This window comes from Eptesicus fuscus, chromosome 4, assembly GCF_027574615.1.
Source record: "Eptesicus fuscus isolate TK198812 chromosome 4, DD_ASM_mEF_20220401, whole genome shotgun sequence".
Taxonomy (NCBI): domain Eukaryota; kingdom Metazoa; phylum Chordata; class Mammalia; order Chiroptera; family Vespertilionidae; genus Eptesicus; species Eptesicus fuscus.
Window position 1 is genome coordinate 33,011,341 of NC_072476.1, and position 69,100 is coordinate 33,080,440.

At 49.5% G+C, this 69,100-nt stretch overlaps 4 protein-coding genes and 1 pseudogene across 11 annotated transcripts in view; 3 read left to right on the plus strand and 2 right to left on the minus strand.

The window, feature by feature from the left end:
- The first annotated feature begins 33,328 nt into the window (after positions 1-33,328).
- Positions 33,329-33,905, plus strand: LOC103286002 (AP-3 complex subunit sigma-1-like; annotated as a pseudogene).
- Positions 33,906-38,086: 4,181 nt separating this feature from the next.
- Positions 38,087-43,711, plus strand: ACHE (acetylcholinesterase (Cartwright blood group)). Of its 3 annotated transcripts, XM_008141431.3 has the most exons (7): positions 38,095-38,136; positions 39,004-39,087; positions 39,239-39,425; positions 39,724-40,833; positions 41,180-41,664; positions 42,374-42,543; positions 43,384-43,711. In XM_008141431.3, the coding sequence occupies exons 2-7, from the start codon at positions 39,026-39,028 to the stop codon at positions 43,503-43,505; spliced, it is 2,136 nt and encodes a 711-aa protein (XP_008139653.2). In that variant the 5' UTR covers positions 38,095-38,136; positions 39,004-39,025; the 3' UTR covers positions 43,506-43,711. The 3 variants fall into 3 exon arrangements, with proteins under 3 accessions (XP_054570855.1, XP_008139653.2, XP_054570854.1); XM_054714880.1 differs by lacking the exons at positions 39,004-39,087; positions 43,384-43,711 and adding an exon at positions 42,654-43,108 and having other exon boundaries at positions 38,087-38,136; XM_054714879.1 differs by lacking the exons at positions 39,004-39,087; positions 39,239-39,425; positions 43,384-43,711 and adding an exon at positions 42,654-43,108 and having other exon boundaries at positions 38,096-38,136.
- A 214-nt stretch (positions 43,712-43,925) lies between these two features.
- Positions 43,926-44,968, plus strand: UFSP1 (UFM1 specific peptidase 1 (inactive)). The gene has a single exon (XM_008141712.3). It carries the CDS (start codon positions 44,353-44,355, stop codon positions 44,806-44,808), a length of 456 nt encoding a protein of 151 aa, XP_008139934.2. The 5' UTR covers positions 43,926-44,352; the 3' UTR covers positions 44,809-44,968.
- Positions 44,969-45,014: 46 nt separating this feature from the next.
- On the minus strand, positions 45,015-58,504 carry SRRT (serrate, RNA effector molecule). Of its 2 annotated transcripts, none has more exons than XM_054714881.1 (20): positions 58,279-58,504; positions 57,837-57,976; positions 52,228-52,356; positions 51,863-52,009; positions 51,426-51,614; positions 49,461-49,630; positions 49,145-49,329; positions 48,829-48,927; positions 48,628-48,745; positions 48,283-48,440; positions 47,850-47,911; positions 47,654-47,732; positions 47,151-47,339; positions 46,700-46,873; positions 46,458-46,611; positions 46,094-46,287; positions 45,832-45,988; positions 45,540-45,629; positions 45,300-45,426; positions 45,015-45,207 (listed from the first exon to the last, which is right to left on the minus strand). In XM_054714881.1, exons 2-20 carry the CDS (start codon positions 57,956-57,958, stop codon positions 45,132-45,134), a joined length of 2,619 nt encoding a protein of 872 aa, XP_054570856.1. In that variant the 5' UTR covers positions 57,959-57,976; positions 58,279-58,504; the 3' UTR covers positions 45,015-45,131. The 2 variants fall into 2 exon arrangements, with proteins under 2 accessions (XP_054570856.1, XP_028001053.2); XM_028145252.2 differs by having other exon boundaries at positions 45,540-45,641.
- A 1,352-nt stretch (positions 58,505-59,856) lies between these two features.
- The window catches only part of SLC12A9 (solute carrier family 12 member 9), a 13,680-nt gene continuing 4,436 nt past the window's right edge, over positions 59,857-69,100 (minus strand). For 3 of the 5 annotated variants that reach the window (XM_008141423.3, XM_054714883.1, XM_054714882.1), the window contains 14 exons: positions 69,037-69,100; positions 68,742-68,866; positions 68,407-68,599; positions 68,062-68,236; positions 67,712-67,858; positions 65,729-65,827; positions 63,554-63,681; positions 63,337-63,462; positions 62,679-63,068; positions 62,258-62,351; positions 61,977-62,146; positions 61,355-61,533; positions 60,993-61,113; positions 59,857-60,881 (listed from right to left, as the gene is read on the minus strand). The exon at positions 69,037-69,100 is cut by the window's right edge and continues 19 nt beyond it. In XM_008141423.3, coding sequence (XP_008139645.2) covers positions 60,750-60,881; positions 60,993-61,113; positions 61,355-61,533; positions 61,977-62,146; positions 62,258-62,351; positions 62,679-63,068; positions 63,337-63,462; positions 63,554-63,681; positions 65,729-65,827; positions 67,712-67,858; positions 68,062-68,236; positions 68,407-68,599; positions 68,742-68,866; positions 69,037-69,100 — 2,143 coding nt within the window. In that variant the 3' untranslated portion in view covers positions 59,857-60,749. Of the gene's footprint in view, positions 60,882-60,992; positions 61,114-61,354; positions 61,534-61,976; positions 62,147-62,257; positions 62,352-62,678; positions 63,069-63,336; positions 63,463-63,553; positions 63,682-63,933; positions 64,158-64,540; positions 65,828-67,711; positions 67,859-68,061; positions 68,237-68,406; positions 68,600-68,741; positions 68,867-69,036 lie in introns of those variants that run through there. The other 2 variants (XM_008141424.3, XM_028145247.2) reach the window with 2 other exon arrangements.

A 69,100-nucleotide genomic window follows, 5' to 3' on the forward strand; every position in this document is an offset into this window, starting at 1 on the left:
CGGCTGTGTTGTCGAAAGTGGAGGCGATGTCGGAAGCACGGTGGTGGTGGGGGTCAAGGTACTGGTGGTCACTGGAGTAGAGGTGGTGGATGTCGCAGAAATGACTGTGTTTGTGGGAGTGACTGCGGACGTCATTGGGGGAGGAGAAGTTATCCCTGTTGTGACAGGCCCTGTAGAAACGTCACTGGTAGGAGTCAGTGTAGTTTTCCAGGTGGATGTGGCATGAGAGGTTGTGACTGTGGTCTTGCCTGTCTGTGTAGTGGCTGCAGTGGAGGACGGTGTTTCCGGGGTTGTGATTGTCGTTGTGGTTGTCACCGTGGAGTATGGAATAGACGTACTGGAGGCCAGGGTGGCTGCAGTGGTTGTACTCAGTGTGTTGGTGATGGTTGCAGGTGAGGTGGGGGTCACTGTGGGAGTGGTGCCGCCAGTGCTGGTGGGTGTGGCAGAGGAGTCTGCCGATGTCACTGAGGTGCTGGTTGGGACAGAGGGAGTTGGAGTGCTGTGGGTCACGGTGAACGTGGCCGTCATGGAAGGCGACGTGGCGGAGGTTGTGGGGCCACTGGCGGTTGCTTGGGTGGGGGAAGATGCGGTTGCGGTGGGGGATGTCTGCCAGGTGCCAGAGGTAGAGGCAGATGGGGTCATTGTGGATGTGGGTGTGCTACCAGTGGAGGTGGTCTCTGAAGTAGTGCTGCCTGGAGTCCGCTGAGTGGCAGTCGTCGTGCGTGTTGTTGCCATGTCGGTGGTAGATGTCGTGGTTGTTGTCTCAGTGGAGGGATGGAGGGAAGTTGCTGTGATGGAAATGGCAGGGGTTGAAGTGACAGCGGAAGTGGGCATTTCCGTTGTGGCCATGGTGATGGCACTAGAGGAAGGTGTGGGAATGGAGGTGGCCTGGGTAGTAGAGGGTGTGGTAATGAAGGTGGACACGGGGGTAGAGTTTGTGGTGACAGTGGACACCGGCTGTGTTGTCGAAAGTGGTGGCGAAGTCGGAAGCACGGTGGTGGTGGGGGTCAAGGTACTGGTGGTCACTGGAGTAGAGGTGGTGGATGTCGCAGAAATGACTGTGTTCGTGGGAATGACTGCGGACGTCATTGGGGGAGGAGAAGTTATCCCTGTTGTGACAGGCCCTGTAGAAACGTCACTGGTAGGAGTCAGTGTCGTTTTCCAGGTGGATGTGGCGTGAGAGGTTGTGACCGTGGTCTTGCCTGTCTGTGTAGTGGCTGCAGTGGAGGACGGTGTTTCTGGGGTTGTGATTGTGGTCATGGATGTGGCCGTGGAGTGTGGAACAGACGTACTGGAGGCCAGGGTGGCTGTAGTGGTTGTACTCAGTGTGTTGGTGCTGGTTGCAGGTGAGGTGGGGGTCGCTGTGGGAGTGGTGCCGCCAGTGCTGGTGGGTGTGGCAGAGGAGTCTGCCGATATCACTGAGGTGCTGGTTGGGAGAGAGGGAGTTGGAGTGCTGTGGGTCACGGTGAACGTGGCCGTCATGGAAGGCGACGTGGCAGAGGTTGTGGGGCCACTGGCGGTTGCTTGGGTGTATTCTGTGGTGGGGGAAGATGGGGTTGCGGTGGGGGATGTCTGCCAGGTGCCAGAGGTAGAGGCAGATGGGGTCATTGTGGATGTGGGTGTGCTACCTGTGGAGGTGGTCTCTGAAGTAGTGATGCCGGGAGTCCTCTGAGTGGCAGTCGGCGTGGGTGTTGTTCCCATGTCAGTAGTAGATGTTGTGGATGTTTTAGATGTTTTAGTGGAGGCCATTGTGTTTAAAGAAGTTGTTGATGCTGCAGTGGAAGCTGATATGAATGCTGTTTTAGGTGTTGTTATATTGGTTGTCATAGGAACATGAATGGCTGCAGTTGATGTTTTAAATGTACTCGTGTTAGGAATTAAAGATGTGACAGTATTGAGGGTACTGGTAGTAGTGGGTAAGTAGTTTTTATCAGTTACTGTTGTTAAGTGTGTTTTTGTAGTAAGAGAAGCTGTAGTTGCAGAGGTAGAATTGATTCCTGCGGTCGGATACTTAGTTGTATGGACAGTTGCAGTGGTTGGGGGTGTAGTCCTTTTTGTGGTACTGTCTGCAGAGGAAATCAAAGTGTTGAGGGATGTGAGAGTGGTTGTGACAGAGGAAGTGGGTGGAGCTGTGGTAGTGGTAGTTTTCTCTGGCGTAGTGGCAGTCGGAGAATTGGCTATGGCTGAGGTAACTCTTTCAGTAGTAGCTGTGGGGTAACTACTCGTAATGGTTGTTCCTGGCTTCCCTGTCACAGCTGTAGTGGTGTAAGAACTGGTGAAAGACACTTGGGTCTGTGTCATGCATGTGGTGGTGGGGTAAGTGGTGGTGATTACAAGTGTCGTTGGATTGATGCACTCTGTAGTGCCAGTATAGATAATTATGGTAGGTGGAGTGGTTTCCACCTTGATGACAGACTTGGATGTCAGAATTGTGGAGGTGTTGGAAGTGATTGGAGACTTGAGCAATGTTTCAGAAATGGATTTAAAGTGGGGAGATAAAGTGGGAAGAGTCATAGGTATGTTTTCTCTGCCTCCAGGAGTGGGAGAAGCAGTTTTGGGGGTGCTGAGCCGCCACCACATTGTGCCTTTGGATCGTAGGGAGTTGCTAAGAGCAGTATGGGCTGCTTCTTCACTGGGGAAAAGTGCATTAGAAGTGGACGTGGCCATGGATGAAGCTCCTGCATTGGCAATAGAACAGACAAATTCATTTGTAGTTTGTTTCATCATCATAATACCACATAGGTTATTCACTACCCCTTTTTTCAGATAGGTATCATAGAAGGCAGGAAGTGCTATCACTTAGTCCCCCATCAAAGACACTTTGAGGCTGGGGACTTTCAGGTTCCGAAGGCCAAAATCTGTCTGCTCCTCAGGGCAGCCTCTCCAAGGCAGGGGGAGGAGGCACTCTCAGTACCTTGCCAGCCTCATCTGACTGTCTGACCTTCCAGCCCTGGGATGGCTGCATGCAGGTTCAGCAGAGTCTCCTGCCTCCTCCCCTCACCACCCTCACACCTTCCTTCTCACAAACCCAGTCCTTCCATTACTCAGCTTCCTTTTCCCTACTCCACTTGCTGCATGGAAGTCCTTGTCCCTGCTGGCTCTCTTCCCCTACCCTTTGGCCCATCTCTACTGTTCTCCCTGTAACTCAGTGCTCTCTGGTGACTCTCCTATTCAGGAGAGATAGAGAACCCATCCAAGTGAGGCTGGGGGTGGGGACACATCCTCGGTACAGGGAGATGAGGTGTCAGAGAGGGGAAAGCTGCATACAAAATAGCTAAGGGAAGACCAAAGACTGAATGAAGCTCAGTCTCTATTGAGCTTGAGAGACAAGGAGAGAGGACCTCGGGCTGAGGTACAGGACAGAGAAGGACACTTCCAGAGAGATACCTCAGCATGCAGGCATGAGTCCTGGAAATCTTAAGGTTTATTTTGAGTGTTAATAAAAAAAAAATAACACATCAATTCCTCAAGGCACCTTTAAAGATGACATAGTCAGAGTGAGAGAGATCCCCTTGCTTCTCTCCCTGAAATTTCAACAAGTTAACCAACTATAATTCAACAAAGAATTCCTGAAAGACCCATGCATTGAAACATCTAAACAGGGAGATGAGAAGGGAAGAAAGCTCAGACATCCCGCAGAAGCAGCCTTGTAGCCAGGAGCTCATGGCTCAGCCAGAGAGGGGAGGAAGCTGGCAGTAGCAGGTGCTTCCTTCAGCCAGAAGGAACAGAGAGCTGGGGGGAAGAGGGGAGGGGGACTCCAGCAGGGCTAGTGGAGCGAACAGTGACTGTGAGCCAGCAGATGCCTGACAGAGCATGGGGTTCTGCCAGCTGCTCTCCACTTTCAGGCCTGGTGATGGTGGTTTAGGCCTGACAAAGAAATGGAACCACAGGGCCATGCCAGCACTTGGATTCTCAAAACTCGCCTCCCCTTGTCCTTGATGTCAGGTTGAGGAGCTTATTATCTGTAAACCAAGAGCTATTGCAGTAGAACTGCTATTTTTCTCTATAATTGCCCTCCAGGTGGGGTGCTTGGGGTAAGAACCCACAGAGGTCAGGGGGCACCATTACCACAAGGCAAAACAAACCCCACCTACAAGCAGCTCGGCTGTACTATCTTATGGAAGCAGTGGAGGTCAAATCTGGGAGATCACAGAGGTAAAATATCTTGTGATTCAACACAATCTACTAGAAATTAGTAGAAAGACCTTTTCAGAGAAAGCTACTATAGACCATTCATATAGACAGATATACATACCTAGACAAAGGAGAATGGCAAATACCATGAATAACCATGGTTATGAGGATGTTCAGAAAGAGAATGAAAAATCCCCAGAAAGCAAGCTGGAACACATGGAAATATGTGATATAAATGACAGAGATTTCAAGATTGCAGTTCTGAAAATATTCAATGAGATGCATGAAAATACAGACAGACAATTTGATGCACTCAGAAAACAAGTCAATGAACAAGTACTTTACCAAAGAAATTGAAACTTTAAAACTATCAATCAGCACTATCCAGTTTTGTTCAGTGGTTAGAGCATCAGCCCACAGACTGAAGGGCCACAGGTTTGATTCCAGTTAAGGGCATGTATCTTGGTTGCAGGCTCAATCCCTGGCATTGGTCAGGGCCCATGCAGGAAGCAACCAATCATTGTGTCTCTCTCACATCCATGTTTCTCTCTCTTTGTCTCTACCCTTCCCTTCCACTCTTTCTGAAAATCAATGGAGAAAATATCCTCGGGCGAGGATTAACAACAACAAAAGAACCAATCAGAAATCCTGTAAATGAAGCATGCAATTAAGGAGATTAAGAGAAAACTACTGAGCATAGAAAACAGAGCCAACCAAATGGAGGAAAGAATTAGTGATATCGAAGATAGGAATCTAGAAATTATGCAGAGGGAAGAAGAGAGAGATCTGAGCATAAAGAAAAATGAAAGAGCTCTATGAGAACTATCTGACTTCATCAGAAAAAGCAATCCTACATAATAAAAGGGTAATTTGCAAATTAACCATCACTCCACTACGCCCACGATTGGGCCAGCTGGAGGCGCGGGGGCGGGACTCGGGGTGGCCAATCGCGCTGGCAGGAGGAGCTGGGAGCAGGGACTCGCGAGTGATCCCTGGCAAGCTGCGCCAGCTTGGGCTGGGGGGTTTCAGGCTGCCAGGCCTCGCCCCCAAGCCGCGTGATGGCTCGCAAGCCGCGCCGGCTTGGGCTGGAGATGTCTTCAGGCTGCCAGGGCCACACCCCCAAGCCACGGGATGGCTCGCAAGCCAGGCTGGTTTGGGCTGGGGGTCTCAGGCCACCAGGACCTCACCCCCAAGCTGAGCCGCTTGGGGTGGGGGGTTTCAGACCACCAGGACCCTGCACCCAAGCCGCAGGATCCCCTGGTCATGAGAACAGCTTGGGCTGGGGTCTCAGACCTGGAGGGCCTGGCACCCAAGCCACATGGTCCCCTGGCCAAGGCGGCTGCCTGGGCTGGGGTCTCATGCCTGCAGTGCTGGGCACCCCCACTGCATGATCACCCAGCCAGCAGCAGCAGCCTGAAGTGGCAGGGCGGTGCACCCCCACCAAGCTGTCTTCAGGCCAGTGAAGGCAGTCTGGGCTGGAGCCACACACCCCCACTGGGCTATCCACAGCCAGGCTGAGATGGCAGCCTGGGCAGGGGTCTCAGCTTGGCTGGGCTGAGGCGGCAGCCTAGGCTGGGGTCTCAGCCTGGCCAGGGCCCCATTCCCTGCCAGTGGTGGCAGCCTGGGGTCTCAACCATTGAGTCACACCAGCCAGGCAGATATGGAGGAATCTTAAATGTTTCTTTTTTTATAATATATATTTTATTGATTTTTTTACAGAGAGGAAGGGAAAGGGATAGAGAGCTAGAAACATCTATGAGAGAGAAACATCGATCAGCTGCCTCCTGCACACTCCCCACTGGGTATGTGCCCCAACCAAGGTACATGCCCTTGACCAGAATCGAACCTGGGACCCTTGATTCTGCAGGCCAATGCTCCATCCATCTGCTGAGCCAAAACAGTTAGGACTGTCCAATATGCTAAAGAAAAAAAACCTATCTAATAAAGAGGGAATATGCAAGGGAGGGCATTTGGGGGTGACTGGGGTATCAGAGGCTGGCAGGGAAGTGGTTAGGGGGTGATCAGGCTGGCAGACAGAGCAGTTAGGGGCAATCAGGAAGGCAGGCAGGCGAGTAGTTGGGAGCCAGCAGTCCTAGATTGTGAAAGGGATGTCTGACTGCCTATTTAGGCCCGATCCACAGGCAGTCGGACATCCCCCAAGGGGTCCCAGATTGAAGAGGGTGCAGGTTGGGCTGACACACACACACACACACACACACACACACACACCCACACCCGTGCACGAATTTTGTGCACTGGACCTCTAGTATTACAATAATAGGCATTCTGGAAGAGGAAGTGAGGGAGAAGGGAATGGTGAATCTATTCAAACAGAGAGTGGGTGAGAACTTCCCAAACCTATAGGAAGAACTAGATCTTCGAATCCAGGAAGCAAACAGAATACCTAGTTACCTCACTCCAAAGAGGTCCTTTCCAAGGCCCTCTTGTATTAAAACTGTCAAAAATTATTGACAAAGAAAAAATTCTCAAAGCAGCCAGGGAAAAGAAGGAAGTGACCTACAAAGGAAAACCCATCACATTCTCAGCAGAAACTCTTCAAGCCAGAAGAGAGTGGAACCAAATATTCAAATATCTGAAAGAGAGATGACCAGCCATGAATAATACAGCCAGCAAAATTATCCTTTAAATATGAAGGAGAAATAAAGACATTCCCAGATATACAGCATAGCCCCAGCCTGTTTTTCTCAGTGGTTAGAGCATTGGCCTACGGACTGAAGGGTCGCAGGTTCGATTCCAGTCAAGGGCACATACCTCGGCTGTAGGCTCCATCCTCAGCCCCAGTCAGGGCAAGGGCGAATGCAGGAGGCAACCAACTGATATGTCTCTCTCACATTCATGTTTGGTTTTAACAACAGCAAACTTAACAGCATAAACAGGGATAATTTGTGACAACAAAAACATCTTTGTCTTCTTGTTATCTTTGTTATCTTGAGATCTAGTTTGTCAGATATAAGTATTGCTATACCTACTTTTCTGTGGATGTTATTTGCTTGGAGAATCATTTTCCACCCATTCACTTTGACTTTGTCTTTGTAGCTTAGATGTGTCTCACAGCACATTCACACTAAGAGCCAGCGATCCCAATTGTTGGTGCATGCACACACAGGGACCCTGATTCTCAATGAGAAACTGCACATGGCAACAGAGACTCTGAAACTCGAGTCTTGGTGCAGAAACAAGGAAACTCTGACTCCTGGCACATGCTAAGGATCTCATTTTCGGCACATACCAACAGTGTGGTGCAGACAGGGCCCCTGATTCTAAGTGTGCACACGAGACCACACGGAACACTGGGGACACTGACCCTGGGCAAGTCTGGTTCCCACCAACCAAAGGCAGCCACACGTCCTAGTGTCAGAGCACTTCAGTGAAACTCGGGTGGAGCGAAGTCACCACAGCACACGGCCCAGGTCCACGCAAACGGAAGCTTGAGCTTTCTGGTGATAGCCAGAATGGGGAAACGAAATAACTCACAGAGGAAAGAAAATGTGGAGTCGCCAAGAAAGGAAATCAGTGAAACTGAAGCTTGCAACATGACCGAAAAGGAGTTTAGAGTAATGGTCGTGGAATTTATACATCGGATGGATGAGAAAATCAACAACTTATGCAAGAATCAGGAAGAAATGAAAAGTGATATAGCTACAATCAAAAACACCATGGAAAGTTTCAACAGTAGACTACAAGAAGCAGAGGACCGAATTAGTGAGTTAGAAGATCAGGTACAGAAACAAGCTCAATCTGAACAGCAATTGGAGAAAAGAATTAAAAAGCAGGAGGAAAGCCTAAGGGAGCTTCGGGACAACATGAAACGAAGTAACATACGTGTAATAGGGCTGCCAGAAGGACAAGAAGAGCAGCAGGGATTAGAAAATCTATTTGAAGAAATAATGACAGAAAACTTCCCGGATATGGGAAAGATAAAAGTTACGCAAGTACAGAGAGTCCCAAGCAGGATCAACCCCAAAAGACCCACACCAAGACATGTCATAATTTCAATGGCAAATATGAATGATAAAGAGAGAATCTTAAAGGCGTCAAGAGAGAGACAGAGAGTTACCTACAAAGGAACACCCATCAGATTGTCAAATGATTACTCAACAGAAACACAACAAGCTAGAAGTGAATGGAAGGAGGTATACAAAGTGTTCCAAAGCAAAGGACTGAATCCAAGAATACTATATCCAGCAAGACTATCAATCAAAATTGAAGGGGAAATCAGGAGCTTTGCCGACAAAAAAAGGCTTAAGGAGTTTATCACCACCAAACCAGCAATGCAAGAATTGCTAAAGGGAATACTGTAAAAAGACGTAATAAACAGGTAAGAAGGAATACAGACACAAAAATAGGTATGACTACAAACAAATACCTTTCAGTAATAACTTTAAATGTAAACGGACTAAATGCTCCAATCAAAAGATATCGAGTAGCTGAATGGATAAAAAAACACGACCCATATATATGCTGTCTACAAGAGACCCACCTCAGAACAAGAGACTCACACAGATTGAAAGTGAAGGGATGGAAAAATATCTTTCAGGCAAATGGAAATGAAAAAAAAGCTGGGGTAGCAATACTTATATCTGACAAAATAGACCTCAAAGTAAATGCCATAACAAGAGATAAAGAAGGCCACTTCATAATACTAAAGGGAGAAATCCAACAAGAAGAAATAATTCTGGTAAACATATACGCTCCCAATATAGGAGCACCCAAATACATAAAAAAACGCCTGGAGGATTTCAAGGGAGAGATTAATAGCAATACAATCATAGTAGGAGATTTTAATACCCCACTATCACCACTGGACAAATCCTCTAAACAAAAAATCAGCAAAGAAACAGCAATCCTAAATGAATCACTAGACCAGATGGAATTAATTGACATCTTCAGAACATTTCACCCCAAAGCCACAGAATATACATTCTTCTCAAGTGCACATGGGTCATTTTCAAAGATAGACCATATGCTGGGTCACAGGCAAAGTCTCTTCAAATTCAAGAAGATAGAAATTATATCAAGCATCTTCTCAGATCACAGTGGCATAAAACTGGAAATCAACTACAATAAATACAATCCAAAGAAATCAAACACATGGAGACTAAACAGCATGCTATTAAACCATGACTGGGTCACCAGAGAGATCAAGGAAGAAATAAAAAACATCATGGCAACAAATGACAATGAAAACACAACAATCCAAAATCTATGGGACACAGCGAAAGCAGTCTTGAGAGGGAAGTTCATAGCTCTACAAGCCTATTGCAAAAAACAAGAAGCAATGGTAATAAATTACTTAACCCTACAACTCAAAGAGCTAGAAAAAGAGCAGCAAGAAAAGCCCACTGTAACCAGAAGGAAGGAAATAACAAAGATCAGAGTGGAGATAAATGACATAGAGACCAAAGAAACAATACAAAAGATCAACAAAACCAAGAGCTGGTTCTTTGAAAGGATAAACAAGATTGATGGACCTCTAGCCAGGCTCACCAAGAAGCAAAGAGAGAGGACCCAAATAAACAAAATCAGAAATGAAAGAGGTGAAATAACAACAGACCCCGCTGAGATACAAAGGATTGTTACAAAATACTACGAACAACTCTATTCCAACAAACTGGACAACCTGGAGGAAATGGACATATTCCTAGAAAAATATAACCTTCCAAAAATCAATCAAGAAGAATCTAAAGAGCTCAATAGGCCAATAACTATGGACGAAATTGAAGCAGTCATCAAAAAGCTTCCGGCAAACAAAAGCCCGGGGCCTGATGGCTTCACAGGAGAGTTTTACCAAACATTCAAGGAAGAACTAAAACCTATCCTCCTCAGACTATTCCAAAAAATTTAAGAAGAAGGAACACTTCCAAGCTCCTTCTATGAAGCCAGCATCACCCTAATACCAAAACCAGATAAAGACAACACAATGAAAGAGAATTACAGACCAATATCCCTCATGAACATAGATGCCAAAATCCTCAACAAAATTCTAGCAAATCGGCTCCAGCAATACATCAGAAAGATCATACACCATGACCAAGTAGGATTTATCCCAGGAATGCAAGGATGGTACAATATCCGCAAATCAATAAACGTGATACATCACATAAACAAATTGCGAGATAAAAATCACATAGTCATATCAATTGATGCAGAAAAAGCATTTGACAAAATCCAACACCCTTTCTTGATAAAAACTCTCAACAAGGTGGGAATAGAAGGCTCATACCTCAACATAATAAAAGCTATATATGATAAACCCACAGCAAACATCATACTCAATGGACAAAAACTAAAAACATTTCCCCTAAGAACAGGAACAAGACAGGGATGCCCACTCTCACCACTCCTGTTTGACATAGTACTGGAAGTATTAGCCATTGCAATTAGACAAGAAGAAGAAATAAAAGGCATCCAAATTGGAAAAGAACAAGTAAAGCTGTCTTTATTTGCAGACAACATGATATTGTATATAAAAAATCCGAAAGACTCCGTCAATAAACTAATAGACTTAATAAATGAATTCGGCAATGTAGCAGGATACAAAATTAACGCCAAGAAATCTATGGCCTTTCTATACACCAATAGTGAACTTACAGACAGAGAGACTAAAAAGGCAATCCCATTTACCATTGCACAAAAAAAATTAAGATACCTAGGAATAAACTTAACTAAGGAGGTAAAAGACCTATACGCAGAAAACTACAGGACACTGAAAAAAGAGATAGAGGAAGACGTAAACAGATGGAAGAACATACCATGTTCATGGATTGGTAGAATCAACATCATTAAAATGTCCATACTACCCAAAGCAATCTATAGATTCAATGCACTCCCCATTAAAATACCAATGGCATATTTCACAGACCTTGAAAGAACTCTCCAAAAATTCATCTGGAATAAAAAAAGACCCCGAATAGCCACAGCAATCCTGAGAAAGAAGAATAAAGTAGGCGGGATCTCAATACCAGATTTCAAGCTGTATTACAAAGCCACTGTTCTCAAAACAGCCTGGTACTGGCACAAGAACAGAGATATAGATCAATGGAACAGAATAGAGAATCCAGATATCAACCCAAACCACTATGCTCAATTAATATTTGACAAAGGAGGCATGAACATACAATGGAGTCAAGACAGTCTCTTCAATAAATGGTGTTGGGAAAATTGGACAGATACATGCAAAAAAATGAAGCTTGATCACCAACTTACGCCATACACAAAAATAAACTCAAAATGGATACAGGACTTAAACATAAGACGGGAAACCATAAAAATACTAGAGCAATCCACAGGCAGCAAAATCTCAGACATATGCCAAAAGAAATTCTTCACTGACACTGCCCCTAGGGCAATGGAAGCTAAAGAGAAAATTAACAAATGGGACTACATCAAAATAAAAAGCTTTTTCACAGCAAAAGAAACCATCAACAAAACAACAAGAAGGCCTACTGCATGGGAGAACATATTTGCAAATGGCATCACTGATAAAGGTTTAATCTCCAACATCTACAGGCAGCTTATACAACTTAATAAAAGGAAGATAAATGATCCAATAAAAAAATGGGCAACAGACCTAAATAGAATATTTTCAAAAGAAGACAGAAGGAAGGCCAAGAGACACATGAAAACATGCTCAACATCTCTCATTATCCGAGAGATGCAAATCAAAACAACAATGCGGTACCATCTCACACCTGTCAGAATGGCTATCATCAACAAATCAACAAACGACAAGTGTTGGCGAGGATGCGGAGAAAAAGGAACCCTTGTGCACTGCTGGTGGGAATGCAGACTGGTGCAGCCACTGTGGAGAACAGTATGGAGTTTCCTCAAAAAACTGAAAATGGAACTCCCATTTGACCCAGTAATCCCACTCCTGGGAATATATCCGAAGAAACTAGAAACACCAATCAGAAAGGATATATGCACCCCTATGTTCATAGCAGCACAATTCACCATAGCTAAGATTTGGAAACAGCCTAGGTGCCCGTCAGCAGATGACTGGATCAGAAAACTGTGGTACATCTACACAATGGAATACTATGCTGCCATAAAAAAGAAGGAATTCTCATCATTTGCAGCAACCTGGATGGAATTGGAGAACATTATGTTAAGTGAAATAAGCCAGTCAATGAAAGAAAAATACCACATGATCTCACTCATTTATGGATAATAAAGAACATTATAAACTTGAACAAAAAGACAGATACAGAGACAGTAAAGCATCAAACAGACTGTCAAATTACAGGGGGAAAGTTAGGGAGAGGTGGGGGAGATAAGAGATCAATCAAAGGACTTGTATGCATGCATATAAGCATAACCAATGGATGCAAAACTCTGGGGGGTGAGGGCATATATGGGAGTGGGATGGGGGGTGGCAATGGTAAGATATGTACACGTATAATACCTTAATTTAAAAAATTGGAAAAAAAATAAAAATAAAAAATAAATTAAAAAGCTGTTTCTTTGAAAAGTTTAATGAAATTGACAAACCCCTGGCTAGACTCACTAAGGAAAAAAATGGATAAGACCCATATAAATAAAATCAGAAATGAGAGAGAAGTCACCACAAACATCACAGATATATAAAGGATCATCTACATATATAAAAGCCTAAGCGACCATTATGACCAAACAACCAGAACAACCCATCACTATGATGCACACTGACCACCAGGGGGCAGACGCTCAACGCAGGAGCTGCCCCCTGGTGGTCAATGCACTCCCAAAGCCCCTCCCCCCTGCTGGCCACCCCCCCCCATAGTTCCTGATTGGGGGGGCCGGCTGGCCAACTCCTGGGGTCCCTCCCCCCAGCCGGCCAGCCTCCCCACCCCATAGGCCTCAATTGCCAGGCAGGCTGAGGGACTCCACCCATGCACAAATTTGTGCACCTGGCCTCTAGTGGCACAGAAGGTCCAAGAATATTATAAAAGACAATATGCCACCAAATTCAATAACCTAGAAGAAATGGGTAAGTTCCTAGAATACATAACTTTCCTATACTAAATCATGAATAATTGGAAAATTTAAATAGATCAATCAGCACTGAGGAAATTGAAACACCCACCAAAAACCTCCCAAAAAATAAAAGTCCAGGACCAGATGGCTTTACCCATGAGTTCTACCAAACATTCAAAGAAGATTTTATACCTATCCTTCTCAAACTCTTCTAAGACATTGAAGAAGAGACAATACTTCCTAACACATTCTATGATGGCAATATAGCCCTGATACCAAAACCTAGTAAAGATAACACAAAGAAAACTACAGACCAATATCTCTGATTAATACAGATGCAAAAATCCTAAACAAAATACTAGCAAATCAAATACAACAGTAGATCAAAAAAATAATACATCATGATCAAGTGGGGTTCATTTCAGGGGCACAAGTGGGGTTCATTTCAACAAACACAAATCTATCAATGTAATACACCACATTAGTAAAAGAAAGGAAAAAAAAATCATATGATCTTTTTTTTTCTTTTCTGGATTCACTCACCTGCCCTGTAAGGAGCTGTTCTTCCTGTTTCCTATGTAGTAGTGAGCCCCATACCCCACAGCCACTCAATGGCTTGGACCTTCTGTGCCACATTCACCCATTCTGACACGATTCCAGATCGGAAGGAAAAGCTGAAAGGGCAAGTTTTGGAAAAGGACAAAAGCCAGGACACTTCCAAGATGTAGACAGCAGGGACAAAGGGTCAGAAGGCTCATGGGCAGGAAGCAACATTCTCCACCTGGCTCCCTTTCCACTGGGCACTTCACTGGCTCTACTGCAGGTCTCTTACTCAGGACCCCAAAGGATCTATGCATGCAGATGGGGAAAGGTACATTTTATTTTCACTAACCTCAAACTGAAATTTAGCATTTCCTCTAATAATAAATGTAGGCAACAAAACACAGTAGTATTAGCAGTACTTGTGACTGTCACCAATAGCAATCACAGACTTTATGTCACCTTTCACTTGCAGAAAAGAGGCCATATGTGCTCATCATTGCTTTGTAGTTATGGTTGTGGTTAGAACCACCACTAGATCTGCTGGAAGCCAATTCCAGCATGTCATAATTGCAAGAGTTTCATCAAAAGGTTGATGGAACTTGGGGACTCAACAAAGGTTGAATCACATATGTAATCACCTGTTGGAATGGCTAAAGGCATTTTCCCCAAACCTGAATAGGATGATTGTTTGCTGCCAGACAGCTCAGGGCATCTTAATCTACATGTTATTGCCTCCTATTGGCCTAACACCTGAACAGCCGAAGGCAATTCCCCAATCTGACAATGCTTCTGTATGCAACCCTGCCCTTTGAAGTGTATATATCCACCTTGCCTTAGGACAATTTGTATTAATAAAAAGCAAGGGGTCCTGAGACAAGGAGAACTTATCTCCTTTAGCTAAAGCTCCTCTGACCCCCACTGCCTTTAAAAATTATCTTTCGTCTTTGGACTCCTACTTAATCTATGCACAGCCTTTCTCCAGATTGCTGAACCCTTCTTAATGCTGGAACAAGAAACCCGGCATAGATTTTGTCATCACACATTTGTTTTTTATTTTGATAACTGCACTTCAATATAATTGTTTTCTTTTATAATCCTGTGTGTTTTATTTCATGCAGTTGAAAACTATTCTGAGACTTCACCAGACTGCCAAAGGGGTCCAAAATGAAAAAGGTTAAGAACCCTTAGCCCTAGCTGGTTTTGCTCAGTGGATAGAGCGTCAGCCTGTGGACTGAAAGATCCCAGGTTCGATTCCGGTCAAAGGCACATGCCTGTGTTCTGGGCTCCATCCCCATTAGGGGGTGTGCAGGAGGCAGCCAATCAATGATCCTCTCTCATCATTGATGTTTCTCTCCCTTCCTCTCTGAAAAATCTAAAAATCATATGATCTTATCAACAGATACAGAAAAAAACATTTGATAAGATAAACATCCATTTATGATTAAAACACTCAATAAAATAAGAAAGTAACTCAACATAATAAAGGCCATATATGATAAACCCTCAGCTAATATCAAACTCAATGGTGAAAAACTGAAAGCTTTTCTTCTAAGATCAGAAACAAGACAAGGATGTCCAGTCTCACCACTCTTATTCAACATAGTGCTGCAAGTCCTAGCCAGAACAATGAGGCAAGAGAAAGTAAAAAAAGCATCCAAATAGGAAAAGAAGAAGTAAAACTGCCACTTTTTGTGGATGACATGATTCTGTATATAGAAAACCCTAAAGACTACACCAAAAAACTATTAGAAACAATAAACAAATACAGTCAAGTTGCAGGATACAAAATCAATGTGCAAAAATCCATTGCCTTTCTGTATACTAACAACAAAGCTTCAAAAAAAGAAATGAAAATAACAATTCCTTTTGCAATTACAATCAAAAGAATAAAATATCTAGGAATAAACTTAAAGAATATGAAAGACCTATATACTGAAAATTACAAAGCATTATTAAAATAAATTGAAAAAGACATAATAAAATGGAAAAATATCCCATGTTCATGGATTGGAAGAATCAACATAGTTAAAATGGCCATGAGTCATCCCCTCATGCTGCAGAAGACATGTTTCTTAGGCAGATCTTTGCTATCCAGGCAGTTTTTGCCTGGGGGAAAGGGAGTTGCCCCACCCTATTGGAAAACTCTTTGCCCCACCCTGTGGAGCACAGCCATATGGTGCAGCCATTATGGGAAACAGTATGGACTTTCCTCAAAAAATTAAATATCACTGCCATTTGACCCAGTGATCCCACTTCTAGGAATATATCCTAAGAAACCAGAAACACCAATCAGAAAGAATGTATGCACCTCTACGTTCATAGCAACACAATTTATAATAGCTAAGATCTGGAAACTGCCAAACGCCTATCAGTAGATTAGTGGATAAAGAAGCTGTGCTACATTTATACCATGGAATACTATGCAGCTGTAAAAAAGAAGAATCTCTTACCCTTTGAGACAGAATGGAGGGACCTGGAGGGTATTATGCTAAGCAAAATAAGCCAATTGGAGAAAGACAAGTATCACATGATCTCACTCATATGTGGAATCTAATGAATAAAAGAAACTGTTGAACAAAATAGATTCAGAGACATAGAAGCATGGAACAGACTGTGGACTCTCAGAGGGAAGGCAGGGATGAGTGGATGGGTGGGAAGAGATCAACCAAAGAACTTGTATGCATATATGCATAACCCATGGACACAGACAAGGCCTGGGGCAGGCTAGAAGAGATCAATTGGGGAGAAAAGGGCATATGTAATATTTTCAGCAATATAGATTTATTTTTTTTAAAGATGTGGTACATATACACAATGGAATACTCAGCCATAAGAAAGGATGAAATAGCGCCATTTGCAACAACATTGATGGACCTTGAGAACATTATGCTAAGTGAAATGAATCAGTCAGTGAAAGCTAAGAACTATATGGTTTCACTCATATGTGGGATATAAAACTGAAACTCATGAACACAAACAGCAGTGTGGTGGTTGTCAGAGGGAAGGGGGTGAGGGGAGAAGGGGGTCCTAATATATGGCAACAGAAGAAGATTTGACTTTGGGTGATGAGCACACAGTGCAATATACAGATCTTATAACATAGAAACCTGTACCTGAAACCTATATGATCATGCTTACCAATGTCACCCCAATAAATTTCATTTAAAATAAGTAAGTAAGCCCTAACCAGTTTGGCTCAGTGGAAAGAGCGTCGGTCTGCAGACTCAAGGGTCCCGGGTTCGATTCCGGTCAAGGGCATGTACCTTGGTTGCGGGCACATACCCAGTAGGGAGTGTGCAGGAGGCAACTGATCGATGTTTCTCATCGATGTTTCTAACTCTCTATCCCTCTCCCTTCCTCTCTGTAAAAAATCAATAAACTATATTTTAAAAAATAAATAAATAAATAAAAATAAGTAAATAAAAATGGGCATATTTACTATTACCTATTCTATTTCAGCCACTGGATAAATTAGTTTACAAACAGTCCTCTCACTCTATAAATAACATCAATCTCATTTTACAGATGGTAAGAGTGAGGACCAGAGGTCTCCTAATGCTGGGTGAGTGGTGGGGAAGACTCATACAGCCACAGCCTTTGTAAGCAGGAAGTGCCTAGACTACCTGTCCACTCAGGGTTAGCTTCCTCCTCAAGCATCTTAGTTCTTAGAGCTGAGGTTTCTGCCTCCACCCTTTGGCCCACCTCTCAGCCTAGCGTGGAGGTGTCAGGGAGATGGAAATATTATGAAGATTCCTGGGCTAGAGCTTTTACATTCAGGAGGTAGCCCTGGAGGTAAGTGAGAGGGTGGACTGTGGGCCTCTAGGTCTGGAAGTTCTAGGATTGGGGGTCAGGAGCAATCACTGGGAGGCAGAGGGAAGGCAGTTTCAGAGGAATTGTGAGAGAAAAGATCAGGTGGGAGAGAAAAGACCAGGACCCCACACCAGCTGGTCTCAGACCCACCCTTTGAGAACAAAGCAGACTTTAGGATCCCTCACTCCAGTCCTGCCAACAACACCTGTGCCTCCCTCACTCCAGCCCTGCCAACAACACCTGTGCTGAGAAACATGCGCTCATTGGGGCTGGGAGAGTTGGAGGCAGAGCTGGAGGAGGGGGTACCTAGGGCAAGGGGGGACCCACGGGGGTAGGTATAAAGGGAAGGACAGAGTCCAGGGTGGATGGGGCACAGGGCATGGGGGAGGGGTCACCAGAAGAGGAGGGGATCTCGGAAAACTGAAAGTAGGAAGACCACTTTTCAGGAAAGAGGTTATTCCTACCCACCCTCCTGATTCAAGTGCAGACCCTCTACAACCTGCGGAGGAGAGCAGTACCAGCAGGACCCAACTTCCCTCTTGTCCCCCTGCTTTAGTTCTCCCTGCAGGCGAGCTCTGAGGGGCCCTTCCTCAACCTCCCCTTAGACCTCCAACCTCCCCAACATCCTTATCCTGGAACATCAGGAAGGTCTCTCCAGCCCTCCCCCCGCAGCTCACTCCCTTACCTGTGAGCTCCAGAGAGGCCCTGAGCATCCACAGGAGGCTGAGGAGCCCAAGTAGCTGCATGTGGTAGGGGCTGCGGGCAGAGCATGCACCAACTCTGGGAACAGCAGCAGGGAGGGAGGCAGCCACAGTGCACAGCAGCACCCAGTTTGAACTGGAAGTCGTGGTTATCTGTCCTGCTGAGTGTGTGGGCTGAGCATATAGTCCCTTCCTTCACCTTTGCACTGCCCCACCTCTCTCTTCTCTCCATATTTGACTTCATTATTGTGGGAAGGGACACAGAAAAGATAAGACATGCCCAGGAAATGTCAGACAGGGAGAGCTGCTGGTAGCCCAACACCCTCCCTCCACCTCCACCTGGCTGGCCCACTCAGAGCCGTTCCCAGGACACTGTCTTTCTCCTCCCCTGCCTCCCACTAAGAATTAGCAAAACTGGATGGAGAAAACACTTGACCGAGACTTTGGACTCTGGACTGGGGGGCTGGCTCTCACAGCCTCTCCTTAGTTTCAGTTCCAGCTGCAGAGGACAAAGGCGGAACCTCACTCCCCTTCATTCCTGCTGCCACTCACTCTTCCCTCTCTCCATCCTGCCATTAGCGGGACTTTAGAGTTGTGACCCCACAGCCAAAGACATGGGAACATCCAGAATCCAACCAGAAGTCACTTTACTATCTGAGGATTTGGGTGGGTCCCCAAAAAAAGAAACACAGACAACCAGCAGGAAAAAAAGGACTATTAGCAACTATCAGGAAGTTTGATTCCAATCATTGTTAGGAAAGGTGTGAAGAACTCTTACTCAGTTGGTGGGGAAATAAGTGGGTTGTGCTGCTTTAAAAAGGCAATTTACTGCATCTAATAAAATTTTAAATGCACACTACCAGTCCATCTCTGTGTTCAAGAAACACTTCAAGGAGGCATTGATGAGGATTTTTATTGCAATTCCAATAAAAAGTGGAAACAACCCAGATAACCCTCAGTGGGAAACTAGAATGACTGAGAACAGTCACACCATCAAATCAAAAAGAATGCCACCATCATGGAAAGACTCTTGGATGTCCTGTTCAGTGAAACCAGTGCATCCAATTTGTTAAAATACACATATATTTTCTATAAATACATACATCCAGACCCATCTGTGTGTGTATATGTGTGTAAATGCATTCAAAATTTGGAAGAGGCTCACCTATCCCAGTAATGGGTAAAGTTCGCTCAGAGAAGCATGAAGGAGCTACATTTGGGGATGGTAGGGAACTTAGGCTCTATCTGTACCGTAGCTTTTACTTTGACAAAGATTCTATCCTTGAACAAACTCTAGCCAGGATCCTCTGAAGCCCTCTTCTCAATTAACCCTCAAACTTTGCCTATAAAGACTTGAACAAACACTAGCATAGTTTCTAACAGCTCAAGGCCACATCCGTAGGATAACCCTAGCTCTCCTTAAAGTACCTGCCTAAGAAAACTCAAGGCTGTCACGATAACTAACTGTTCCAGCCAACACCTGATGATAGGGCCCAGCCTAGGGAGAGAGTAGGAGTTCGAGTTGGATAAACATCACTTAGCAAACACAGAAGAGTTTCACCTGGACCAACTTCCACTTCCCCTTTTAATTTTTCACTTTCCCAACTCTACTAAGCCCCTGCTTGCCTACCTCTCTATTCCCTCACTCTCCCTTTAAAATGCCCAGTTACTTCTGTGTAAAGTGAAGTGGAGTTCAGTTCATGCTGGACTCTTTTTCCCTATTGCAATAGTATATTACTGATTCAAAATCTGTCCTTACCACTTTAACTATATCTGACTTTATTTACCTCTAACAACGTGGAGGCTATAGTATGTGTTTGGGGATAATTTTAAAAATTATTTAGAGGAGGATTCTAAGAAGATGGTGGGATAGGTCACACAAGGAATTCATCTCCCCACCTTGACAACAATTGCACTGGCAGAATCTGTCTGATATAATTGTTTTGGAATTCTAGAGTCTGTCAAAAGCTTGCAGCTTCCAAGGGAAGACCTGAACAGAATTACAGTTAATTTTGGTCAATTTCAGCTTTTAGCACAGCAGCAGCTACCCCCTCTCAGCCACAGGGCAGGCAGCTGTGCATGTGTTCCTGGAACAGCTTGCCCACAGCTTGTGGGAGGTAGGGTAGGCCAAGAGGACCATGTATTCCAAATACCTTAGATCTGTGTTCTAATCACTAACTGCTGTTTCTGACCACAAAGGGGTAGGAAAAGAGGCAGACAGCCATTGTTGTTGCACCTCTCCCGCTTCTTGCAAGCCCCGCCCCACCCCTGGAAGTCACTTCCAGGGGATTTAAAGGGCTGTGCCCTTTCCTCCCCTCTTTATTTTTTGCTTTCCCCCCTTTTAGGAGTCAGAAATTAAAGACTAGGACATTCAAAAACAATTGCATTCACGGGAAAAAAATGAAAGTGACTGTGCATGTCCAGGGAAAAGGATTAGAAAATGCTTCGGAAGACTTGTTTAGACCTCATGCTGATCCATGGAACAGAGGCAGCCTACAATAATAAATAAATAAAACACAATAAACAGCCTGGCCAGTGGGGCTCAGTGGTTGAGCATTGACCCATGAACCAGAAGATCACGGTTGGATTCCTGGTTAGGGCATGTTAACGAAAAAAAACCATTGAAACCTGTAAAGAATTTTAGTGAGTTTATTTGAGCCAAAATGTCGACATATGCCGGGAAGCAGAACCTCAATGAATTGAGATAATGCTCCGGAGAATGCAGGGTTACATCTATATTTATACATTGAAATCAAAGAAAAGGGACGTAGGTGAGTTACATGAAATCCATTGGTGACAGATTAGGGAGGTGGGACAAAGCAAAGCGGGGAAACCTCTGGGATTGGGTGAAAAGTGAAATGATGGACATGTGCTTCTCTTACAGAGATAGATACAGGATACTTTAACGTAATTAACAGTTGACAATTAACTTGATAACAATAACAATGAAGGAATGTCCCGGTGCCATTTGTTGTGCCCTGAGGGGTCCCGGGTAAAAAGGAAGTTACCAGACATCTCACAGATATGTTATCTTAGAGGCAAAAAGGCAAATGGGCTCAGGAAAGATCTAAGTTGATCTTTGTCAGGGAAGATATCGGACTAGGACATGACTACCCACTATAACCTGTTTGTAGTTAAATATTTAATTTTCAAACCATCCTTTGTGGTTATTTCAGGTCTCTGAGTTTGCAAGACTGCCACGTAGGCCTCCCCTGAGCTTGTCAGGTTAGCATGTGGCTCCTTTCGTTCACAGGCACATGCCTGGGTTGCAGGCTCAATTCCCAGTAGGGAGCATGCAGGAGGCAGCCGATTGATAATCTCTCTCATCATTGATGTTTCCATCTCTCTTTCCCTTTCCCTACCTCTCTGAAATCAATAGAATTTTTAAAAAATAAAACAAGGTGTCTAGAAGAGGTGGAGCTCAGAGCTAGACAGCAATACCACAGATGCAGCCCAGGGAGGGAGCTGACAGAGAGCCAGGCCATTCTTGGGGTCCTCCATTTTGATTTATTAACACATTTTATCAGTTTGCGAAGCATTAAAATACTCGTTTTTGGAAAGTTTTGTGTTTTTCAGGAGTTTCTGTGGGACTAGGGCTATGTGGTCAAGCACTGGGGCTGACTGAGACGTAAACAAAGCACTAAATTTGAGCTACTATGCTGAGGACACAGACATGAATGGACCCCTGTTGTAAGGGACACCAGGCTCCTGGGAAGATGGATCCTGATCCAACTTCAGGCTCCCTGATTCCTTCCCATCCATCCTTTCAACTTTATTTCCCTCTGCTTCCCAAACTTCCTTCTGCTCCAACCAGCAAGCCTCTAAGGCATTCCTACTTCCGGGCCTTTGCCTGAGCTATTTCCTGCACCAGGAATCCCTCTCATATCCCTTTCTCTTTCTTTCTATGCAACTCCTACCCATCATTTACTGCTTTTCTCCTTTATCTCCTCCCACCAGGAAGCCATGTATGATCAGGAAGTGACCTTGCCCACTCCTGAAATTTAATGGCACTTACCACCAATAGCTCTCCTATGGCTCTTAATTATCATTTAGTGGCAGAGATTACAGTCATTTGAATGCCTGCCTATAAGGGGAAGAGAAAGGTTATATCTTTGCACTCTCAGCTAAGTCAGTAGCCAGGCGAGCCCTCCCTTGACCAGGAGATGGTCAAGATAAGACTGCTGTGCCCTAGCTGGTTTGACTCCGTGGATAGAGTGTCAGCCTGTGGACTGAAGAGACCCAGTTTCGATTCTGATCAAGGACATGTACCTCGGTTGCAGGCTCCTCCCCAGGCCCGGACTCTGGCGAGTATGTGTGCAGGAGGCAACCAATCAATATGTTTCTCTCACATCTCAGATCAATATTTCTCTCTGTCTTTCCCTCTCTCTCTTCCACTCTGTCTAAAACTCACTGGGAAAATATCCTCACATGGGGATTTTAAAAACAAGGTAAGACTGCTGTAGTCTTCTTACTGCTGTCCAAGAAAGCCCCACCCACCCCCATGTTGGGGTCCAGCCTTACTTTCCTCTAGGCTGTCCACATACAACTGCAGGAAGCCACCCATTGTCTTCACTATCAGAGAAGTGTAAACAAAGATCCCAAAACGCTGGTGACCTTGAGCCCCTGGCAAGGGCCAGAGCTAAGCACCGACTGTTTAGTCCAGACAATGGGGGCTCAAGCTATTTCCTGACCAAATATACTCAGAGTAGAACTTTCTAATATTTACTGACCTTTATTACCACAATTACTTGCCTGACTATGGGCTAGATGTGTGTCCAAAATTGAATAAAAGGTTGGTGAGGCCTGGGAACCCGTGGAAGTCCTTTCTCTTGCATTGGGCTTGCCCGCCTGGTCCCCAATATTTCCAAATTATTACTTCTTGTCTCATCTCTTTCATTTGCGTGCAGCCCCTTCTCCAGATCCCGAACCCTTAACCACACGGGATGTGGGTATTCACATACAACCAAGACCCAGAGGTGGTTCCAGAAATAAATATGGTCCCAACCAAAGTTTGAGAGGGACAAAAGGGCTCCTGGTGAGGGGACATGGGCAGAGGTGGGAAGAGTGGAGGCTAAAGATGTTGAGGTTAGCCCAATCATTAGTTACATCCACCATTGGGCCCCTTCGTAGCACCTTACTCCACAGGCGAGGTAACGTTACAGAGGGGTTCACGTGAGAACAGTGAGGGCCATGGGGCTTTCTCCCAGGTCTCATCATTGTCACTGGGGAAGCTGTGAATCCAGGGAAGTACAGACTGGGACGATCCTTGAAATGTCAAGGACTATGGACAAAATGTTGAAATAAAGCCATGAATAGGTCACTCCTTCTCCCCACAGGAGAGAGTCAGGGGTGGTTGGGAATGTTAGGCCAGTATGCTCACCACCCTCTCCACTGTCATGATCTGAATTGTGGATGCAGTTGATGGTGTGAGGGGGTGGGAGTCGACATGCTGACCAGAGTTGTCTCTGAAGTCATGGTGGGTGGGATATGGCAACGTTGATTTGCATGATGACAGATGAGTAACTGGTACTTGGGTGTGAGGCAAGTGGAAACCAGTGATAGTGATGGTTGGTATGTCAGTCAGGAGATATCATGTTATGCTGAGATAATCAACAATCTTAAAACTCAGTGGCTTATAATAGCAAAGGATTATTTCTCACTTATAGTACTTGCTCATTTCAACATCTGTGCTGTCCTCTATGTCATCTTTACTTGAGTACCCAGGTTGGTGGAGCAGCCTCTATCTGGGACATTATCAGTCTCGTGACAGCAGGAAATGACAGATGGCAAAACCACAAGCTGGCTGTTTAAGCTGCTTTCCAGAGATGACATCCGTCTCTTCCACCCATGTTTTGTTGTCCAAAGCAAGTCACATGGTTGGTTGCACCTGAGTTTGACAAGACAGGGATATAAAACACTTCATCAAGGAGAGGCACCACAGGTCTGACGCCAAGCTTAATATCAGTGGGGAGAGAAGGTACAATCTCCTGGAGAGAAGGAAAGTAAATACGCTAAGCAATAACAAAACCTACCACAGCTGGGATCCTGGCAGTGGTTATGGTTTATGCTAATCAAAATCCATCAATGCCCAGCCAGTGTGGCTCAATGATTGAGCATCAACCTATGAACCAGGAGGTCACAGTTGGATTTCCGGTCAGGGCACATGCCTGGGTTGCAGGCTTAATCCCCAGTAAGGAGCATACATGAGGCAGCTGATCAATGATTCTCTTTCATCATTGACTAGAGGCTCAGTGCACAAAATTCGTGCACTCGGGGAGGAGGGGTCCCCCAGCCTGGCCTGTGCCCTCTCACAGTGTGGGAGCCATGCGATCGATCGTCCCAAAGACGTAGGCCCTGCCCACCCATCCGGGACTCCTCAACAGATTGCCCCAAAGAGGTAGGCCGGAGCCGCAGGACCCCCCAGGCCTCGCCACACAGAGCCGCGGGACCCGCCTCCGCGCCATGCACACAGCATCAAGCCTCCGCCCACCCGCACATGCATGCAGCCCCGCACGCAGCCTTCTAGTGATCACTCATTGTGGTGTGAGGGTGTCACGGCATGAGGGCATGATGACCACATAGGCTTTTAGTAATAGGATATAATAAAAGCCTAAGCCACTGTATTGGCAGAATGACCAGAACAACCAGTTGCTATGATGCGCACTGACCACCAGGGGGCAGACACTCAACGCACAGGCATAGAAACATGGAACAGATTGATGAATCTCAGAGGAAAGAGGGAGGTGGGAAGAGATTAACCAAAGATCTTATATGCATACTAGAGGCCGGATTCATGCACCAGTGGGGTCCCTCAGCCTGGCCTGTGGGGATTGGGCTGAAACCAGCAGTCCGACATCCCCTGAGGGGTCCCAGATTGTGAGAGGGAGCAGGCCAGGCCAAGGGATCCCACCAGTGCATGAATCCATGCACCAGGCTGCTAGTTCAGTGATAAAAAGAAATAATTTATCAAGCCATGAAAAGACAGGAAGAAAACTTCAATGAAAGAAGCCAACTTGAAAAGGCTACATACTGTATAATTCCAACTACATGACATTTTGAAAAAGGCAAAATTGTGAAGAGAGTAAAAAATACCAGTGGTTTCCAGGAGTTAGGGCTGGGTATAGGGATGAATAGGTAGAGCACAGAGAATATTTAGGGCAGTGAAAATACTCTGTATGATACCATAATGACAGATACATGTCATTGTACATTTGTCCAAACCAATATAATGTACAACACCAAGAGTGAACTGTACTGTAAGCTATGGACTTTGAATAATTATGATGTGTCAATGTAGGTTCATTAATTGTAACAAATGTTCTATTCTGGCATGGGATGCTGATGATGAGGAAGGCTATGCAAATGAGACAAAGACATTACAAGAAAACTATAAAACATTATCCCTCATGAATATAGACATAAAAATCCTTAATAAAATATTAGCAAATAAAATTTAACAACATATAAAATAATTTATTTTGAAGATATAACATATAACACATATGAAGATATGAGTTATTAATACCTATGCACCAATTTACAAAGCATCAACATTTTTAATAGCTAAACCTATACAAAATATAAGAATAGACAGAGAAAAAGAATAGACAGGAACACACATCAGCGATATGTGTGTTCTAGCGATAAAAACTTCAATGTGTGAAGTTAAAAGTACATGGATGGGATTAGCCAGATTATATATTGTAAAACAAAAATTATTTAAATTAAAGGTACAGCAATAGAAACTATACAAAAGGAAACACAGAGAGTAAAAACAAGAAAAATTTTTAAAAATTGGAGCTATGAGGTAAGTTAAATGGCCTAATATTTATGTTTGGAGTTATAAAAAGGAGAGAAAGATGGGTAGCAGGGGGGAAAGCACTTAAATAAATACTGGCTGAAAAAAATTCCAAATTCAGTGAAAACTACAAATTCACAGATACTGGAAATTCAATGAACTCCAAGCATAAAAAAACATAAAGATGACAGCACTGAGGCACATTACAGTCACAATGCTTAAGACCAATGATAAACAGAAAATCTTAAAAGCAGCCAGAGAAGAAAGATTGGTTATATACAAAGTAACAAAGATAAGGATGACAAGATATTTCTCATGGGAAACAAAACAAAACAGAAATTGTGTAGCAATAGAGTATTGAAAGAAAAACTCTGTCAACCTAGAATTCTACACCTGGCAAAAATATCTTTGAAAGAAGGAAGGCAAATAAAGACACTTTTAGACATACAGAAACTGAAATGATTTATCACCAGGAGCCTCTCACTACAAGAACAGTTAAAAGACCTCCTTTAGGCAGAAGGAAAACCATATCAGATGGAAATCTGAATCTATACAAAAGAATAAAGAGCACAGGGAATGATAAATACATGGGAAATGAGAGAGATAGACAGATCTGCTAAAGATAATTGACTGTTTAAACAAAAGTAATAACTATGTATTGTGGAGTTCAAAACATACATAAAAGTAAAATGCATAGCAACAATAACATAAAGGCCAGGAGAGGAGAAATGAGGTATACTGTTTTAAGATTATTATTAATATATAGAAAATAATATGTCTCTTGAATGAAAAATAGTCATATCCACATCCTGTACCTCCTGGTATGGGTACTGTGAAGGGCACAGCATCACATCTGCAGTATTCCAGCCAAGAATGAATAAACTTAATTTAATCATGAGGAAATATCATACAAACCCAGATTGAGGAACAATTTACAAAATAACTAGCCAGTGCTCTTCAAATGTGTCAAGGTCATGAGAAACCAAGAACAACTGAGGATAAACTGTCTTAACTGGAGGAAACTAAGGAGACATGACAACTAAGTAGAATGGGTGATCCTAGATTGGCTCCTAGACCAAAAATAGGACATTAATAAAACAATTGGCAGAGCTGAATAAGATTGGTAGATTTGACCCCGAGAAACCAAGATGGCGGCATAGGTAAACATCTAAACTGCTGCCTCACACAACAATTTCAAAACTACAACTAAAAGACAAAACGGACATCATCCAAAACCACAGGAAAGCTGGTTAAGTGGAAATTCTACAACTAGAAGGAAAGAGAAAAACACACTGAGACTCAGAGGAGCTGCAGAAGGCAGAGGTACTGAGGCGCATGCGTGCGGAGAGGACGGGCAACTGAGTATGCGGCTGGCTTTCTCAAGCAAAAGGGAGACAAAAGCTCCTGACTGTGCTGAACTCCAGTTCTGGGCGAAACTCTGGGGACCCAGACTCATTTGGGGAGAAACTGGACTGTCTGGCAGCAGGCGAAACTCGAGGGCGGCTTTCTCTCAGAGGTGCTTACAGCAATTACCGTGGGACACTAAGACCCAGGGGCCTCTTAAGGCAGGGCTGACGGGGAAACCAATGCTGTCTGCTTTGCCCTGAGACTCTGCCTCGAGACTCCGCCCCATCCAAGCTGAGCACAGAGGCTTTTGCAAGTCTTGTCTCATAAGGGTGTCTCCAGCACAGAAGTTCTCCCAGCGTAGACACAGCTGATCCTCACAGCCAATTGGCCTGGAGGTCAATTCCTCCCAGTGATACCAACAACAATCAAGGCTTAACTACAACAAGACTGTGCTCACAGCCCACAAAAGGGTTCACCCAGAGTGTCCACCTCAGGTAACTGGAGAGGCTGAGCCACTGGGCCCTATAGGACACCTAGCACACAAAGCCACTCTATCAACACAGGGAAGCAGCCAAAATGTGTAGATAAAGAAACATATCACAAATGAAAGAAATGGAGGAAAGCAAATGACTAGATATAGAATTCAAAACCACGGTTATAAGGTTTTTCAAGAATTTTCTAGAAAAGGCCAATAAATTTAGTGAGACCCTCGAGGATATGAAAAAGGACCAACTAGAAATTAAGCATACACTGACTGAAATAAAAAATATTATACAGCGATCTAACAGCAGACTAGAGGACCCCTAGAATAAAGACAAAGATCTGAAATACAAAGAAGCAGAAAACACCCACCCAGAAAAGCAAAAAGAAAAAAGAATCCAAAAATATGAAGATAGTGTAAGGAGCCTCTGGGACAACTTCAAGCATACCAACATCAGAATTATGGGGGTGCCAGAAGAAGAGAGAGAGCAAGATACTGAAAACCTATTTGAAGAAATAATGACAGAAAACTTCCCCACCTGATGAAAGAGATAGATTACAAGTCCAGAAAGCACAGAGAACCCCAAACAAGAGGAATCCAAAGAGGACCGCACCAAGACACATCATAATTAAAATGCCAAGAGCAAAAGACAAAGAGAGAATATTAAAAGCAGCAAGAGAAAAACAGTTAGTTGCCCTGACTGGTTTGGCTCAGTGGATAGAGCGTCGGCCTACGGACTGAAGGGTCCCAGGTTCGATTCCAGTCAAGGGCATGTACCTTGGTTGTGGGCACATCCCCAGTAGGGGGTGTGCAAGAGGCAGCTGATCAATGTTTCTCTCTCATGGATGCTTCTAACTCTCTATCCCTCTCCCTTCCTCTCTGTAAAAAATCAATAAAATATATTTTTTTTTAAAAAAAGAAAAACAGTTAGTTACCTACAAGGGAGCACCCATATGATTATCAGCTGATTTCTCAACAGAAACTATGCAAGCCAGACAGGAGTGGCAAGAAATATTCAAAGTGATGAATAGCAAGAATCTACAACCAAGATTACTCTACCCAGCAAAGCTATCATTCAGAATTGAAGGTCAGATAAAGAGCTTCACAGATAAGAACAAGCTAAAGGAGTTCATCACCACCAAACCAGTATTATATGAAATGCTGAAAGGTATTCTTTAAGAAGAGGAAGAAGAAGAAAAAGGTAAAGATAAAAATTATGAACAACAAATACATATTTACCAAGTGAATCTAAAAATCAAGTGAGTAAAAAATCTGATGAACAGAATAAACTGGTGAATATAATAGCATCAGGGACATAGAAAGGGAGTGGACTGACAATTCTCAGGGGGAAAGGGGTGAGGGTGCGGGAAGAGACTGGGCAAAAATCGTACACCTATGGATGACGACAGGGAGGGGGGGCGGCGGGGAGGGAGAGGGAAGGCAGAGGGGGGGAACTGGGTGGAGGGGAGCTATGGGGGAAAAAAAGAGGAACAATTGTAATAATCTGAACAATGAAGATTTATAATAAAAAAGATTGGTAGATTTTTTTATAGTATTGTATCAATCAATGTTCATTTCCTAGTTTTCTTTAAATATATTTTATTGATTTTTTTACAGAGAAGAAGGGAGAGGGATAGAGAGTTAGAAACATCGATGAGAGAGAAACATTGATCAGCTGCCTCTTGCACACCCCCTACCGGGGATGTGCCTGCAACCAAGGTACATGCCCTTAACCAGAATCAAACCTGGGACCCTTCAGTCAGCAGGCTGATGCTCTATCCACTGAGCCAAACCGGTTAGGGCCATTTCCTAGTTTTGATCATTGTATCATGATGATGTAAGATGTTAATACTCAGAGAAGCTGGGTGAAGGATATACACCTCACTATTCAAATTCCTTCCACTGTCTTTGAACCCCAGGGTCCCTATGGATGTCCGGCCCTCCTGCCCTCCTTCCCACTTTCCCCCCAAGAGTCCTCCAGCCTACAGAGAAGGAACTAGGGAAGATGTGACCTTTCCCCTTCAATCTCAATCCCTGAAAATCATGGAGCCCCAGAAAAGGGGGTGGTCTGGGTGGAGTAAAAAGGCTTCAGAAGCAGCCGCCGAGATGGGGGACAGTAAGGGAAGGGTCAGAAAGATGGGGCTGGAGGCTAAGGGACCACTGTGGTGGCATGTGGTTTCAGGATGGGCCGGAGAGACTCAGTGGGTGCTAACTTCCTCTCACCATGGTGGAGGCTGGGCATCTCACACCCTCAGGCCCTGGCCTGGCTGAAAAGGGCTCCATCCTGCTGTCAGAAGTGCCATCTGAGTATGGTAGTGAGGTGAGGTTTGAGGTCCCAGGTGGAGAGGCGGAAAGTTCCCTGAAAACTGCAGAAACCATTACCTGCCTTTCCTCTCCCTCAGAGTTGGGTATCGTTCACTTGCCTCCCCCCTTCAGAATGCTGGAGCAATACCCAGGCACCTGTCACCCAGACATATTTTCAGGTCCAAGATGGCTGGAAGGTCTGACAGACAGGATCCTTGACTGAGGCCTGAGAGAGACAGAGAGAAAGGGAGGGAGGAATGGCAGTAGGGAAGAAAGGGAGAGTGGGAAGCAGGTAAGAAGCTGTCCCAGGAAATTCATGTAGGTACCTGCCCCACCCCTTTTCTTTTCTTGGACTCCAGTTCATTTTCTGGAAGTCAGAGAAAAGGTGAGTGGCTCTGAGGCACACCAACCCGAGCAAGTCAGAATTCTCATCCAAAGTCCAGGGCCTCCACTAGTCAGCTAGTAAAAGTAAGCAAATACTTAACCTCTCTGAATGTCAGTTTCAATTTCCTGATGGTTCGATTGTAAGGATAATAGGGTGTGCCTCCTTGGAATGTTGTAATCAGGAATTATATTGTATGATTTTTTTTTAGCAAAGTGTTCAGGCCAGTGCCTGGCAAACAAATCCCCAGTAAACGCAAACATGAAAGTAACACTGCATCTGAGCTACGCACCAACCCACTCTGGTGTTTCTGATGTTGTGGACATTGACCTGAGGCTCCAGCTGTCCACAGGACTGTTGGCCATGCGGCCAACCTTGCAGTCAGCTTGCACTGTCCCCAGTCACGGTGGGAGAACCCCAGGCAAGCTCTCCCCACCTCTACACCCCTCTTGTGTGTGATGCTTGGTCTCCCTGGAATGAAAGCCAGATTCATCCAAGGAACCTCTGCTTTGCTGTTTGCTTTAGCCTCTGGCACCATTATAGCTATGGACAGATATCAACCTGAGAAAGTTCTACCAATTCAGGGAACACTCCTACTTCCCTTGCATGTCTGTCTCTCGCTTTTGCCAACATAGGGAATCCCTACTTCTATTAGTCCTTGTCCCACCTCTGTTCATTGGTTAGGATTCAGTTCAGCTACTTGATACAGAAACCCAGACAATAATGGCTTTAATGAAATATATTTTTTTCTTACATAAAAGAAACCTAGAAGTAGGCCATGTAAGATTGGCAGGATGCCCTGGAGGCCAGGGACCAGGCTCCTTTACAGAGAATTTTGTTACCTACCCATCACGTAGCTTCAACTTAATTCCTGTGAGGACCTCAAACCTCACCTCACTACCATACTCAGATGTAGGTAACAATGTCTGTAATCCATCTAGAGCACTGGATATGAAACCCACTCTACCCTACCCCCAGCTAGAAAGGAGGCAAGAATAAGCAGAAGGATGTCCAATGAACTGCATTGGGAAAGACTGTAAACTAACTAAATAGTTAACAGAATTGTGAAAGTAAAATTAGACTATCCAGAGATTTGTGTGAAATGCTCAAAACAAGCAAAAGAGCAGAAAGGTACAAACAAGATGGATGGATGGATCCAAGGAGAATCATGTGAAATTACATAACTTGGGTTAAGTATGAATTTTATGCCAATCTTCAGAAGGGGTCACCAGAAGACGTAGGGAGAGGGGAGGAAAGTCCCTTGGCTGGCTCAGGCTCCCAACTCTGCAGGTCAACAGCCCCGTTTAATAGGGGTTGGGGCAGTGGCCTCAGACAATGGCTGCCCCCAGTATCTACTCTCTCTTCTTCCTTAGTATTAGGACAGCAAAATTTTAGAGAAGTACACAGTCATCCAGAACAAAAACTACACCTCTGAACCTCCTGCATAGCCAATTACAACCTTAGGACTAGGTTCTGTCCAGGGAGATATAACTGAGGGGTTGTGTGTATGGTTTCCAAATATGTCTTTAAAGGGAGGAGCAAGGCCCTTCTTCAGACCTTCCTTCTTCCTGCTGGCTGGAATGCAGATGTTACGGCTGATGTTCTAGCAACTACATTATACCATTAAGTTGAAGCTACGTGATGGGTAGGTAACAAAATTCTCTGTAAAGGAGCCTGGTCCCTGGCCTCCAGGGCATCCTGCCAATCTTACATGGTCTACTTCTAGGTTTCTTTTATGTAAGAAAAAAATATATTCCATTATATTTCATTCAAGCCATTATTGTTTGGGTTTCTGTATCAAATAGCTGAACTGAATCCTAACCAATGAACAGAGGAGATGAGAATCCTTTTTGTTAGCAGGGGTGGGGCAAGGACTAATAGATATGTACACATGTAATACCTTAATAAAAAATGGAAAAAATAAATAAAATAGCAAAAAAAAAGCAGGGATTTCCCTGTGTTGGCAAAAGTGAGAAACAGACATGCAAGGGAAGTAGGAGTGTTCCCTGAATTGGTAGAACTGGTGGTAGAATCAATATTAATTCCAGGATAAATAGCATGGTAAATGAAGAAATGGAAAAATCAAGGATATCCCTGCAGTGACGGCTATGGAGGGTAGGGTCACAGAGGATGCTGGGGAGGTTATTATGTTGAACTACATAGGGAAAGGTGTCATGGCTAGACAGGTGAGGTTCCTGTGTTGACTAGGGTTGGGGAGAGGCTCAAGGTAAAAAGAGGAATTATTCCTGGAAGTTCTATCCATTTTCAAGAACAAGCTCAAATCCTTGTCCATCTCTCTTCATGACCAGAGGTGTCTCTATTAGTTCTTGTACTCGCGGACTGTCCACAGCACTTCCTGCTGACCCACACAGTCTGTCAGTCCTCAGGAGGTCAGTCTGGACTGATTGTAGGGATACCTAGTCCAGCATTTCTCCTCATGTGGTCCTCCCAGCACCCTCAGGGAGCTGCCCTGATGAGTTGCTAAAAAATGCAGACTTAAGGACTCCACCCAACACCGAACGGATCAGTCCCTCTACATGGCCCCCATGATTCCGACATACACTCAAGTCCAATGCACCATTTTGCATATGGTGAAACTGAGGCCCAGACAAGTAGTGACTTCCCAGAGGTCTCACTGAGAACACTGGACGAGAGAATCCAGGAATCAGGACCTCCAGTCTAGGGCTTACTCCAGTGCCCTGACACCTGCATCCTTTATTCTGGCTCTCTTGGATGGCCCTGAAATTTAAAAACCCTCTGAGGGGAAGGATCACTAGTGAGATCCTGAGGCGAAGCTGAGAGCCCACCCCAGCCCTGGCCCTCAGCGCTCACCTGGCCCACCCAGCTCAGCCATGATCAAGGCAATCCTCATCTTCAACAACCACATAAAGCCACAGCTCTCCAAATTCTACCAGCCTTGCAGAGAAGATAGACAGCAGCAAATCATCAGGAAGACATTCCATTTGGTATCTAAGAGAGATGAAAAAGTTTGCAATTTCCTGGAAGGATAATTACTAATTGGAGGAGCTGACAACAAACTGATTTACAGACATTTATGCAATGTTATATTTTGTCTTCTGTGTGGATTTTTCAGACAGTGAACTTGGCGTTGGAGATATAATTCAAGTGTTTGTGGAAACACTGGACAAGTGTTTTGAAAATGTCTGTGAACTGAATTCCATTTTCCATGTAAGCAAGGCTCACAACATTCTTGCAGAGACAGTGATGGGAGAATGGTATTAGAGACTAACATGAATGAGATTGCTACATAAATTAATGCAAAAAATTAACTGGAGAAATCTGAGGCTGGCTTAAAGGGAGTTCCAGCGTATGCTGTAACAGCTGTAAAGAATATGAATCTTCCTTAGATCCCAAGAAATATTTGGTGACACCAGTATAAAAGTGCCAAACCTGTCCTCTTTTAAATAAAAAAAATTTGAAAGACCACTTCCAGGTAAAATCCAGGGGGGAAAAATCGTTAAGTTTACCATGTAGTTGTTTATTAAAAACTAGAGGCCTGGCACACAAAATTAGTGCATGGGTAGGATCTCTAGGCCTGGCCTGCGATCAGGGCTGATCCCCGCTACCAGCTGCCAGCAGCCGACTCCTCTGTGTGTGGGAGGGCAGGGGGGGGGGGGGGGGCCGGCGGGATTGGGGCCCTGCTTACTCACACCTACCTTGGCCTGGCCCCTCCACCCACCCCTGGTTCCGTGTTCCCCATCAGGTGATTGGAGCCTGCCAGCAGGGGGCGGGGGTGGGGGCGGGGAGAGGGACAAAGAGGTTGGCCAGCAGGCCCTGTGGGCTGGGGGCAGCTTCTGTGTTGAGCGTCTGCCCCCTGGTGGTTAGTGTGTGTCATAGCAACAGTCGTTTCACTCGTGGATTTGCATATTACACATCTATATAGAGAGACAGAGGAGGAGAGTCTTTTTTTTTTTAATATTACCTTTTCAAAAATGTATTTTATTGATTTCTTTTACAGAGAGGAAGGGAGAGGGATAGAGAGCCAGAAACATCGATGAGAGAGAAACATGGATCAGTTGCCTCCTGCACACCCCCCACTGGGGATGTGCCCGCAACCAAGGTACATGCCCTTGACCAGAATCAAACCTGGGACCCCCCAGTCCGCAGGCGGACGCTCGATCCACTGAGCCAAACCGGTCAGGGCAAGGAGAGTCTTAACTTTTGCTCTTGGATTTCAGTCAAGGTATTGTATAGAAGTTGTGTCAAATCAGTATAGTGGTTCAATGTTGCTTTTCTTACTCAGTGATTTTAGAGAAATTAAGTAGTTCCAGTGTGGGTTTTTTTCTTTCTTTTCTAAACTGCATTCCTATGCCCACCTAAGGCATGCCTTTATGTATTGGCTACAACAGAATTTCAAAGAAGTGTTTGAGACATTTCTTTAAATTATGTACAACTCAAAATGTTGGTGCTTTGTATGGATCACAAGTGCAGCATTCCTTAATTCTGTTATTTGTCATGATTGTTATTTAAAGAACCAAGCATGTACTGCATGAACACATTATGATCTTTTTCTCTTAGTTTAAATAAACTCCAAGGCAACTAGATTTCTAAAGAACCTTTCTGTTTTCCTGATATCTACTTTAGCAATAATTTTTATAACCCTCTAACTCAACAAAGTAAATAAAGGTATATTTTATCACTGTTTAAAAAAAATAAATATACATTTAAAAAAATGTTTCTAACTCTCTGAAATGGAAACACAATCTGCATGGTCTCCTCCATCCTCACAATCCCAGGACAAACTGCAGGCTGAGGAGACACCCGTGGCCCACGGGCACACCTCCCAGAGCTGCTTGCAGCTGTAGAGCCCTGGCCTCCTGCAACACCTACCTCACAGGCACAGGGCTGCGTGCCCTAGAACTCCATGCAGTCTTGCAGATTCATCTGACTGAACATTCAACTGACCCCTCTTTGACCCAGGGTCTGGGAAGTACATGAGGGGCTCCAGGAGTAGGATACCCTCCTCAGATTCCAACCCACCCACACCCCCACAGCCCCCATACCCGCTACTGGGCCTGCCTGCCTGCCCTTCTTCCCATCTCCCCAGGCCTGGAGAGTGGATACTGAAATACATGGCTGCATCCTCTTCCTGCCCCAGATTCTCGAGCATCTTTGGAAACTCCACTTCCCCTTCCCTCTCCCGCTGGCTGACCTTCTACAGTGCCCACCCCGCCCCCACCCCTGGAAGGAATAGTTCTGACTGGCTTCAGAAGGCTCCACAACCTGCCTTGCTCTTACCTCCCACGGATCCCGCACAGATATTGCCTCTCTGATGCCATCCCCCAGCAGGCAGGAACTGCCCTTGTCCTTGCTCTCCACTCCAGCCCCCGCAGACACATCTGGACACCTTTTCTGGCTAAATCCACTTACCATGACCCACATAAACATAGGATCTGTCTCCCTGGGAGACTGCAGCCCACCGTGTGTGTTCTGTCCTTGATTCCAACGGCAGGTCCAGGCTGTGTTCAACACTGACCTCTCTGAAGCAGTCTCTGCTGGGCCAGCTCCTAGGACATGGCCTGTCCTTTCATCTTCTAAATTATCTAAGGTCCACTAGTTCATGATAACCCTGGGCTAGAAGCTGTCCCTCCCTGCCTTCCCTATCTTCCTGGTATAGGCCTAGGGACTCCTGATTAGAGAAGTCAGGTGAGGCGCTCGTGTGGCACAGCCCTTTTTGGAGAGGGACAGGGAGGCAAGCCCCCATCACTGTCAGGACCTTTACAGATCAAAAATCTCCACAGCCTTGGGCCTGGAGCATGCCTCTGCTCGTTCATTAATAGTTGATTTTTATCATTCTAATCATTCATAATTACCAAGCTGAGAAACCTGTCTCAGATCCTTTTCTCCTGCAGCTACACCAACTGTCCATTTTTCTTATCCCCACCCACAGCCCTAATGACAGGGGACATGGTCTAACCTCTAGAGAGCCCTCAACCAGGATGCTGAAGGCCCAATACAGGGAACCTCGGTGTCCTTGCAAGGGATTTGGGGTGACTGAAGAAAGGAGTTCAGAAAGCCAGGCGCGGTGGGAAGAGATGACGAGGGGTTCATCTCCGCATCCCATCCCAGTCTCCGAGGCCCGAGCGGCTGTCTTCCGCGCCACCTGGCGGCCGCCGCCTTTAAGCGGAGAACAGACTAGACTCCACGAGGGTCCCCGGCTTGCGGAAACCGGTTCCCTCGGGGCGCCCAAGCCGGCTGGGGGGCGCCCAGGCTGGAGAACCAGGACCGCGCAGCCCAGGGAAAGGCACGTCTCTGGATTCGGGCGGATCCCACGACACTCGCGAGACCCCGACCCAGTGCATTCGGCCCCTCACCGTGGCCGACGCGGGGCCCGGACGCTGCGGGGTTCCAGGCAGCTGAATGAGCATGCGCGCGCGCCCGCCTGCTCCACGCGGCGCCCCGCACCACCGCGCGCGCGCGCGCACGCACTCCAGGGCGCTCGCCCGCGCCAGCCCGTTCTCAGAGCCACCGGCCGCTCTGGAGCTGGCCGCCCGGAGGGAACAGGGCAACCTCGCGCGACGCAGTCACGCGGGCGCCGCCTCACACATTTCCGCCCTCACCTCGAGCGTGAGACGCCGCCGAGGCCGCGCTTTCCCACGGGTGACCCCCTAGAGGGCGGGACGCGGTGGTCCGTGCGGCTCTGGCCTCTCACAGAGCAGTCTGGGGGCGCCCGGGCCAGGCCGCTCCCACCTGCGCGCTGCGGCAGCCAATGAGAGCCTGGCCCAGTGATGTCATGCCCTTACCCGACCCTGGAGAAGAACGTCCGAGGTCACCCGCCGGGGAACCAGCGCAAACCCACCCAAGGGGTTCCCGAAGTTTCCACGGCGGCGGAGTGCGGCCTCGCACCGCACCCTTGTGCGTGCCACCACTTTGACCTTCCCTCGGCGTCCCCGAGTCACTTCCCCCCTCCTCTCCTTCATGGGGGTCCCCTTCATTTCCACTTGTCATCTGATGTCCACATTTTCATTTCCACAGTTGTGCCCAAGAATGTCCCGTGTCACCTTTTCTCCACCGGGACACCTGGTCCTCTGGGGGGGTCGCCTGGTCCTCTGGGGGGGCCACCTGGTCCTCTGGGGGGGCCACCTGGTCCTCTGAGGGGGTCCTCAGCCACACTTTTACGTGCCGGGCCCCGCAGGCCCTCCCTGCTGCGTCGTGGCCGGGGATGCTAATGTATTCGGTCCCCAGCCCCGAACGAAGCTGTCACCCACCGCGTCCCAGAGTGTCCGTCTGTGAAGGTCTGTCCCTGCGTTTGTCTGTGGCTGTCGCCGCATCAGACCGTCCGTCTGCGCGTGTCCGTCTCGCGGGCTTCTGTTCGTCCGTCCTGGTGGGTGTCGGCTCCACCACTGCCGGGGCTTTTGGTCGTGTCAGTCACCGCGTGTGTGTCCGTCTGTCGGCGGCTGTCCCCGGCGTCCGTCCGGGCCCCAGGGTCTCCGTGCCTCCGCTCCAAGGGAGGGAGAGAGGGGAGGTGGCAGCCCCGGGCGGTGGGGAGTGGCGGGGGCGGAGACAGTGGGCGGGGGCGCGGTGCGGGGCCGGAGGGGGTGTGTGCGGGGGGCCGGAGGCGGCGGCTGTCAGAGTCGGCTCAGCCTGCGCGGGGGAACATCGGCCGCCTCCAGCTCCCGGCCCGGCTCGGCCGCCTCAGGTGAGTCTCCCGCCCCGCTCCGGGCCCTCCCCCGGCCCGTGGCCCCTTCCGCGAGGGGGACGCGGTGCCTTCCCGGAGGGATCCAGGCCCCTGATCCGGACGCCCACGGGCCTGCCCCGAGACGCCCCCCCGCCCGCCCGCCGCCCCACACTCAGCCTTAACTCTGAGCTCGCCGCCGAAGACTTACGGTTGCCGGTGCGGGAGCCGGCACCCCGCAGGGCTGGCCGCTGCCTCAGCTCCCGATTTCCTGTGGGGACCCCCCGAGCGCCCAGTACCCCGTTAGTCCTCAAGTCTGAGGCCACTGGAAGACGCCCCCTGCTTAGGGCGGAACCCAGGCCGCGCAGGTTCCCGGCGTCCGGCTGCCATCCCCCACCCCCACCCCGCCAATCCCGCGACCCCAGCGCCCTTGCGAAGCGCCCAGCGAAGCCCCCTGCCTGGCCCAGGCATCCCCCTCCCACGGGGACTCCGTCTCTATTTTGGGGGAAGGGGAGGCTCAGCGGAAGCCCCGAGTTATAATTAGCCCCACTCGGGTTTCCTAGATAATCTCAGCCCCACCACCCCAGCTCAGGGCGGCGGGGGCTGGGTGAGGGGTGACCGCCGCGAGAAGGGGGAGTTCCGACCCGGGGAATTTTGATCCCTTGGCTGGAGATGCCGGAACCACAGCAGCTGCGGCCCCAAAATAGCGCCCCCGCCCCCTGCAGCCGGGGATCTCCGGAGCATGGAGAACACAGGCGTCCCGGTTCGCCCTTCAGACCCCTCCGCAATGCCCTACAGCCCTCAGACCCCCGCCCCAAGTTTTCTGCTCCTTTACTTGGGGCGGGGAGCGCCGTTATTTTATCGGTCTCTACTGCCCCCCGCTGGCGGCAGTGTGCACAGCATCATCAGACGAATGAGGGACGAGTCCTGGGGTCCAAGGCTGGCGAACCCGTTCGCGGAGGCTAGGCGACAGGGGTGCGCAACTGATGGGCACCCACGGGTACCAACACGCTGTGCCAGACAGTGGATGAGGCGGGCTGGGCGGGGCAGGGTGTGGAGAAGGCAGGATTTGGGGAGCCCCAGGACCTGCGGCTCCCACACCCTGAATGCTCAACCCACCCTCCAGGGCCCCAGCCCTGGCCAACGCAGGAGAAGCTGTGCCTTCACGCCACCGCACGCGCCCCCATTGGCACCTCCCATCATCGAGGGCTCCACCCCTGTCGGGTGGCCTGTACGTGGACTGCAGCCTCTGGTGCGGGTGCCCACAAGGCTCACACTGGGCCCAATCCAGCCCACCCAGCTGGGGGAAGGAGGTGAGGGCGGTGGGTCCTCTGCGGGCCAGGGAGGGTACGCTTGGCAGGTCTCATCTCAGTTCCTTCCATCTGTCTGTCTGGGTGTGAACGGGCCTGATCTCTGTCCCCTCCTGCTTCTCACTGTCTGCCTGTGTCCTTGTCTCTGCTTGTCTGTCTCCTTCCCTCCATTTCTCTCCTCCTCTTTGCCAACCTGCCCCACCTCCTCTGCAGCTTAGCGATAACCCCTGGGCAAGAGTGTTACCTAATCTCCTCCTGGCAGCCTCAGGCCTTCACCCTCTGCCTTTCTTTCTCCTAACAGCCGCCTGCCTGCCTTGGCAGCCATCTGCCTGCCTTGGCAGCCATGAGGCCCCCATGGTGTCCCCTGCATACTCTCTTCCCACCGTTCCCACTTCTCCTCCTCCTCCTCTTCCTCCTGGGAGGAGGGGCAGAGGCTGAGCACCCGGAGGACCCAGAGCTGCTGGTGATGGTGCGTGGGGGCCGGCTTCGGGGCACCCGCCTAATGGCCCCTGGGGGCCCTGTCTCTGCTTTTCTGGGCATCCCCTTCGCAGAGCCACCCGTGGGCCCCCGTCGCTTTCTGCCACCGGAGCCCAAGCAACCCTGGCCGGGGGTGCTAGATGCCACAGCCTTCCGAAGTGTCTGCTACCAATACGTGGACACCTTGTACCCTGGCTTTGTGGGCACCGAGATGTGGAACCCAAACCGTGAGCTGAGTGAGGACTGCCTCTACCTCAACGTGTGGACACCGTACCCTCGGCCTAAGACCCCCACTCCTGTCCTCGTCTGGATCTATGGGGGTGGCTTCTACAGCGGGGCCTCCTCGCTGGATGTGTATGATGGCCGCTTCCTGGCCCAGGCAGAGGGGACCGTGCTGGTATCCATGAACTACCGGGTGGGAGCCTTTGGCTTCCTGGCCCTACCGGGGAGCCGGGAGGCACCAGGCAATGTGGGTCTTCTGGACCAGAGGCTGGCCCTGCGATGGGTGCGGGAGAACGTGGCAGCCTTCGGGGGGGACCCGATGTCAGTGACTCTGTTTGGGGAGAGTGCAGGTGCCGCCTCGGTGGGCATGCACCTGCTGTCGCCTCCCAGCCGGGACCTGTTCCACAGGGCTGTGCTGCAAAGCGGCGCACCCAATGGGCCCTGGGCCACGGTGGGCATGGGAGAGGCCCGCCGCAGGGCCACACTACTGGCTGGACTCGTAGGCTGTCCCCCAGGTGGGGCTGGTAGCAATGACACCGAGCTGGTCGCCTGCCTGCGGACACGGCCAGCTCAGGACCTGGTGGACCACGAGTGGCATGTGCTGCCTCAGGAAAGTGTCTTCCGCTTCTCTTTTGTGCCTGTGGTAGATGGAGACTTCCTCAGTGATACCCCGGAGGCCCTCATCAACACTGGAGATTTCCACGGCCTGCAGGTGACTAGTGGCTGGAGTGGGTAGAGCTGGTTCCTCTATGCCTGTTCTCCCACCTACCCACCTACCCACCCTACCCCTGGGGACCCAGGCATGAGGGCCCCTCAAGACCCACTTCCAAAGGCTTCTCTTCCCTGAGGGTTCAATCCCAGGGTGGCCAGTGGGACAGAGAGGAAAGAAAATGTGGGTATATTTTCTCCTCTCCGTCCCCCGATCTCATACTCTCTTCCTCCGTGGTTCTGGGTCTGTAACTGTCCATCTCTCTGACTCTTTGTCCATCTGTTTCTGTCTGCCTGTCTGTCTGTGTCTGCCTCCACCCCCACCCCATTCCTTCATCCTGTTCCCCCAGGTGCTGGTGGGTGTGGTGAAGGATGAGGGCTCCTATTTTCTGGTTTACGGGGCCCCAGGCTTCAGCAAAGACAACGAGTCTCTCATCAGCCGGGCCCAGTTCCTGGCCGGGGTGCGGGTCGGGGTCCCCCAGGTGAGTGACCTGGCTGCCGAGGCTGTGGTCCTGCATTATACAGACTGGCTGCACCCTGAGGACCCAGCACGCCTGAGGGAGGCCATGAGTGATGTGGTGGGTGACCACAATGTCGTGTGCCCTGTGGTTCAACTGGCTGGGCGACTGGCCGCCCAGGGTGCTCGGGTCTATGCCTACATCTTTGAACATCGCGCATCTACGCTCTCCTGGCCCCCCTGGATGGGGGTGCCCCACGGCTACGAGATCGAGTTCATCTTTGGGCTCCCTCTGGAACCCTCGCTAAACTACACCGTTGAGGAGAGAGCCTTTGCCCAGCGACTGATGAAATACTGGGCCAACTTCGCCCGCACAGGGTTAGCAGTGCCAAAGGGAGGGCGGCCTCCGGGAGCCAGGGAGGCTGGGGGGACAAAGAGAAACGGGGAGGAAGACGAGCAGAGACAGAGAGGAAGGGCCAGAAAGGAAGGGGAAAGTTCACAAAGGAAATGAGACAAAGGGCGGGAGAATGACAAAGGAGAAGGGGAAAGGAAGGAGAAAGTGGGGTGGCAGATCCTGAAGAATCAAGGCAAAGAGATGGACTAGGAGAGACAGAGTTACCATAGCAGTTAGGAGGGTGAACTGTAAAGCTGGATTTTATTATCTGGCATGCACACACTTCACCTGCCTGAAGAAGGGGACAATAAATCCAATGACACATGGGTGTTATCAAAAGTAAATGTGATGTTTGTAGAGATAGGACTGGGCCTGGTTACATAGCAAGAGCTCAACAAATCATCAATTTTTTAAATGAGAGAAACAAAGACAACGATGGGGCAGGAAAACTGGGAAATGGAGAGGAGAGACAGAAAGAGGGCAGGAGGAAGGGGAAGACTCCAGATGATGAGGGACACTGTAGAAGAGAAAGAAGGGTTAGGGCAGCAGTGGGAGGGAAAAGGTGGGGCTCCCCTTGGGGCTAAGAGGGCATGGGGTCTGGAAGCACCTGCCTCCTCCTCCTCTCCATCTCCAGCCCCCAACCTCAGGGTGGGGCAGGCTTGACTGAGGCTGAACCTTCCCTTTCTTACACAGGGACCCCAATGACCCCCGGGACCCTAAAGCCCCGCAGTGGCCACAGTACACGGGGGTGGCGCAGCAGTACGTGAGCCTAAACCTGCGGCCTCTGGAGGTGCGGCGGGGGCTGCGAGCCCAGGCCTGCGCCTTTTGGAATGGCTTCCTACCCAAATTGCTCAGCGCCACCGGTATGTAGGGCCAGTGGGCAGGGGCTGGGCAAAGGGGCAAGAAATGGGGCGTGGAGAAAGAGAGGGGAGGGGAAGTCGGCGGGGTGTAACCCCTCTCTTCTCCCCACCAGCCTCGGAGGCTCCCAGCACCTGCCCAGGCCCCGCCCACGGGGAGGCTGCCCCGAGGCCCAGGCCCGGCCTCCCCCTGCCCCTCCTTCTCCTCTTCCTCCTCCTCTCCCGGCTCCAGCGGCTGTGACCACGGCCTCTTCCCCCTCCGGCCTCTGGGGGCCCCTCTTCTAATGAGTGGTCGGACTGGGGGAGGGCCCCACTCAGGGATCTCCGACCCAGCGCCCCCTCCCCCCTCAAACCAAGAAGCTCAAACTAGACAGGGCATGGGGAGGGTTGACTTACGATCCGTCTCAGGGACTCATACACCTTTGTTGTTTAAATGGAAATGGAAAAGTCCATTTTCTTTTTTTATAAAATTATTCCCTTGGAGCCTGTGACTGGTGTTGGGGGAGAGGGAAGACTCGGGGCTAGATAGCAACTCCCGGTGGGGCTATAACCGTCAACCATTTCTGTCTCTTCTCTTTTCCCCATCAACCCATGGATGCTCCCCGCCCCTGATCCCTTCGGTCCCCTTGTCTTCCGGTCATTTTCTCCCCCCATCTCTTCCCTTCCGCCAATCCTCTGGCCCCACCTCTACCCTCATCCTCCCCGGTCTTTCGTGTTTCTCATATCTACCTGATCCTCTTTCCACCATCCCACGTGCCTCCCCTTGTGTACTCCTGCGCTCACAACCCCCACCCCGACCTTCTCCACGTCCTCCTCCCACCCACTCGCCGGGCGCCCTGGCCGCAGACACGCTGGACGAGGCGGAGCGCCAGTGGAAGGCCGAGTTCCACCGCTGGAGCTCCTACATGGTGCACTGGAAGAACCAGTTTGACCATTACAGCAAGCAGGATCGCTGCTCAGACCTGTGACCCAGGCGGGACCCCCACGTTCTGCCGCCCTACCCGCCCCCTCTTGGTCCCCAAGTTGTAAATACTATTTATCTAAGGGCTGGGATATTACAGAGGAGCCCTAGACCCACCCCAACTTTTCCCCGGAGCTCCTGGTCCTCTGCATGTCTCGGCCGAGCCCCCTACCCCGTGGTGCCTTCGCCCCTCTGGGCTGCCAATAAACTGTTACAGCCAAAGGTGTGTGCGCGACTGGGAGGGGTAGGGCAGAATGCCTAACCAATTGGGCTAAGGGAATGGAGGGGTGGTCGCTGGGACCAACATTCTGGCCCACTCAGAGCTGGGTGGGACACAAGGCGCCACCCCGCAAAGAGAACTCGCGTCTGCGCAGTAAGGAGGGAGGGGCGGGGGGCGGGGCAGCGGTGCATTGTGGGAACCCCACAGTCCACTTGGTCCGCAGGGCCTAGCGGTGCGCCCTCCACTGATTCCTGCTGCCCGGCGTTATTGTTGCCAGAGCCTGCGCGCCCGTCTTGCCCGCAGCTCACTCAAGACCCGGGCCGGGCCGAGAGTAAGTGCTAGATCCTGAATTCTCTTTGGAGTTCGCTCCACGCCGCCAGACGCAACTTGCAATTTCTGCCCTAACTCGGGAACTCTGCTCCTGCCCACCGCTCTGGAGCCACTGAAGGACGTACATCTGGGCCTTGCGCCACCCGGCGGCGGCCCCGCTCGCCTAGCCATCCTCTCGGGCCACTACCTCTACTACCACTATGGCTGCGACGGCCTGGACGACCGGGGCTGGGGCTGCGGATACCGGACTCTGCAGACGCTGTGCTCGTGGCCACACGGCCGGCCCGTGGGTGTTCCCGGATTGATGGACGTGCAGGCCGCATTGGAGGACATGGGTGACAAGCCCCCTGGGTTCCGGGGCTCCAGGGACTGGATTGGCTGTGTAGAGGCCAGCCTCTGCCTCGAGTACTTCAGAGGACCCCAGGGGCGCCTCTGCCACGTTCCCCGTGGAGCTGGGCTTCAGGGGGAGCTGGAGAGACTTCACTCCCACTTCGCAGGGGGCGGAGGGCCTGTAATGGTTGGGGGGGATGCGGATGCCCAGTCTAAGGCCTTGCTGGGAGTCTGTCTGGGGCCAGGCACCAAAGCTTTCGTACTGGTATTGGACCCTCACTGCTGGGGTGCTCCAAAAAACCCCACTGAACTACAGATTGCTGGGTGGGTGGGCTGGCGAGAGGTGAGCACAACATTTGACTCCAACTCCTTCTACAACATGTGTTTGACCAGCTGTAACTCAGAAAAGCAGCTGCCTCCCCAGGACTGAGATGTTCCCAAAACAGGACTTTCTCGGGCCCCACACACTCTCAAGGGCAGAAGCTTAGAGACTGCAGAATTCCAGGCCCCCAGTAAGTCCCAGTAGAGCCTGGAAACTTTGGCATCAATAAAGTGGCAAGGCCCAGCTTAACCATTGCCCCTGCCAATGTTTTTGGGAGGGTTTGGAGAGGTATATAATATACATTTGGTCAGGAATCACTGCGGAAGTGCTTTTATTGGCAGTAGGGCTGGACGTACAAAAATTCTGAGAGCTGGATGGGACAAGGCAGTCACAAGTATAGATGATACTGAGAGTGAGGGAAAGTTGATGGCTCAAAAGAAATCCACATCATCTGGCGCATCCAGGTCACGGTATTCAACAATGGCCCGTGGATCTCCACGGGCCATCCTGTGAGATAAAAAAGAGGTAAAATGGGATGAGAGTTGAGGGTCCAAGTTTGAAGAGGGCAAGAAAACTTGGACATCTTCGCTCATTCTCACCTGTTTCGAGGTTTCCCAGGATAACCTCCCTGGCCTCGGAAGGCATCATAGTTCCCTCGGCCAGCACCATAAGGGGCATGGGGATATGGAGGCCCTCCTGTGGGGACTGCAGGGCGGACAGCACCAGCTATGAAAAAGATCAGTGTTGAGTTGAAAACCTATGCCCTCAATTATAATCTTAGCTGCTTTCTCCCTACCCCTCAAAACCACCAAGCCCTTTCAAGACCTTTCTATACTTACCTCCATACCCCAAAATAGGGGGCCGGGGCTGGCCATAGGGCATCAGGCTCTGGGGAGTCTGGTGTGGGTAGGGGAGTCCTGGAGTCAGGCCTGGGGGGAGTACAACACAGACAGGGACATGAATTACTGGGGACGGAGGTTTGGGGGGAGACAGGACACAACTAGCTGTTAGGAATATGGCCAGAAAGGGTAAGACGGGAACTTTTTCAGAGGACAATAGGATAAAGAACCAGGAGTTCTTGAAGAGTCAAGGGAAAATGAATGTGGCAGACCCTCATGGATCGTATCTTACTCTGGGCAGGGCCAGGTGGCTGAGCTGGCTTGATCTCAGGCAGAGCTGGGCGCTTAGCATCAGTGAGAAAGTTGTTAAAAAATGCTACCTCCTTCTTCACTTCCTCAATTTTCTCCGAATGCTTATTGAAGATATGTTTGCGTACAAACTCAGGTCCCTGGATGCAAAGGAGAGTCAGAACTGAGCAAGCAGTTCCCTAACTCCCCAGACCCCACAATAATTACCCTTCCCTCCCACCTATCCCATAACTAATATCCCAGACCTTGAATTTCTTGCCACTGAGAGGGCATAGCCACTTATCCTTGCCCAGTTCCTGGGTGTTAGAGGTGACAAATTTTTCCACTTCCTGCTCAGGATCTTTGCGACCCATCTTCTGGGCCTCTTCCTCTGAAAGCGATTCTCGCACACTCAGCAGTGGAGTCAGCTTCTCCTCAAATGTCTTCTGCCACTCTAGAACTGTGGTTTGGGAACAGGCAGACAGCAGGTTGGAGAAGGAAGTCAGAGCAAGGAATAAGCAAGGAGGGGATTAGAGGAGAAGGTGACAGAGCACTGCTCCAGAGCAGAACTAAAACCAGAGGCAGCTAGGGAGAAAGGGGGATTAAAGGAGACTCGGGCGGGGAGCTCACCTTCTCCATGACTGATGCGGTTGGGTGGCATAGGTCCCCGAACATGGATAATGCCACAACGGTTGGGCATTTCATCCTCATTGGGGTACTCGCATGTGTTATAATAATCCAGGGAATGCACAATACGCAAATAGAGGAGTAGTTTGTCCAAAACCTAAGAGGAATGAAAAGCCATGAGTTCACCACACTCACCCTATATCACCCCAAGCCAAGTTCTCATCCCACTCTGTTCTCACTGGCACCTTGATCAGCTTCTCATCTCGTTCCACGTTGATCTCCGCTGGGTTTCCTTCCTTAGGAGGCTCCTCAGGGGGGGCCCCGCCACTACTCCCCAGCAGCTCTTCCTCCTCAGCACTTACTTCCTCAATCAGGTAGTCCGTGATATTCTTCAAGATTGGGTTCTGAGAGGGCAGGCTCTAGTTGGGAGGGAGGAGAAAAGCAAGTGAGGCAGAGGAAGTCCCTTAGGGCAGGTAGCCTAGGAACCTAATTTGAAAGGCAGGTGAGGCTGAAAGAATTCAAGGCTCACTTGGCCTGTTACCGCTGCCTCAGGATTTGTCTTCATGTTTGTATTTGTTCTACAAATTAGCCCACAAATAATCACTAACACCAATCTGTTCTGCTGGAAGACCAGAGATGCCCACAGATGAGGGGGTATTGGCTGCTTTTGAAAAAGTTCTATGGAGAGTCACTGACTGTTGGCAGAGGAGGTGTCCCAGGCTCAGAGGCCCAGAGCTGGGTCCTGTCGTCCAAAGTGTGGATCAGCTTGGCTGCCAGCTTGATGTCATTGCGCACTATCTGCTTGTGTTGAGTAATGCCATTGATATTGCGGACACGACGGGTCAGGTCTCTGTTCACGCCGGGACTCAGCTCACACTCCCGGAGCTGGGAAAAACAGAAAGCTTACCAACACTTGCCCAAGAAGCAGCAACTCAAAAAACTGGCCCTACTGAGAGCACCAGTGATTAGACTGTGAGTTCCCTGAAGACAGGGATCAGGTGTGTTAACCAAAACAGTCCCACATCCTAGCCCAGAGACAAAAGTACACAATTAATGTGAGCAGACTAAATAGATGAAATAGGGGGCAGAATGAAAGAATAGAGGGCAGATAGAAAGCAATCAATGAACTAAGCATTCGGAGGTGTGCAGCATAGAGAGCCGCACTTCTTCCTCAAAACAGTCCTGCTCCCAGTACTCACTCGGATATTCTGCAGATTCCAACAGATCTCTTTGATGTTAACACTGCGGTCAAATGTCACCCAGCCACGACGGAAAAATCTAAACAAGAACAAAGATGTCAACATAATCCTGGGGTGAAGGTGATGTTGGCCATTAACCTTCCCCCTGCACCTTTTCTCCAAGGTATCCAGGGTCACACTTCTCTCCATCCCTCACCTCCTCTCAGGCTGGGGCTCTGATAATGCCACACGCATAAAGCCCGGATATCTTTTACAAAGCTGGAAAAGCAGAGGAACAGAAACCCCTTTAGTAATTTAAGGATTCACATTCCTTCAATCCCCCCTATCCTCAGGACCCTAGGGAACTGCCTTTTGTCTTTACTCGGACAAGGGAAAAACAACAAAGAGCTTCAGAGTAACAGCACTTAAAGGCAAATGGTGCAACCAGGACCAGCCCTGGAAAGGCATGGGCCGATGGGAAAGGAGTCTCCCCATTAGAGAAATAGGGATGTATATCAGAAGCAGTGTCAGATTATCTTCTCCCCACCTAGTGTACCCCCCTTGCCTCCCAAATTCTTCCCCCACCCAACCCCGGGCAAAATATGAAGGTTGGGTGTGGTCCCTGCCCCCAATGCATTTTCCCCACTCACAGAAATGATCTCAGCCCGGGAAATGTTAGGTGCGATGTTGCGCATAAAGAGAGAGCAAGTCTTATGCAGAGGCCGGGGTTTACATTCCACCCCAGGAGCATCCTTGGGCTTCTCCCTTTCTTCTTCCTTGGGCTTCTCCTTTTCCTTGAGTGCTTCTTCTATGCAGGAAATAGTGGGAGTTGGTGAGTTTATTGTTGATTTTGGAGGAGATGGAAAAGCTGTCAAACTCCCATCCCACCTCCCCCACGCCCTTCTCTCCCAAAAAGCCACCCTCCCATCAATTTCACCAACTTCTCACCTCCCCCACCATTCACAGGAAGAGAATGGACAGAAAATAAAACCTACCAGCCTCCTCCTTCTCCTCCTCAGCTTGGCCACTCTCTGACTCCGACTCCGACTCTGACACACTGCCTTCGTCAAAGCTGTCATCACCACTGTGCTTCCTATTCCGCTTCTTGCTGCTCTGTGGGAGCCACAGCAAGAGGAGATGAGCCAGACAACCAGGACCCCAGTCCTGACACTGACCACATGCAAGAGATCCTCTACCTTTTTGGCTTCTTTTTCAGAATCTTCTTTCTTCTCTTCCTTGTCCCCATCACCCTCAGATTTCTTAGTTTTGTCATCACTACAACTGCCATTTTCAACCTACAGGTAGAGACAGTCACTGGAATGTCCATTTCCCCAACAACCTTTATCAAAGGACCCCTCCCACCCTCAACAACTGAGCCTAGAAGTTCACCTCTCCCCACCCCACCCCCAATACACAGCCCTCTAGCTCCAGTGGACCCCAGCACGACTGAAACAGTTCCGTTCTCTTCCCCTGGCACTCACAGGCAGCACCCAGAGGCCCCAGCACTCAGACCTGTTTGCCATCTTCTTTCTTGTCTTCCTTCTCATTGGCCTTGCGCTCTCCATCCACCAGACCTGGTCCAGCCCGCCCTTCCTCTTTCTTGCTGGGCTCCCCAGGCTTTCCTGCCTGTTCCTCCTCCTCCTCCTGCTCCAGGATGCGTAGATCATTCTCTGTACCTCCTTCCATCTTAATCACAGCTACCAACAAAGGGAACAGAAATCACAATCCAATGGTCCTAGCTTTCAGCCTCTGGCTTTGTCAACCTGCTTCTATTTCCCAACCAAGACCTTGGTCACCAGACATCCACTGCCGGAACCAGCCCACACACCTGCATCCAGCATCTTGACAATGGCATCAGCCTTGTCTATGTCCAAGAGAAGATTATCAAACCAGCCACTCTCCATGAGGGACAGGAATACCCTCAGTCGGTTTTGCAGGGCCCCTCGGGCCTCCTGCCGACGCTTCCCCACCTCATCTGGGTGGTACTTAGACCGAAACCTATGAAGGAAGTGGGGAGGGAAGAGACAAAATAGTCACTGGAGGCCAGGGCCAGGACATGGGGAGGGGCCCACGAAAATCAGAACTTTGCCCCCATACCCATAAAAGATCATAAAAGCAGAGATTGGGGAGAGGGGTATAATAAAAACACCCAATACCCCAAAGAAACCAGAGGTTATTTTCTGAGAAGATTTGGGGGAGAGCCAGAAACTAAGAGCTCTAGATTTGGGAAGAATAATGATTATAGGGGGCTGGGGTTAGAGAGGCAGATCGATTGCCTTAAGTCTCTGGGAGACACTAACTTAAAAAGTGTAGTTTCCCAAAGCTTCTGAGAGGAAGGCTAAGGAAATAGGCCCCAAAGAACCTCCCTCTCCTTGCCAACCCCAAACTAGAGTCATTAAGAGGACTGCTCCCACCAACTCCCTTCATCCCTAGGTGGAAGATAGGGGGAAACCTGAAATTTACCAGATAGGAAAAGCCAAAAAAGGCAGGATACCCTTATTATTCCCCCCTTGGGAAGATAAGCAGATGGTGAAGGTACAGGGAAAGACCAAAGGGAAAAACTGAAGTGCCCTTTTAACCTCAGGTACTGCCCACAGGGAGAGCGAGAAAAGAAGGGTAGAGGGTTAGGGTAGAGCATGAATACATATAAAATAAGACTTTGGGGTAAAAAACAGGAAATGAAGTATGAGAAAAAGAAGAAAGTCCCAGATATCAAAAACAAAGGGAAAAACTGAAGATCAGACAGAGAAACCGGGGAGGGGGCGGGGGGGGGGGGCGCAGGTGTGTTAGGCTGGGAGCAAGAACAGAGACAGGGAGAGAAAAGTACATGAGAATGAGACAGAGAAAGAAGAGGACAGTGAGTGAAAGACATAACAGAACCACAAGTTGAGCATAAGAGGAAAGAAAAGCTGCAGGCATCACCTCCAGGATCTTTACCTTGGCCGCTTGGTCAAACAGAGCTCAAGATTTAACTAGCGCGCCCAGGGCCCATGCTGCAGGTGGGCCACCGGCTGGCTCCTGGCTGGGGTGTCCCGGCCCGGATGCCGCACCCCCGCGGGACTCCGCGGTGGGGGCCCTGTCTGACTAACTGCCTGAGCAATCACATTCAGCTAAACTGCTGCATTGTGCACAGCAGTGCCCTGCCTGTCTGCCTGGCCGGGGCAGTGCGGCTCAGCCCAGGGGCTCATGTATGGGCTGGGTATGGTGGGGGTGGAGGTGGGTTTGCTCCGAGCTCCGTCGTTGAGCGGGTGTAGTTCCCAGTTCTGGCTCTTTTCAAGGAGGAGGAGCAGAAAGAGGATGAGGAGGAGGAGGAGCAGGAAGGGGGGAAAAGATGGTTGATTAAAATTAAAACATCCACAAAAAGAAAAAAATTAAAATTCTTTTCTGTCAAATGACCCTGAGATCTTTGCTTTTCTTGTCTGGATTCACTCGTTGCTTTTAGGAGGACACCACAGCCACACAGGGTCCCGGCGATCAGGAATGACAATGACCCAAATCCAGCAAGTGGGGAAGCAGTCTGTCTGCTGCCCCAAGGGAATAGGTGGCTCTGCAGCTGCCTGGAGGTGTCCCACTGACTGAGGACAGTGGGGAAGGGAGATGGATAGGGGGCTGTGGCAGACACTGAAGTGAGGAGAACCCATCAGCCAATGCTGTTGTAATTCCCATCCCCCCACCCCACCCCCAGGAAGTTCTGGATTGGGGAAAATGGGAAAAGGACAGGGCTGCAAGCTCCACTGGCAGGGCCAGGGAAAACATGCCAGGGAAAAGACCACAAGAAAGTGGGGGCACTCACCATTCCTCATCCTTATGAGCCAGGAAGAAATCCTGCATCTGCTGCCTCCGAAAATCCAGCTTGTAGTCATTATAGCGCTTAACTGCCTCTGTTTCATCCACAGAGTCATCCAACGATAGGAGAAACTCCTTGAAGGATTTCATCACCGGTGGTGGCACACCCAAGTCAATCTCTGCAATGCTACCCAGCCTGGAGGGTGGGGAGATGGTCAGGAAGTCTTGGTTTTAGGGGAAAAGGTGGGAGGCTGGAGAGGCCAAGGTAGCCAGCTGCCCCCCTTCCTTTGCCCATATGGACCTCACCCCAGCACCAACTGCTACTACCCCCACAGGCACTCTGTGTATCTAACCCACTTTCTAACACAGTCTTCAGCAACCCAAATCATTCCCCAAGCCCAACAATTCCCTTCTCCCAAGAACCCTAGAACCGCAGGTCTTTACCTGGCCTGGATAGGCAGAACATGATGCTGCATGATGTGGACATCTGGATGGCCCCAGGGCTGAGGGGGGCCATAAGTTGGGCCCCCACCACCCCCAGCATAGGGCATCTCATAGCCACTGTGGTATGGGTCAGAGCTGTGCTCATCCCTGAGGGTGGGGGACACAAAAGTCAGACAGAGGAGAAAATCATCTCTCCGGAACATAAAGGAGGATGGGACAGAGGGAGAGACATGGAATGTGGTCTCTCACCCAAGGGTTTAAAAGGGACAAAAAAAAAAAAAAAGGGTTTATAAGAAGTTTGAGAAAAGGAAATGACAAAATTCTCAGCAGAAGTGAGGAAAGATAGAGAAACTGTGCCATCTCACCAGTCTCGCCTCATGCGCTTCTGTGGGGGGCTGAGCTCATGGCGGGGAGGAGAGAAGCGTTCTCGCCGATTCCTGTCATAGTCACGATATTCACCCCGACTGCGGCGTTCCCGGCCACGGTCCCACTCTCTGGAGATAAGAACAAGTAACAGTAAGTAAGACACAGTTGGAGATCCCGAGGTCACACTCCTGAACAGGCCATTCCAATCCTGAGACACCAGACTAAAAGCCAAAAATTATAAAACTACTTTCTAAACAGAAAAAGTCTCTTGCCTACTTCCATCACTTCAGCCATTACCCACAAACTAATGGCTCTCAATTCTCTTTCTTCCAGCCTGGCCTTCTTCCTGAATGGCCAAACCAATATTAATAATCCCCTACTAGATGGCCATTGTCACCTTAAACTCAACATGTCAGAATTCAGCCTATTATTTCCACCATTATAGGACCAAACTTATTTCCCTCCTCCCTCCTCCTGTTTCCCATGCTCGGCATTATCAATATACTAGAGGCCCAATGCACGAAATTCATGCACTGCGGGGGGGGGGGGGGGGGTCCCTTAGCCCAGCCTGCATCCTCTTGCAATCCAGGAGCACTTGGGGGATGTCTGACTGACAGCTTAGGCTGGCTCCCCAGGGGGAATGGGCATAAGCCGTCAGTCGGACTCCTTAGCACTGCCACAGAGGTGGGAGAGGCTCCCGCCACTGCCGCTGCACTTGCCAGCCGTGAGCCCGGCTTCTGGCTGAGCAGCGCTGCCCCTGTGGGAGCACACTGACCACCAGGGAGCAGCTCCTGCATTGAGCATCTGCCCCCTGGTGGTCAGTGTACGCCATAGCAACCAGTCATTCCACCGTTCGGTCGATTGGCATGTTAGCCTTTTATTACATAGGATTACTATGTATCAGTTATCAAGTATCAACCTCCCCATGACTTTATTGGTTTGTTAATCCTATGCCTCAAAGCCTATCAAAGCTACCCTCTTCCTTGTCATCCCCTAGGTCATTTCCCTTCTGAGTGCAGCATGGGTTCTGCTTACCTGCCTTGGTCTCTCCCCACTTCTCTACAGTCAGTGATCTTTCTCAAACATAAATCTGATCATGCCATGCCCTTGCTTAAATGCCAGTATATAACACTGTTCAAAACTTTGGTTCCTGGCTGTCATCCTAGACTCTCCACCAGTCACTAGTACCCCATCCCCATCACAACAAAATGTCCTTTGCTTTAACCCAGGTTTTTCAAACTTCTTGGTCTTAGGACACCCTTACACTCTTAAAAATTATTGAATATCAAAGAATTTTTGCTTATGTGGATTATATCTATCAATACTTACTGTATTCAAAATAAGAACAGAAAAATACCTATTTAATTTGAAGTTGTGTATAAACATAAATTACAGATTTTTATTAAACTAGAGGCCTGGTGCACGAGATTCATGCACTGGGGGGAGGTGGGGGTCGCTCAGCCTGGCCTGTGCCCTCTCGCAGTCCAGGACCCCTCAGCGGACATCCCTCTTGCAGTCCAGAGCTCTCACAGTCCAGAACCCCTTGCTCCTTACTATCCGCCTGCCGCAGCAGTGCACTGCGCTCGCCAGCCTTGAGCCCGACTTCTGGCTGATTGGCGCTCCCCCTGTGGGAGTGCACTGACCACCAGGGGGCAGCTCCTGCACTGAGTGTCTGCCCCCTGGTGGTCAGTGCACATCATAGCGACTGGTAGTTCTGCCGTCAATTTGCATATTATGCTTTTATTAAATAGGACTAGAGGCCTGGTGCATGAAATTCATGCATGGGGTTGTGTCCCTCAGCCCAGCCTGCACCCTCTCCAATCTGGGACCCCTCAGGGGGTGTCTGACTGCCGGTTTAGGCCTGGTCCCTATGGGATCAGGCCTAAACCAGCAGTCAGACATCCCTCTCACAATCCAGGACTGCTGGCTCCTAACCGCTTGCCTGCCTGCCAACCATTTTCACCCCCTAACCACTCCCCTGCCAGCCTGATCAATGCCTAATTGCTCCCCTGCCAGCCCAATCACCCCCAACTGCCCTCTGCTGATGGCCTGGTAACCCCCAACTGCCCTCCCCTGCCAGCCCAGTCGCCCCTAACTGCCCTCCCCTGCAGGCCTGGTCACCACCAACTGCCCTCCCCTGCTGGCCCAGTCACCCCTAACTGCCCTCCCCTGCTGGCCTGATCACCCACAACTACCCTCCCCTGCTGGCCATCTTGTGGCGGCCATCTTTGACCACCTGGGGGCAGCCATCTTGTGCAAGGGTGTGAGGGTCAATTTGCATATTACCCTTTTATTAGTATAGATGGCTATTTTACAAAAAAAATATCGGTGAGAAAAGTATCATAGTTTTTACATTTATAAATCTTTTCAAGGCCTGCTTTAACAGAGACAGCTAGATTCTCATATTTGCTTCTATATTTAATCTTTTGTGATATGTTGTTTGCTTGAAAAATATGAAGAAACCCTGGTCAGGTGGCTCAGCTAAGGAATATCGTTCCCATATGCCAAATGGCTGTGGATTCGATCCCCAGTCAGGGTATATATGGCAGGCAACTGATCCATATTTCTCTCTCATTTCCTCTCCCCCTCTTTTAAAAAAAAAAATCAATAAAAACATAATTTTTTTAAAAAAAAGAAAAGGGAATAGTTTAATAGCCTTTTCAGATAACTGGGAATATTATTTGGTTCCACTCAAAACTTGACAAGAGGCTGAAACCGGTTTGGCTCAGTGGATAGAGCATCAGCCTGCAGACTCAAGGGTCCCAGGTTCGATTCCGGTCAAGGGCACATACCTTGGTTGCGGGCACATCCCCAGTAGGGAGTGTGCAGGAGGCAGCTGATTGATGTTTCTCTCTCATCGATGTTTCTAACTATCCCTTTCCCTTCCTCTCTGTAAAAAATCAATAAAATATATTAAAAAAAAAAAAAAAAAAAAACTTGACAAGAGGTAGTTTGCTACATTAAAATCCATTTTTCTACCTTGATCTTTAAATGGATCTTGACACATCTCCTTAGGTAATATCAAAATATTAATTCATTAGTATCACTACCTATCTCCTCAGAAAACACTTTAAATAGTGGGAAGCTGTCAAGTTCACATGGGTAGATACAAGTTTTCCAAAACTTCAGTTTTCACTAGAAAGTTCCACTTCCTCATTGTCAACAAAAGTGACAATTTTCCTTGAAGTAACACATTCTCTTTGTTTTCAATAAAACTTCTGCCAAACACCTAACTATGATAACCAATTTTGACACTCTTTCATTCAGATTTTTCTTAAATATATTTTTATTGACTTCAGAGAGGAAGGGAGAGGAAGAGAGAGAGAAACATCAATGATGAGAGAGAATCATTGACCGGCTGCCTCCTGCACACCCCCTACTGGGGATTAAGCCTGCAACCCACACATGTGCCCTGACCGGGAATCAAACTGGAATCTCCTGGTTCATAGGTTGATGCTCAACCACTGAGCCACACCGACTGGGCTCATTCAGATTTAAAAAAAAAAAACACTAAAAAACAAAACAAAAACAAGCCCTACCCCATTTGGTTCAGCGGACAGAGCTTCGGCCTGTGGACTGAAGGGTCCCAGGTTCGATTCCAGTCAAGGGCACATGCCTAGGTTATGGATTCAATCCCTGGTTGGGGGCGTGCAGGAGGCAGCCAAACAATGATTCTCATTATTGATGTTTCTCTCTCTCTCTCCCTCTCTCTTCCTCTCTGAAATAAATACCTATTTAAAAAAAAAACAAAACAGCCAAAACCGGTTTGGCTCAGTGGATAGAGCGTCGGCCTGCGGACTGAAAGGTCCCAGGTTCGATTCCGGTCAAGGGCATGTACCTTGGTTGCGGGCACGTCCCCAGTGGCGGGTGTGCAGGAGGCAGCTGATCGATGTTTCTCTCTCATCGATGTTTCTAACTCTCTATCTCTCTCTCTTCCTCTCTGTAAAAAATCAATAAAGTATATTTTTAAAAAATAAAATAATAATAATAATAAAAAAACCTGTTATTCTGTTATTCAGCTCAGTTTAATCCTACAATGCTTTTCCTCAAGATAACCACTTTACTCCTATATGCATACTTCCCATTAGTCATGAGTATTAAAAAATGTATATGCAAGAATCCAATTTAATAAAAGTTTAAGGACATTAAGTGAAACTGGTTTGGTTTGTTTGTTTGTTTGTTTTTATGTTTGGTGCCATTGCCTTGATTTGTGCTAAGGCACCAGCAGTTTTACCTACCATTGCTACAGCACCAACAGTGCAAATGTCAATACAGTGAAAACGACAATACTTACTTAGTATTACGGTACTATAAAAATAGTTGTATTTAATCTCACACACACCCTACGGTCTGTGGACCACATTTTGAGAACCACGACTCTAAAAAAATATCTGCTTTTTTCTGCACCCATTATATCCACAACTCAAAGCTGTTCACACCACATATGTCTGGGGAATTCCCACTCATCTTCCCAAGTCTTGCTATAAGCATTACTTTCCTGTAGCTCTCCCCAGTGCACCACCTCCACCACTGTTCCCCTCCCTTAAAAGATGTTTCTTCAACGGTTGCCATCTTTATGATGATTTCTCATACATACTCATTTGTAGCATACACCCCAGAACATTTTGCCCCCCAAGACTAAGTTTCTTAAGAGCAATAAAGGTCAGTATGGCTCTGCAGTTGAGCATTGACCCAGGAACCAAGAAGACACCGGGTTGGATCCCCAGTAAGGGTGTGTGCAGGAGGCAGCCATGACGTTCCTTCTCATAAATGTTCCTATCTTTCTATCCCTCTCCCTTCCTCTCTCTCTAAAAAATCAACCTTTTAAAAACCGTATTTAAAATAAATAAAAAACTACATCTTATTCATCTTCAAAATCCAGAACACCTTTCCTCTTTCTTAGAAAATACCAAAGAAAACGAAGTGTCAGAGTCTCTACAGTGAAGAGATACACTCTGCCTTACGGACTGAATGATTTATCACAGTAAGTCAGCAAAAACTATTTTTTCTGGTAATGTTTCCAAATGGAGCCACTGCCATCAGCTGATTAGATATTGGTGACACCTCTTCTATTAAAAAACAAATCTTCCACAGTTTCTCTTAATCTTGATTTTGTTTTTGAAATCACATCACATGTTTCTTAATGAAAGCACCCCAACTATAATTGACTCAAGAATATCCCAGAGAGCTAATCACTCTCGAATCAGACCTAATCCCATCACAGCTGAACTCAACCATCACTGTCCAAAGATCTTTCTGATTTTAGGCAAGACAACCACAAGAAATTTAATCATATTCTGCCAGGGAACTGGTCTGACAACCTCTCCACTCAAATCAATTCTATACTACTTTGTGTGAATCAACCTTTTTGAAGTACATTTATAAATATTGCTTTTCCATACTCAAACTCTCTTAGTTCTATTGCTTTGCTCTTCTGGATATTTCAATCATCTTTGGCCAATAGCAAATGGGTTTAACGAACCACATGAAACAATCAAGTATGAACGATTTCATAGATTGCCCTTATAAAATTAAAAAGGAAATGCAATGAGGGTGGAGTGCAACAGAATGAGACGGAGGAGGACAAAACTGAGGAAAAGTGTCTTACCGGTCATTCCAATCGTCCCCTCGACGTCTCTCATCTCTTTCCCGTGAACGGTCATAGTCGCTGCGCTCTCTCCTAAACTTGTCCCTGCGTCTTCGATCGTACTCGTCATCACTGTCACCCATGGCGCGGTCTAAGGAGGCCTGGGGCCCAGAGAGGGGTGCTCAGGGTGTTGGACAATGACGAGAAGAGGAAAAGTTCGCCCCTCTGGAGCGGCACACCCGCCTCTCCCCGCAAATGCCAGCCTTCCGCGGTCCCCGCCATCCTGTCTTCTTCCCCGGCGGGTGGACCGCCCCCCCCCCGACCCCCCGCCGCCGGGATTTCCCGCCCATCCCCATCGGCTCCGGGCGCCTGTCCCTCCCTCCGGCCTCAGCCCCGGCTCCCAGGCCCCTCCCATCCCCCCACCTGGGAGGGTCGCGACCGTTAGTCTCGCACTCCGACGTACTGGTTCTCTGGGAGACCTGGGCCCGCCCCTTGCCTCGGGCGCGCGGTGAGGACCGGGAAGAGGGTGAGAGGGAGATACGGGCTCTCAGCTACGGGGCCGAGGAGACGCGATGAGAGCGGGGCAGTCGAAGATGAGCGGTCGGCGCGCGCCGCTCGCGCAGCGCCTGCGTCACTCGCGGAACTGCACCTCGAACTACAAACTACTACCTGAGCGGCCCTAACTGGAACTAAACCAAAGAGGGAAAGGCCAGGAGCACAGGGGGATGATGGGAAAATACGGGAAACTCGGAAAGCTCGCGATATTTCTGGGGCGAGATCTGCGCGACTGTGAGGAACTACGGAGGGTGGGCTGGGCCAAGCGTAGCCTGGGGAGGGCGGTAGAGTCCTTTGGGCGTGAAGGAGCGCTTCCTTAGGCCGAGGTCGAAGGTCGCACTCACCCGGAAGTGTCTGGTTGTGGACCGTAGGCATTAGCCGCCTCCACTTTGCTCGGAGTATTTCAAGACATCAGAGTAGCTCACCACTCTCCTCGCGTGGGGCAGGGGCTTGAGGAGTGCGGGTGTTTAGCGGGGTAGGGCAACCATTTTAAGCATTTCCCACCATTTTGTGCTCCCACCTGAGAACCAGCTTTTATTGGTGCCTAGTATGCGCTACCTGCAAAACCCATTATTCCTACTCTTCTTCGGCAAAGGTGCCCCTTTTGTAAGTAATACCGTCAAATCTCAGTCTCATCACCAACCAGTACTTTGATGACAGAGTTTGTAGGTTGAGAACTTTTTTTAAAAATATATTTTATTGATTTTTTACAGAGAGGAAGGGAGAGGGATAGAGAGCTAGAAACATCGATGAGAGAAACATCGACCAGCTGCCTCCTGCACACCCCCCCACCGGGGATGTGCCCGCAACCAACGTACAAGCCCCTGACCGGAATCGAACCTGGGACCCCCCAGTCCGCAGACCGACGCTCCACCGAGCCAAACCTGTTTCGGCTGTAGGTTGAGATCTTGATCAACAGGCATTATCTAGCTTGCCCCAGAGTAAATGCACTATCACCCCAGGAGTAACATCTAGTCAGTGGGTTGTTTGGTGAGTGTGAAGATTTCATAGGAAATGCTGCCTCCCTGGAGCATACTGCTGCCTTACTCCCAGCACTGAGAGGAGGGGTGTCTTTACAGCAAACTGCATTAAAAAGAGTGTATACAGCCCAGCCTGCATGGCTCGGTGCTTGAGCGTCGACCTATGAACCAGAAGGTCACAGTTCGATTGCCGGTTAGGGTACATGCCTGGGTTGCTGTTTCTCTCTTCCTCTCTTTGAAATCAATAAAGAAAATACATATATGTGTGTGTGTGTGTGTGTGTGTGTGTGTGTGTACAGTCATCCTTTGATGTACTTTGGTATCTGCAGGGAATCGATTTCAGGACCCCCTGGGTACCAAAATCTTCAGATGCTGAAGTCCCTTATATGAAATGGCATAGTGTTTGCATACAACCTGTACACATCCTCCTATATACTTTTAAGTCATCTTTAGATTATGTATAATGCCTAATACAATGTAAATGCTATGTATATAGTTTTTATACTATACTATTTAGGGAATAATATCAAGGGGAAAAACTCTACATGTTCAGTACCAGATGCAACCATGGTAGCCCTAACCACATAGTACACGTTAGCTAAATGTAACTGTTTTTAAAAATATATTTTATTGATTTCAGAGAGAAAGGGAGAGGGAAAGAGAAATAGAAACATCAAAGATGAGAGAGAATCATTAATTGGTTGCCTCCTGTATACCCACACTGGGGATCGAGCCTGAAACCTGGGCATGTACCCTGAACAGGAATCGAACCATGACCTCCTGATTCATAGGTTGATGCTCAACCACTGAGCCACGCCAACCAGGCTAAATGTAACTTTTTTTCTGAATAGTTTCTATCCTCAGTTGATTGAACCCAGAGATATAGAGGGCCGACTGTAGCGGAGTTGCAAAAAATTGGACCAGGGTCCAGCTGGTGTGGCTCAGTGGTTGAGTGTCAACCCATGAACCAAGAGGTCACTGGCTGGATTCCTGGTCAAGGCACATGCCCAGGTTTCAGGCTCAATCCCCAGTAGGTGGCATGCAAGAGGCAGCCCATCGATGTTTCTCTCCATACCTATCCCTTCCTCGCTAAAATCAATAAAAACATTTTTTTAAAATAGAGCTAAGAAGACCTAGATTCTGCCACTTGGGAACCATGCAGTCTAGGGAAGTCACTTCTCAGCTAAAAATGCAGACAGTCACAACAGTTATGCCTCGTTGGGCTGCTGTGAGAATCAGATGAGACAATAGACTTGAAAGTGTCTTGTAAACTCTTGAGAGATTATTATTTCATGATTGGAGGAAGAGGAGACAGTATTTGGTGGCAGAGTTGTAAAAGTAGATGTCAAGGAAGGTGGTAGATGGGAAGGGAGAATGCAGCAGGTGCTTCTGGGAAGACTCAGCAGTCAGTGGTGACGGTGGCTGAGAGCTCCTGGATACGCCAGGCACTGCAGGCCTTGCACAAGATGTGCCCATCAAGGGGGTAGCAGCCCTGACATTCACCCTCAGAGGAGAGCAGCAACCCACACTCCTGTTAAGAAAGAAGCAACAGCTTTCCACCAGGCCAAGACCTCTGGGTCCTACTATACCCAGCAAGCCCAGAACCCAAGAACTCCTTTTCCCCTGGCCCAGGCCCCCTCACCTCACACTTGTAACAGCCAATGTGAAAACTGCGATCCAGAGCAACAATTCGCACAGTCTCCTCCTGACCTGGCTCAGGCATGATGGCCCCACCACACACTGAACATCGTGGAGCAAACTTCCTGGGGTACACAAGAGAACCAAGGGGGGTTGTCAAGCCCCAGGGTTGGAGGAGACTAACAATGGAGCCCAGAGAAGGTGGGGCGCAGGAGAGAAGAGGACAGGCCAGGGAAGAAAGCGATGTTAACCAGAACAAGGCATGGCGAGGGTGGGAAGCAGGAGGGGCTGGTTCTGGGACATGAAGAGATGAGAAAGATAGGAAAGGTAGACATCCTGAGACCAAGGTGGGGGATCTAGCCTGACCTGTGGAAGTCCTCAATGCAGTGGATCTGGCTGGTGGCATCCACCGTGAAAGGAATGCCATCCAGTCCGCGGTGGCACACCACACAGGTGAAGCAGCCAGGGTGGTAGGCCTTCCCCATAGCCCGAAGGATCCGGTCCAGGATGGGTTGAGAGCACGTGGAGCACTTCTCCAAGGTGGCCTGTTGGGAAGGAGGGCAGGAAGGTTGGGGTCTGGGGAGCACCACGGCAGCCCCACAAGCATCCTGCCAGCCCACCCATCTGTTTAGCCCCTGCATGTGCTTTAGTGAAAGATGGCCTTGAACAGATCTGAGTACAAAACTCATCACTGCCAACTTCTGGGACAAGTTATGTAGCCTCTCTGAGCTTCAGTTCCCTTCAATATATGCCTTACAGTGTGCTGTGGTTCACACACTCCCTTAACTCTAAAATAAATGCCTCACATTTGTAAGGGGCTGTTGTCCTTCCCCTTTAGGAGCCAGTATTTAGCTGCCTAATTTCTCCCTTCTTGTATATCAGTTTCAGTCCCCCACCGTGAGCCCTGTTCCCATAGACATATAGTTTGCACCTTGGATAGAAGCCCCTGCCTCTTCTGCTGACCCAGCCCCCAGCCCCAACCACTCACCACATAGCAGCTCTCACAATACGCCCTCCTCTCCACGGCATAGAAATGTTGGCCCCGAAGCTGGGCACGGCACGTAGAACACACAAAGCAGCCAACGTGGAAGACGCGGTCCAGGGCGACAACCCCGGCCCCATCCCCAACCACGTCTTCTCCACAGCCCCCACATCGGCCTGGGGACAGGGAGGGACAGGGTCAACCTGCACAGGCCAGGAAGCCAGATCTGGTGTCCCTCTGACTCTCCAGTCCCCCACCCTTTTCACCCACCCTCAGACTCAGCTCACCGAAGTACTCCCCACTGGGCAGGTGGCTCATGTCATGCACCAGCTTCTTGGTCAGTCTCTCGAGCTCCTCCTCAGGAGGCTGGCTCAGGGGACCCTGGGAGGTGAGAACCAGGAGTTTGGCACTACCTCTAGCTCTCAATGCTGTCAAAATACCCGAGGGGGACCAGGAAATTCCTCCCAGAAAGCTCATTGGAGAACATCTCAGGGTCCAAGGGCATGACTTGAAGAGCTAGTGTGTGACTCCAGTCCCCTCCCTCCTACACTTCCTGACCTGCCCCACACCCCTGGGGGTGGGGGTGGGGAGGAGTGTAGAGCTCTGACACTCCAGGTCCCTGACAACCAGGACTTCGAACACCACCCCCACCCCCTCAATCAGTGTCCAGTTGTCTGAGGGCTCCAAATCCCGTTCCCCTGGGCTTACCTGGTGCCCGTACCCACTTCCTCTTCCTCCTCCTAGAGGACTGGAGCTCCCAGCAACCTCCTCTTTACTCCCAAGCCCTGGCTCTCGGTGGCTCCTGTAGCCAGGCCCCCAGACGTCACCTCGGCCTGGGAGAGGAAAGTGGGGGCCCAGCAGGGGCCCTGAGGCCTGAGAGGGTCCCCCCCTTGGAGGGCCACAGCCTCTCACTGGCTGCGCCACCTTCACTTGCACAGGAAAGGCAGGGCCAGCAGGAGTGCTGGCTGTAGCGTAGGAGGCTGGAGTGGGGCCCCCATAGGGGGATGCTGGGAGCAGCGGGGGAGGAACACCCCCTCCATTCGGCTTCAGGGAGCCGGAGCCAGGGCGGTAGGCAGGGGGCTGAGAGGGCTCATAAACCTGGGGAGAAATGCAGACCAAAAGGAGTGAGCAGGCCATTACAGGACACACATCTGTGGAAACCCACCCCCACCCATGTGTGTGTCACCCAGGTAAGGGCTGGTTTCTGACAACCCATTGGCTCTGGTGGCCCAACTCCTGAGCTGGTGTGTGCATCACTTACCTGGAGAGAGGGGGCGGGAGGTGGGGGTGCGCAGGGTGTACAGGGAAGAAAGGCTGAGGGAAGGGGGACCAGGGAGAAGGGACAGGGGAAGAATGGGAGGGTCACCTGCCGGTCAGGCCGCCGTGGGGCATGACCTCGACCCCCATCCAGCTCAGCCAACATGTTAGTGAGGGAATCTATCTCAGCATCCAGACTTCCTGGGTGCAGCCGCCCCCTGTCTGGGGGGAGTCCCTGGGGATAGAGCAAAAGCAGGGAGAATGCAAATCACATGGCCTCCTCTCCTGCCCAGGGTGCTATGCACCCCCCCAAATCTGGTTCTTACCTGCGAGCGCTGGGGTGCTCCACGGCACCCCACCCAGGCCGGCCCCCGATCCTCCAATCCCCCGGGGGCCTGGTAACACTGCTCAGATGGGACGGGGCAAAAACTGACCCTGGGGTGGGGCTGGAGTGCTGGGACGAGTTAAAACAGAGTGAAGATGGAGATGGGGAAGGGGACAAGGGTGACACTTGTGGAGGCTGCCCTCTCGGGTCCCTCTTCTCCTCCCACTCCCTCCCACCCACACCCACACCCACACCCACACCCACACCTGGGATCGGAGAATGAGGCCGGAGGGCCGCCGAGGGCAGGGTCCCTGGCTCCAGCCCAGCTTAGGGAAGGGACGGCAGGAGCCGGCTCAGCGGGATGCACTCGGGCTGCCTTACCCGCTCCGTGGGCTGGCGGCGGCCCCGGCGCGCCTCGGGGGAGAGCTCGCCCCGGAGAGGCTCGGGCGGGCTCTGGCTGCCTGGGGGGGAGCCAAGTGGGCCCCGACATGGCCTGGAACCGGGGCTGCACACAGCGGTCAGGGTCCCACGGAGCCCCAGGCCTCCGGCCTGTATCCCTCCTCCCGTCACACACCTCGTCTGGGACTCCAGCAAAGAAACTTTTTCTGGCTTTTTAACGCCCCCTTCCTCCCTAATTTGAGGGAAGGCCACGCCCCCGGTGACGTAAGCGCATTCCTGGGGGAGGGTCACGTGGCCCCCCTAGGCTCTAAACGGCGTCCCTTCCCCCTTACCCCCCTCTCCCCCTCCCCGAGTTGGCCCCCTGCTGTCCAGAAGGGAGGGCTTTCCGCAGGAGCCCCAGTCTGGGGGCTGCGGGCAGCCTCCATCTCCACAAGCCTCCCCCAGGCTGCCACCGCAAGCCCTGCACGTGGCCTCCTCGCCCCTGGGACACTCCAGGGCTCCTCTTTCCCACATGCCCGCCATACAGACCTCTCCCTCTTCCTGTCCCACCTACCCAACCCCCACCCCCGCCAGCAGTGCTTAGCCACAGTAGTGTTTTGGTCTTTTATTCAGTTCAGCAGTTAGAAAAATAAAACAGAACAAAAACATCACAACCTCAGGGGTCAGTGAGTCTGTCAGGTGAGGGAGAGACTGAGGTAGCCTAGAGTCTCAAGCAGAGACCTAGCCCCCATCAAGGCACCGGTGAGGGGAAGGAGCGGGCAGAGCTGACTCCCTCCCCTGGCTTGGCAGGGACGGCTGCCCTGCATGAATTAGTGCATCAGGGCCCCTCTCCTAGAGATCCAGAGCTGCCCTAGCCCAGGATCCCCTAATACCTCCACCTGGCCATGTGTCCCATGTACAGGGCAGGCAGGAGGCAGCCCTTGCCCTCCTCATCTGCTATGAAGGTGGGCTGCCAGACTGGCCACTCTACTTCGGGGAACGAGGCATCAGAGATCAGTGCAAGTGACAGGAGTGACACCATGAATGAGCAGCGTGGGGCCCAGATCTCGGCTCAGAATCTCCAGCAGTGCCAGGTAGTGGGGGTATCGGGCGGGATCAGCAGGTGGCCGCGGCAAGTACAGGAAGGTGAGAGCCGTGGTGGGCCCCTCCTCACCATCCCCACCCTCAGGCCCACCAGGCCCTCCTCCTCTGCCACGCCCTTGCTGGGCCCGAACCAGGCAATTGGCGCTGCATGCCAGGGCCTCTGCCTCAGAGTCTCCCCGCCTGCTGTTCACAAAGTCCCCTTCCTCCTCCTCCTCAGGCTCTCCGGACCCAGCCCCATCACCCCACACCACCTCCTGCACCTCAGCCCGGATCCTCAGCTGGCTCAGCAGTGCCCGAAGACGCCCCTCAGCAGCCCCGGGGGCCTCTTGAGGCCCAAGGCACAAGAAGATCCGGAGCCGGGCACTGTGCCAAGCAGGTACCATGCCCAAGATGGTTGCCATCTGCAGCAGGAAGAGGCCACAGACGTCCACGTAGCCAGGGCCACCCCGAGGCCGCAGCAGGTTGAGGGGCCACACATCCACATGATGCTGCTGAGAGGTACTGCCGGACCCCCGGCTCAGCCGCTCAGGGGGCAGGGCCCCGCAGGCCCTTGCCAGAACCACATTCTTGTTCATCTTGAGGGCGTCTACCACTGTGGCCACGTAGTCCTGAGGACTTAGAGCTCGGGGGCTCCCAGGAGCCCGGGGTGGAGGGAACAGGGTACTCAGGGCTGGGGACCCGCCCTCCTGGGTACCATTAGCAGGCTCAGAGAAAGCCGGGTCTGTCAGGAAGTGATCCTGGGGTACAGCATCATCGTAGAAACCCAGGACCAACGTGTTGGGCTTCATGCCACCTGGGGGCAGAGAGGGGGAGGCAGGAAGAAACCAACAGGGATCAGACTCACCAGCTGAGTGTATACCACGCCATACCATCCACCCATACATGCTGATGGCAACATCAGGTGTGACATTTGTTTGTGCTGTGCTTGGGTTCTTAGGGCAACATTATGCAGGTTTGCATAATGAGTTTTAGTTTTCCCAAACACTTTCTCATGCGTTTATTTGATTCCTCTCCATGACTAATCCCCCCATTTAAATAGGCTAAGTTTCACCTTAGGATTCTCTTAACTAATGAGCACTTTCAGTGGCAGTAAGATGTATTCACTCCAAGCTTCTAGCAACACACATGTTTCATGATGGGCAATGAGAGCGTGACTCCACTGGGCAGACCGGACCCCTGATTAGTCAAGCTGATGGCCTCGCTGTCCAGGGAAGCGGCTTGCAGACTCTGCTGGGCGAGGGTGAGCACTGGGTGCTGCGCAATCTGTTTCCCTAACGATGGCATGTCCAAAGCGTGATCCCTGGGAAAGGGACAGCTGCCTTCTGCATGCTAACCAGGGGCCATATCCTGTTGAAAGCACGTTGTGTTTTATTTAACTCATTAATCCTTGAAGCAGTGCTATTTCATAGGGGCTATTTACTCAGTCCCTTTTGTAGATAAGGAAACTGAGGCACAGAGCAGTGAAGTCACCTGCCCAAAGATTTGTGGCTGGTAGAGACACAACGCACTCAGCACCAGAGCCCATTCTCTGAGCCACTGGGCTGGTGTGTGTACCAACCGCACTGCCCCAAGTCCCTGCCAACAGCTCCTGGGTTTTTATTTTTGAACAACCAATGTGGAATCAGATAATTCCCCCCCTTGAAGAGGGCTGACTCTGAGACCTCTTCTAAGATCCTTTCTCTTGAAACAAATGGGTTGCCAGGAGAATTTGTTTAAAGGAAATTTAAAGGAAATCATTTTGCTTTTATTTGAATCATTTTCTGCAGGATAAATTTCCTAAAAGTAGGTCTCTTGCTTGGCACAGGTTTCCCCACAAAAGAGATTGGGCCCTTAGATGCTCCAGGGTCTATCTCATAACGCTTGATAGCATCCCAAAACACCTCAACACCTGAACTCTAGCTGATCTTACAAATTAAACTAGTCACACCCCCTCTTGAGCATTTGCCAGGGTTCTGATTTACACCCAACAGGGCAATGTCCAACACTTGATCTTTAGCCAGATTCTAAGGGGAGAAGGAATCATGCACTCAGAGAGGGCACAGATGCCAGTGCCAAGATTAAGAAAAAAGGAGGCAGCTGAGCACAGATTTGGAGGAGGCTGGGGTGCAAGGCCAGAGGCCTCAGCACTACAACAATCACAAGCTGGGAATCTTCCACTCCACCCAGAAGCATCAGCCCCACACACCCTCCGAATCTTTGTGGAGGCCATGTTACAGACCGCCCTACTTTTCCACCCCTTTCAAGGCCCAGCTGAGATACTATCTCATTAAAAACCCTTTGCTGGCCACATAAGTGCACACTGGTCTTCCTTTCTCTGAACTCGGGTGGTTAGAAACCATCTGTCACAGATTTGATGGGGCAGCCCCAGCTTCAAATAATACTCCCTTTGTCCCCAGAAATACAAATACAGGCTCTTTGTCTGCAGAGCCTGTGCCCCAATTTTTGGACCAGAAAAAAATAATGTGTCACCCATCTCTAGTCCTTAAGCATCTCTTCCAAGACCCGATCACACACTGTCTTATTATCTTTGCGTGCCACATCTTATCTGCATTCGATTGTGGGTTCATTTTGGGGTTTGCAGTCTGTAGTTTACTCTCTTGGGTGGTGGAGGGGAGGGAAGCAGAGACTGAAAAGGGCCACAGAGGGGTCAGAGGGGACCCAGGGAGGAGAAGCTCACCAAGGCCTGAGATCCGCAGCAGATGCTGAGCCCCCTGGCGCACAGAGGGTGAGAGGGTGAGGTCCACAAAGGCTTTCACTTGGGCCCGGTCCACAAGGCTCAGCCACGCCCCATACTGTGGCTGCACAGGGTCCGAGGGCAGGCAGTCTACGAAGAGGGAAGGCAGCAAATGTGGGCCAAACTCAGGTTCTTTCTCCTAGAGTCCAAACCCCAAGTACGCGGAAGAAAAAGTTTGGGCAGGGCTGTGTGCTGGATGGAAGGGTCATCTGGGAAGAAGCACGAGGCCTCTGGGACTCAAAGAATAACAAGAACGTCTGAGACGAGAAGCAAAGAAGTGGAGGGCAGCTCACCAAGGTCTCCCAGAATGACGTGGCCCAGCACATAGAGGCCTCCCTTCTTGAGCTGGTTGGCCAACCGAAGGAGAGGAAGGGCGCCCCGGGGGTTCCCCACCAGGAGCAGCAGCTGGGGTCTCCAGAATTTCACATGATCCTTCCGCACGTCCAGTCGAAGCAGGTATTTACGCACCTGGGGACAGGGTGAGGTGGTGGGGAGGAAGGGCTCAACTGGGCAACCTCCACTCAACACCCACCAGATGGGAACCCCAACTCTAGCCGAGGGGAGAGGAAGCCTCTTTGTAGGGTGGGCTTTCCCAGACTGCCTCCTCCCCTTCCCACCCTCCTCTGAGATCCCCCAACCTGGTGAAAAAGCAAGGCCTGGCTGACGTAGCCCCAGCTGCTGGGGCCGCCTCGAGCTGTGAGCAGGGCACAAAGCAGGCCCATGAGCAGCAGGGAGCCGCCTGCGGCCCCAGGGCTGATGAGAAACATCATGAGTAGGCAGGAGGCTACCCCCAGCAAGCAGGTGTGCCAGGAGAACAGGCTGAAGGTGGGGCTGCGGGTGGACAGAGAAAAGGAAGTTCACTCAGGGCCAGCCCTGAACACCAGGCCACTCCATTCCATTCCCAGGTTTACCCCCCTTGGTCTGAGTCCTTCCTATTCTTTCTCTTTTGCAGGGGACACGGGCATTCTCTCACCGGAAGTTGGGGGCCGAGGCCCACTCCAGGCTCAGGCAGGACAGGTCCACTGCAGCATAGGCCACCAAGTAGAAGACAGTAACCACGGCAGCCAGTGTGTTCAGCTTCCCAGCTAGGAGCACGAGCTGGACAAGGACCAAGAGGCTGGGCATTTGAGCTACTCCCCACCAAATGCCAATGCATCCTGCTTGTCCTTTACATCTGCCAGCCCACAACTTAGCTCCTCCTGATCCTGCAAGCATACCCAGAGAGGGCTTAGGGTGAGGGGAAGGGCAGGTTAAAGAGAAAGGCTTACCTGCACCAGGCCCCATGAATACAGCACGGCCCCCCAGGGGTTCCCCCCTTGGGATACCACCTTG

What these genes read in the sequence shown, in the direction of transcription:
- ACHE (XM_008141431.3), top strand. Translation starts at nt 39,026, where the DNA reads ATGAGGGACGAGTCCTGGGGTCCAAGGCTGGCGAACCCGTTCGCGGAG. An exon ending in GAGATTTCCACGGCCTGCAG is followed by an intron (nt 40,834 to 41,179) that starts GTGACTAGTGGC and finishes CTGTTCCCCCAG; the next exon opens with GTGCTGGTGGGTGTGGTGAA. An exon ending in CAAATTGCTCAGCGCCACCG is followed by an intron (nt 42,544 to 43,383) that starts GTATGTAGGGCC and finishes CCCTGGCCGCAG; the next exon opens with ACACGCTGGACGAGGCGGAG.
- UFSP1 (XM_008141712.3), top strand. Translation starts at nt 44,353, where the DNA reads ATGGACGTGCAGGCCGCATTGGAGGACATGGGTGACAAGCCCCCTGGG.
- SRRT (XM_028145252.2), bottom strand. Translation starts at nt 57,958, where the DNA reads ATGGGTGACAGTGATGACGAGTACGATCGAAGACGCAGGGACAAGTTT. An exon ending in GCTCATAAGGATGAGGAATG is followed by an intron (nt 49,631 to 51,425) that starts GTGAGTGCCCCC and finishes CTTCCTTCATAG; the next exon opens with GTTTCGGTCTAAGTACCACC. An exon ending in TCAGTGGCAAGAAATTCAAG is followed by an intron (nt 45,989 to 46,093) that starts GTCTGGGATATT and finishes CTTTGCATCCAG; the next exon opens with GGACCTGAGTTTGTACGCAA.